A 72,089-nucleotide genomic window follows, 5' to 3' on the forward strand; every position below is an offset into this window, starting at 1 on the left:
TTACAGTACCGGCAGACACGAACCAAACTATATACCGATGGGAAATCCTTGGCAATTATCGATGCGTGTACAGCAGAGGTGAACCTATAATCTATACGGAATACAATAAACACTCACGCACAATACTCAGTTGCAGCATCATCGTCACTCATCATCATCGTGGTGGTGGTAATAATGATTATGATGATGATAGTATGCACTCACGTTAAAATATTCAATGTAAACAATTAACAAACAAAAAAACAGTTATATTTATTCACACTCATCGATACCTGTTCCGATATACGTATGCATGTTGCAACTTCTTTCGCGCCGTACGTAGCCAACCGTGCTAATCGGAAGCGCTGCAATCCACCCCCATCCCCCACATGCACGTTCTGCCCCTTCCTCTCTCCCCCCACCTTAACTCGTGTAGAAGTTACATTGATCTTGCGCGCGCACACACAACACGCATACGCACGCACACTATACACAATTAAGAGATGGTCTTTGCGACAACCGTACGTATTTTTTTTTATATATATAAACTCAGTTTAGAACATTTAAGCATCGTCGTCATCATCATCATCATCGTCGTCGCTGTCTTCAATCGGGGGATCATAGACTTACGCGGCAGTTACCTTACACGGCACACAAGAGACGCAAATGACAGGACGGGACATCGCGACTCACCAGCAAACACGCGGCCTCGCTTGCCACTAACCCCACCACTAACGCCACCACCACATCCCCCCCTCGCGCGCGCTACGAAACTCGATACACCATCGCATGCGCCCCAAAAACAAACACGACTAACTCGTTTTCGTATAATCGCGTGTAAATAAATTTCCTGCTAATATCCGCGAGTTCCAACACGCACGCACGCACACACACACATATTTACGTATATATATAGAGATCAAAATAGGTGCGTCAATATCAGACGGCACGTATACACGGGCCGTTCATTCTTTCTCTAGAATTCTTTCTCTAGAATGAACGGATTCACGTTACAAATGCTATGTACATTTTGGTATTGTTTTTTGTTTGTTTAACTCATCAATGGCTACATATATTGCTGGATTGTTTTGTCTGGTCTGTTAATTGTTGTAAATATTTAATAACCACGAGTTTGCTGTTCTTCTGGAATTGTTTCTACTGCTCGATGTGTAGTTTTTTATTTATTCATCGTAATTACCGGTACATATTTACACACAATATACTGTATAATATATAATTTTTGCAGTGTGTTGATTTTAGGCCACTCGATTAAATCTCTCATCCGCAGCACTTTGATGAACTTCTCTTTGCAATTTTAGCATCGCATCAATACGCTGTATTACTGTTTGTCCGTGCGCACGTGTGTATACACACACACGTATATATATATACCCACACAGCGTGTCTCGCAAGTCAGGACACGTAGGGTTATTTCATTTATGTTAACACTGGCATTAAAACTGTTCAATTGTTCATTATGTAAGTTCACATTTTGTGTGAATCTATTTTCACGATGAACGTCAACGTTTCTTCGCATTCCTGTGGTAGGTCACCCAAAAGCCGTCATTTGCGAAACTCTACCACGAACCACGTATTAATTGAGAAAAAAAACCGATGAATGTTCAAACGGGAATGCATGTAGTTTAAAAAAAATAAAGTCCTACATTCATTTCAAAAGAGAATTCATGCGTCGTGCATTAGCGATCCTGGAAGTCAGTTTGGACACGTGTTTAAACAATGAAATAACCCAATGTGAAGTGTTAAAATAAATATAATAACCCTATGTATCTTGACTTTTGTGCCACCCTGTATATATATATGTGTGTGAATATACAGGTTTCGCTTGCTGTATGCGAGCTCGGTTCGTGCGATTTCCCGTAAATGTGGCTCACTTATTTCTCCACAAAATTCGCTATATGCGGTTTTAATTCACTATATGCGGTTTGAATTCACTCATTCTGCTATACGGTCGGACGCGGAACAAAAGTGTGTCCTGTGTTGTGTATTGTGTGCGCTGCGCGCCAGGCAGCCGTCTCCTCGTACGATTTCGCTTTGTGCGCCCCCTTTTATAATTATTTGAGAACGCATCCACAACTACTACCGCATAAAGCGTGGGAAACCTGTAGTATATATAAATGCCGCATGTAATATAATTTTCGGAGAGAGGTAAGCGGCGACTTGGGAGAGGTGAGGTGGGGGGAGGGCGGGATGGGAGGCATCAATTTAGCAGTGGATTGAACGTATCTGATACTAATAACGATGACGATGATGATGACTATGACCGAGTGGCGAAGCTGTGTCTGGCACCTACTGCGATGCCAAGCGACCAATCTCCTAGAATGTCTCGACCACGAACAATCCACTTCTCCCACCCGCAACTGACCAGCGTGGTGAAGTATGGCCAGACAAACACAACACATCCCTCCCCCGGCCCACCTTCCCCCAGCGGTGGATTGTATTACCAGTGGCCTGTATATAAATGTGTTCACACGTGGTCACATGCGTAGCGCACGTACAAGTGTTCACCCGGCCAGGCGCGCGTGCGTGCTCGCGTGCGCGTGCTTTTTTTTTTAAGTCTCGCCCAACAATAATCGCTCTTTGGTTTCGGTTAAAGGACAATTTGTCCTTAGTTTCCGTTCTGGATTACACATCGCCAGCTGTGTAGCCTTTTCCGCCTGTGGGAACTAAAATGATGAGCTTCGTGCGCTGTGCGTGCGTGTGCGCGTGTCCAAGCGTGTATCTGTCTGTGTGTGTGTGTGGACGAGCGGTAGTGCAACGGTGACAGGGCTGCGCTACGAAACGCGGCTGGCCGACGACTTCCAATTTTCGCTCACGGTCAACGCCGGTGGCGATTGTCTGAACCGGTCGTGGGTCTCCCCTTAGGTCGACTCGGCCTCAAACGAGTACCCGGTGCGGTGGTGTCAAAACATCGCCGCGGAGGAGACACAAAGGCGGTCGGGCGTGGTTGCTGGCCACCCACCCCCTCGTGTGCCGTTCTGGCCTTCATAGGTGAAGCTCGCTAACAGCACTTGCCCCAACAGTCTGTCAAAGGCTGTATACCCCCCGTGCAGCCGTTAACAGAGAGGTGGAGCGGGTGGGGGAGCAAGTGCCGTTAGCGAGCACCTACTAAGGCCGTGCCGAAGATCACCCCGTGTAGCCTGAACAGACTGTGAGGCTCGCGAACAGCACTTGCTCCGACAGTCTAAGGCCATTCATACGCACGCACGTGCACACGTGGTGTGTATACGTGCGATGTACGACGGCTGGCCGCCTTTGTGTCCAGCAGCAGCAACAACAATAGTATATTTGGTTCTTAGATATTCGTACTAAAATACAACAACAATAATCATAATAAACAGAGCTAAATGATACATAAAACGACAAAATAACCAAACGGCCCCTTTTTTACATTTCAAAGCAGCCGAGTGATTGTTGAGATAAACAGAAATAAACCCGCAGCGTCCGTCTGCTTCCATGCGTGCACCACAAAGACAAAGCTGCCCCCCTCCCCCGTATAGCCTACGCAGCCTGTTGGGGCAAGTGCTGTTGGCGAGTAGCAGCTACGAAGGACGACACCGCAACGCGCGAGTGGGGGTGGGGTGGCCAGCACCACGCCCGGCCGCCTTTGTCTCCCCAGTGGCGATGTTTACACAGCCCACCAGGAAGACATTTGAGGCTGAGTCCACCTAGGGGAGGCCCAGGACCGGTTCAGATAAACGTCACCGGTGTTGGGCCGTGAGCGGGAATCGAACTCGGGTCGCCGGGTTCGTAGCGCAGCGCGCTGACCGCAACACCACCGCTCCCCACATACATGGGTGCACTACAAACACACACACACACGTATACACACGTGTGTGTGTTTGGCCATATATATACCGTACCGTATACGTATATGAACAATTACAAGGCAACGTTCCCCGCGTAGACATACTCCAGGCTGTTGAGAGTGGTGGCAAGTGCTGTGAGCGTAGTGGATAAGGTAGCATAACTCCGACGACCTTGGTTCGACTTCCGCTCGCGGCTAACGTCAGTGGCCAATATACCCGAACCGGTGCTGGGCTTCCACTTGGTCGACTTAGCCTTAAATGAGTAACCACGGCGCGGCGTGTTTAACATTCGCACGAGGGATGCAAAGGCGGTCGGGAGTGGTGTTGGCCACTCGCCCCCTCGTGTGCCGTGCCGGCCTTTATAGGTGAATGTCGCTACCAGCACTTGCCCCAACAGTCTGTTACAGGCTATACGGGTGACCTTTGTTGCATGGTGCTGGCCACCCACCCCTCGTGTGCCGTGCCGGCCTTCATAGGTGCTCGCTAACAGCACTTGCCCCTACAGTCTGTTTAGGCTATGGGGGGGGGGGGTATCTTTGTATGTGAATGCACACACATGCACACACATGTGTATAGCTGACCATGCAGAGACACACATACATATACTTGTGTGTAGCTGACAATACACACGCGTATGTGAAGACATCGATGTGTGTATGTGTGTGTAGCTGACCACGCACATGCATGTGAGCACACGCACACATACGCGTGTGTATGGTTAGATACACACACGTGTGTGTAAACACTTGGACGAGTGTGTAACGGACCATCCACGACACACACACTCACACACGCGTGTCGTTTCTAGGCGCCGCTCGCTAACAGCACTTGCCCCAACAGTCTGTGTTGAGGCTATGCGGGGGATCTTTGTCTGTGTCGTCTCGAGTGACACGCATGCTTGAGACAGCTGCTATTACAGTGTCCGCGCAGTGCAATTTTTTCGCCGATTTTCCACCATTGGAAGGGGGCTCGTCGTTTTGTTTGTGTTTTCATGCTACTGCTGGTGTTTAAGATCGCGCGTTCGCTCGCACTGCAAGGCACCACACTCTCGTAGCTTCTAAACTACATACTCACCTTTATATATGCACGTCTATGTATAGTAGCCTATGTATAATACCAATATATTTATAATGTACAATACAACACGTACACAGCGCGTTGCTGCTGCTGGTGCTGCTGGTGGTGGTGGTGCTCTCAGTCGTCAAAGAGTTAAGCTACCGTCGACTCATCGCACACGCAACGATGTGTAATACAGCGTCAGTGTGGTGGTGGTGGGGTGAGGGTGGGGAGAGTAGTCATGGGGGGTGGTGGTGGTGGAAGGGTTTAAGAATCGCGGGACAGACACGGCCCCGAGACCTCGCGTATGGCACACGAACTCCGCATGGCGCGGCCTTTGCACCATCGAAATCGGCGTTCCCCGAGACGATACTCATCCGCCGCTACCGAGCATCATAGCCGCACTAATTGGATACTAGAGGGGGAGGGGAGGGGTAGTAATTTCGAACTGGATGTAACGCCACAGTGTTGCGTTTCGATGTTGTTTTTTCAGTGTGCTCGGTTAAATTCCATTGACCGCACATTAAACTAATTTTTTTTAAACAAATCTTGCACGGGACAGAAGTGAATGTACGGCCCGTCGAAGCCAATTAAAATATCATATTTGTCCCTGGAATCATCATCATCATTATTATTACTGCGCATGGCAGAACGACGAGCGCGTGGATTCTAGAACGCCCGCGCGCTATTCCGTACAGTTCTGACAACGTTCAAACTTCTTGGTTCTTTCGGTAAAGTCACGTCGAATGGAAATAATAAAATAATAAAAAAGAACATAACAAGACCAGGTCTGTCGGGGATACAGCGTTGTGGCCGAAACGTCGTGAGAATTATTTTATTAAGTTTTATTTTATTATTTTATTATTTCCATTCTACGTGACTTTACCGAAAGAACCAAGAAGATGAATCCCTGCAGTCACGAAAGCTTTAAATCGAAACGTTCAAACTGTTCGGGAACGTGCGGTTTGACCTCCGCTGAACTTTTTTCGCACCGTACGTAGCCACAACCGCGCTCATCGGAGGCGCCGCCCTCTGCGGGGTGAAGCGACGCGTGGAGTGATCGATTCATCGACGTTTCAAAAGCTTCGCGGCGGGAGCGGCATCCGGGGAGTAACGTTTCCACCGTGAAAATGGAGCCATATAAAAACAACAACAACAACAACCCCGGTTCGTTTGCTCGGCTCGTGTGAGTCATTGGATCTATATTCTTAGTTTTTTTCGGTAAAGTCACGTAGGTAAAAAAATTAAATTAATAAAAGTAAAATAAAATAAAAATCACGACGTTTCGGAGGCAACACAAGCTTCCGTCTTCAGGTGGAACCGTCACAGCCACGACAGCTGTATCAAGTAAATGAGAGATTGCAGGAGCTACCACTCCATATATATAATAAAAATTGTGCCGTACTTGGCCCTTCCCCTCTTCAACCATTATATATACGGAGTGGTAGCTCTTGTAATCTCTCATTTACTTGATACAGCTGTCGTGGCTGTGACGGTTCCACCTGAAGACGGAAGCTTGTGTTGCCTCCGAAACGTCGTGATTTTTATTTTATTTTACTTTTATTAATTTTAATTTTTTACCTACGTGACTTTACCGAAAAAACCTAAGACTATGAATCCTTGCAGTCACGAAAGCTTCAAATCTAGAATCATTGGATCTAGCAGTGGATCGAGCATGACTGATGCAGACGAGAAAAGACTGTCGCCAGTTCTAGAGAGTGTGCCCCCTCGAGTAACGGATCCGAGCGGCAAGGGTGCTTCAAACTCCGACAAGCATCACTCCCCTCCCGCCCTCCCCTCTATATGTATTTGTGTGTACATGAACGTGTGTGTGTGTAAACATGCACATTCCCATACTTCACCATCTGCAGTGAACGTGGGAAGGTTTCTACGGAGTACTGTGGCAGTGGGAGAGCTGTCCCCCCCCCCCCCCCCAAAAAAAACCCGTCTTCTTGGTTCTTTCGGTAAAGTCACGTAGAATGGAAGTAATAAAATAATAAAAATAAAACATAATAAAATAATTCTCACGACGTTTCGGCCACAACGCAAGCAGCCGTCCTCAGGTGGAGAATTATTTTATTACGTTTAATTTTTATTATTTTATTACTTCCCCTCTACATTCTTCACCTGAGGACGGCTGCTTGCGTTGTGGCCGAAACGTCGTGAGAATTATTTTATTATGTTTATTTTTTATTATTTTATTACTTCCCTTCTACGTGACTTTACCGAAAGAACCAAGAAGACGAGTCCCTGCAGTCACGAAAGCTTTCAATCGAAACAATACCCCGGTTTACGTCGGGGGATGCGTTCCCGAAAGGCGTGACGACGAACGTCGAAACGACGTAAATCCAAAGCGAGTTACGGGATAGTAGTAGTGGTGGTAGTGGTGGGTGATGGTGGAGGCGAAGGCTGCGGGGCGACTGATAACGAGAACGAACGGACGATGATGCTGCTGCTGCTGCTGCCTAGCGACGTCAGCGTGGGGCTGAGTCGACCCAATTCGGTTTCGCGGTGTTCATAACAAAGCGACAACGTATTTGCGAAACGACGCTAAGGGGGGTGGGGTGGGGGGGACGTAAATCGGGGTATGGCTGTCCCTTGGTAGTGGCTTTCAACCAAGATTCTGTAATTGCGTACAGCCGTCGTCAACCCACGCTCACCAGCGTGGTGCGGCATGGATTTACAAAACAAATATAAAAAAAACAGGGGCTCTGCGTGTCCGTATTAGACAAGGGGGTTATTACCGTTGCAAGTAACGAGTGAACCATATTCATCACTGGCCAAATATTATGTATATTTTTTTGTACCGCGTGTATCATTTTTGCCGTTGAAATGTACAGCGATGAGTAAATAACTCGTGTCTTCAGATGTTTTGGTCATCACTAGCATATGAACACACACATACACACGTGTGTGTACGTACAAACGTACACATTGACCCCACCACTGACGTCAGCTGCACATATATCCATGTTTGTATTTGTCTGCGTGTGTGTGTGCGTGTGTGCATCTGTCGGTCATCTCAGTCAGTCAACCCATTATCACCCGGGTCTCGGTCCCGTGACCTCCTTGCAAGGCGAGCCTTCGATATGTCACGTGACCTCAGAGTGCACCTAGCTTGGCACAAGCGCCGCTGTGACGTCACCGCCACTTAGTGGCGAATGGAGGCTGTCGTGTGCGTGTGTGTGTCGGGAAATACGCGACTTCAACACGCCCTCCATTGAGCGTGTCTTGTATGTACGTTGAACTTCTTTCGCACCGTACGCAGCCAAACGTGGCTAAATCGGAGGTGCTGATTTAAAGCGACCACATTGTCCATAAAGTTCGCTCGGACTCCAAAGCTTTGACGAGGATTTCCTGCGTCCAGTCAAATCAACAGAGAAACATCAACATGTTGGGTTTTTTTACACAAACGCTCCCTTATCACTCGACTATCGCTACTAACCACGGTTACCGTTTTCCGTGAACCTCACCCACCGGCAACCTTCGCCCGAGTCGAGTAAAGATCCTGCCGGACCGAGGCCCACCCGCACTCAACATGCGCCGAGATTATTGAGAATATTTGGCCGCTTAAAAATCTTCCACGTGACGAGCCACTTCCTCGAGGGCATCGTCTGTGGTCAGGTCGCCTCTGAAGAGGAGGAAGAAGCAAATGGCTCTGCGAGCTTTCCCTGCTGAAGTTAAAGAGTTTACATTTTGATTTAAAGCTTTCGTGACTGCAGGGATTCATATCATTGGTTCTTTCGGTAAAGTCACGTAGAAGGGAAATAATAAAAAATAATTCTCGCGACGTTTCGACTGCGTGTTTGTTAAACGTCGTGAGAATTTTTTGGTTTTATATTTTTATTATTTTATTGTTTCCCTTCTACGTGACTTTACCGAAAGAACCAAGAATATAAAAGAGTTTAGTTTGATGTTGTACTTTGTTTCGTGATTCGTTTACCATTCCTGTACCCTGCACTCCTCTCGTGCCTCTGTATTTGTTTGTTGTTGAAACGTTCTGACCCCTTGACCCCGACTGGACATTTGTGAAAAATAAAGCTGTGTAGCTCATTGGATTCCTCGTGCAGTATAAACACATATCTCTGATTCTGATTCCGTTGTTCAAACGCCACCACTACCACTTCAGGTCACACAACTCCCTCCGCACTGCCGCTACTTTGGAATTCTCCCATCTCTTTTTTTAATTCCGCAAAGATCGTCTAACCACAACCTTGCTCGATTCAATATACGTATACATACGTCCACCCTTTGATAGCAGTTGCTGTGTTTTATTTGTCCTATTTGTGCCCCCTGCTGTTCAGCAACTGTTGTTATAAGGAAAAGACAACAACAACAACAAAATACGTCACTACTCGACCACTCTTCTGCATCAAAAGAGACAATGTTTTAGTAGTGGCCGATCTTACCCACCACGGAATCTCTCCCGTGAAAAAAAAATAGCCGGGCAACTGGCTAAACGGAGTTCATCCGTGTAACAAAAACGCAACAGCAACAACAACAACAACAACAAAAACCAACAACATATCTGGTGAGTTGCTGGTGAAGGGGACTCGTGTGTTTTAAGAACCACGTGGTTACTTTCTGACGGGAGACTTGGTGACGTTTGAACTGGTCTGGGGTCACGCGCGGGGTGCAGGATTGGTGGGAGATATCTCTCCATCATAGTCATGAAAATAATGCCCAGCGTTCTCCTGCTGCTTGTACTTCAACCCGTGGCAAAACGTGGCACGGCCCTCTCTCAGCTTCGCAAGCAAGGGTCCACATTGCTCTAACAAATCACACGTACTCTCTCTCTATATATATTTTGGTTTTTAAGGCAGTGCCGCAACAGATAAACCAGTGGCTGCACATTTCGCCTCCACGTTGCGAGCGTAGTGCGTCCACAAGTCAAATGTAAAAGGTCACCTGCGTTCGCCTGTCTTACCACCGCTTGCATTAAGCGGTCAGCAGATACGCTGTTGCTGTCCTTGCTATTTTTTAATTGTAAGTACATATATATACATGCGATTCCTGGGCCACGTATATAACACCAGTGGACGAGCGGTAGCTGAACCGGTCACAAGGCCCCCCGCCTCCTCCGCTCCCTCTCCAATCAACGCTGACAATTAACGGGGAAGTATGGTCGAAGAACACCCCCCCCCCCCAATTATCAACATGGGGGTGTTATTAATAGCAGGGCCGGGTAGGGGCCTACTCAGCAGTAGATCGAGAGACTCTCAACCGGAAGGTTGCGAGCGTGGGATGGTGGGGCTGGTTCAACCCATCATCCATCGGGGGGACGGGGGACGGGGGTCGATACAATTGGTACCACATTGTGTGGACGTCAACCGTGGTCGTGGCGTGGATAGATTCGCCCCCCCCCCGCCGTACGAATGTGGAATTTCCACCGTCGGCTCTGCAGGGGGTTACAAACGCGGAGGCCAACAGCGATGCCTCGCGAGAGAAGGCCGGCTCACGGGAACGCCGTCGAGGGTGGCAGAGTCGGTGACGCCAGAAATTGGAATCGTCGGGCGGAGGGAACGGACCGGATCCCTCTTGAATCGCAGGGATTGCTCCCCCACCCGCCCACATTTGTGTGCGTGAGCAAAAGATTGCGGTCATGCCCACGGAGGCGGGTATTGCCGGTGAGTTATTATTTTGTGAAAGCAAAAAAAAAGTTTGGCACTTGCACTTAGACGAGCACAGGACATACGTACACGAAAACGTGCACTCATATATACGCGCGCGCGCGTGTGTGTAGTGGTGTGTGTGTGTAGTGGGGTATGTGTGTGTGTTTTCAGCGTGTGTGGAGTGGTAGTGTAGCGGTTAGCGCTACGCTGCGCTATGAACCTGGCGACCCGAGTTCGATTCCCGCTCACGGCCAACACCGGTGACGATTATCTAAACCGGTCCTGGGCCTCCCCTAGGTCGACTCATCCTCAAATGAGTACCTGGTGCGGTGTGTAGTAAACATCGCCACTGGGGAGACAAAGGCGGCCGGGCGTGGTGCTGGCCACCCACCCCCTCGTGTGCCGTGCCGGCCTTCATAGGTGCTCGCTAACAGCACTTGCACCAACAGTCTTGTTACAGGCTATACGGGGGATCTTTGTTTTTTGTCGTAAATACAGTATGCCTGTGATAAGTACACGTGCATATTACACACGTGTGTACACACGTGTGTTCGTGTGTGCGCGCGCGCATGACGGTGAGCGGTAGTTCCGTGGTTAGCGCAGCGCTGCGAAACTAGGTAGGAATGCGAGTTCGATTCCCGCTCACGGCCAAAATCGGTGACGAAAATCCTGAACCCGTGCAGGGCTTCTCCTAGGTCGACTCAGCTTTAAACGAGTACCTGGTGCGGTGTGTAAACATGAGAATTGGAGAGGGGGAGGGGCGGAGTGGGGGGGGGGAGACAAATGCGGCCGGGCGTGGCGCTGTTCACCCACCACCTCGTGCGCCGGTGTTGGCGTTCACACGTGCCCGCTAAAAGCACTTGCCCCAATAGCCCGTGTAGCCTATACGGGGGGCACGGGCCTTTAGATGTGTCCACGTGTGTGTGTGTGCGCGCGCGCGTGTTCGCGTGTGTATTCACGCAAGCGTGCGTGTGCGTTGTGATACATTTATAGCCCATTATTATGTTCAGATCCACCGGCCCGTGACCGCGTCCGTCCGTCTCTCGCCTCTCTGTGGCGCCTCGCGAAGAGGACACAGATCGCCGGCTGAGACGTGTTTGGCGACGCTGCTGCTGCTGCATTGGCAGTTGGGTGCACAAGCACAAACGACGACGACAACAACAACAACACATCAACACAATCGTCAATGACACTGCGTGTGGCGGCCTTAAGAGTAAACACACACGCGCGCGCGTACGTAAATCGAACAGCCGATGTTACGGGCCTAGGCACCACGAGGTGCCAATTTCAGAAACGTCGCCTGCTAATGAACGTCTAAGGCCACAGTGTTATTGACGCGATACAAAGATCGCCGGATGTGTAGGCGGGCAAGCGGGTGACGGCGTGGCCACAAACACCCAGACGCAACAGACACAACGCAACCCACGCGGCGCAGTGCACCACACAGGCGCGGCACACGTGGAAGCCAAAGTTTTGCGATGTCCTCTCCCGAGGCGCCCCCCCCCCCCCCCCCCAGATCTCACTCGCTGTCAGTCTTATCGGAGCGCGACCTCTCGCCCGCGTGGTTGTAGAGGCCCTGCGCCATCAGCTGCAGGGCGAGCGGGTTTCGCACTCCGCTCGCCTTCTTCAGCTTGGCGCGCTTGTTCTGGAACCAGATCTTGATCTGTGCCTCGTTCAGCTGCAGTTCCTGGGCGAGGGCTTGGCGCCGCGCCTCGGTCAGATAGCGAGACGCCTGGAACTCGGACTTGAGACGAGAGAGTTGCTCGGCCGAGAATGCGGTCCGTGGCCGCTTTTCTTCTCCTCCCGAGCCTCCTCCTGCTCCTGCTGCTGCTGTTGCTGCTCCACCCGATCCTCCTCCTGCCCCTCCACCTCCTCCTCCACCTCCGCCTCCTCCTTTCTTCTTGGCCTTGCGGTTGCGAGGTCCTGTGTGAGAGTGTGGGGGTGGGGGGTGAAGGAGCGGTGGTGCAGTGGTGAGCAGGCTGCGATAAAAAAAGAACGGAACCGCACACCGCCAACACCGGCGAGGGATGTCTGAACCGGTCCTGGGCCTCCCCTAGGTCGACTCAGCCTCAAATGAGTAGTACCTGGTGTCGGTGTGTTCAGGAAGCATTCACGGGAGACTAAGGGCGTGGTTGCTACACTGCGCCGGCCTTCATAGAATCACAGGCGCCACTCGCTAACAGCACTTGCCCCCAGCGGTCTGTTAGAGGCTACACGGGGGATCTTTGTCTTTAGCGGGGTGTGTTCGTGCGTGGTTGCGCGTGAGCCGCGTGCTGCGAAGGATGGGTGGGATGGGCGCTTGGGCTGCTCCTGGCGATGGAGAGAGGTGGGGGCGGGCGGGGGGTTCTGGCAGTTGTGGTGGTGGTGCTCATTGTTGTGGGCCGTGTTGGTTGGTTATTGTCAATGGAGGTGGGGGGGTGCGGGGGAGGTCGAAGAGTTGGTGGGTGGGCACCGGGGGGCGGGGGCACCAGGGGGGGCACCGAGGGGGGGCTCCGGGGAGGGGGGCACCGGGGGGGGGTAGGGTGAGTGTTACGCACACGGGAAGCGAGTTTTACATCAAACCAAGTGGAATTGAGGATTGTCTCTTACACAAATAAATAATATAATGTTTTTTTTTTATTACAGTGGGGTGGTGAGGGGGGGGGGGTTGCCTATTATAATGGCCTATGTGTGCGTGTCCAGATTTAATTAGGGAGCTTTTATTTACACCGGACACGTGTTCCGGGCTCGTTCTTGATTGCCCGGTCCTTCTCATCGTAATCCGGAGAATGCGACAATCAACAGCTCCGAGTCACTCCGCTGCCGGACGAAGGCCTCCACAGGCCGTGTCGGTCATGGAAGGCGATTGGTCGTACAGTGGTCGATCACGGTGGTCGGGTGCGGTTTAGTGAACTCCGATTTGCCAGATTTCACAGCGCAGTGCTGCTAACCACTGCGCCACCCCTCCTCCATCCATCCCGAGTTCTTGCTTGCTGTAGAATTAGGTACGCAGCGAGAGATGATCCCCAGATTAATGCGAGCAATAACGCATCGCGCGGTTTATTTTGTAGGGCATTATGCAACGCTACGGACAGGTGAATTCGCGTGCTCACTCTTTCGAAATAAGAACTAAGTTAAAGTTCACCTTGCAGATGACTGTCTATACAGATTCTAGATTTGAAGCTTTCGTGACTGCAAGAATTCATACTCTTACTTCTTTCGGTAAAGTCACGTAGGTAAAAAAATGAAATTAAAATTAATAAAATAAAATAATAAATATATTTTTTATTAATTTTAATTTCATTTTTTACCTACGTGACTTTACCGAAATAACTAAGAGTATGTCTATACAGAGACATTGTTTATAGCAAAAAAAACTCTTCTTCTTTTGAGTTGTTTTAACTTTTGCGTCGTCATGCATCGTCACCATGAACCGCATTCACGATGACAACTTCAAGAGTGCCGTTTGTTGCTGACCGCTTCGCGTTTGTCCTTCACCCGAGCCAGCGCTAAAAAAAAAAGACGTGATTTCAAGTAAATACACAAATTAGAAATCCACGCCGTTGCCAGTCCACTGCCGGTAACCTGAAATGTTTAAATCGGCAGTGCTCTCGAAGCCTGCTTGATACGGTTGATGGGTTGGAGCCACCCTACGACGGCTTACCAGGTTGTTGTAGTAGTTGTGGGGGCTACGGGAGACGGCCCGTGCCCAGTGTCGTCTCTCACTCGTGCGCAACGCGCGCGCGGGGTTTGTTCTGTGGGAGCTCTCACGGTTTAGTTATTCCTACTCCTCTCGCACGAAGCCAAAATTTCGTTCACGTAACGGGCCAAGGACATCCAAAATTGCGGCGGGGACCCTCGTGAAAAGATGTGGGGGGGAGAGGCTGGGAGATTCTGGGCCAAAGTTTTTTTTTTACGCAATCGTAACGTTTCGTTAGAGATTGTTATTTTCTCATGTGCTGCTGTCATGACTTGGAGTTCTAACTCCCCTCCCCCCCCACACAGCCATGTCAACTCTCTGCCCCCCCTGTTCAAGGTCTACCTCTCCCCCCTCTGCCTATGACTCTCACTCCCATGTCATCTGACACTCTCTTTTCTCTCTCCTCTCCTATGGCTCTCTCTCCACGAACCATAAGAGGGGTCGTCTTTAAACCCGCCACCACCCGACACACAGCCAGTTAGTAAAGTTGTGTCACGTAAACAGAGAGCGCTGATTGGTCGGTCACTAGTTCAGCACGCCGGTGTGTTGGAGAGTAACCCACCGTGACGTTTCGCGCTTAATTACAACAACCGTCATCAACATCAGGCGACAGCCGGCATTGTGGAGAAATCCTCCGTTTTCGGTGCACTGAACTAATTGGCATGCTTTGTTGACGTCAGGAACCCCACTAATTGGCTATGTTGGGTGGTGGCGGGATTAACGAGACATTTATATTGACGCGAGCTAACCCCAAAAAATTGAATCTGTCCTGAATAATATTGGTCGCGATAGCCCACGACGTGTTCAACTCTAGTGATAGGTTTTTACCCTTTCAATTGGTACAAAACTGACACCTTTATACAAGGGATCATGTTTGCAATAACCACAACACAAGCAGTAAAAATGCATACCAATCAACTTCAAGGACAGTGCATATCATTATCAGAGTTGTTTCTTTTTGTTTGCATTTTAACTGCTTGTGTTGTGGTTATTGCAAACATGATCCCTTGTATAAAGGTGTCAGTTTTTGTACCAGTTGAAAGGGTAAAAACCTACTACTATATTTTGCCACTGGTAAAGGAGGTCTCATAGTGTGTTCAACTCTGTCCACTAAAATACACCAATATATATAAACCATATATATACAAAGACAAAGATCCCCGCGATAGCCTTAACAGACTGTTGGGGCAAGTTCTGTTAGCCAGCACCACCATAGGTGCTCGCTACATATACAAAAAAGACAAAGATCCCCCGTGTAGCCTGTCACAGACTCTTTTGGCAAGTGCTGTTTGCGAGCACCTATGAATGCCTGCACGGCACACGAAGGGGTGGGTGGCCAACACCACGCCCGGCCGCCTTTGTCTCCCCAGTGGCGATGCTCAGACATCACACCAGGTACTCGTTTGAGGCTGAGTCGACCTAGGTGAGGCCCAGGACCGGTTCAGATTAACGTCACTGGTGTTGGCCGTGAGCGGGAATCGAACCCGGGTCGCCAGGTTCGTAGCGCAGCGTAGCGCTAACCGCTGCACCACCGCTCCCCCTGTTCAGTGCCAACCTCTTTAGATGGCGGTTGCCGGAATTTACGCACGAAGGTCAAATTTTGAACTTTAAATATTGAACTTCGTGGTTTATATTTTATTACTTTTTTACCAATGACTTGCTGAACTTTTCTCTAACTTACTCCTATTGCTCCTCTATTGGTTTGTGGTTGTTGTGGTTTGTTGTTGTAACGTGTGGATGTAACTTTCCGACCAACCTGCCCCTGCTGTAACATCAGTGACAAAACAGAAAACCTTCACAGCTCCATCACTTTAGGTTTGTTGTCCTTCCCCCAGGACCTCCGATTAGCGCGGTCGGCTGCGTACGGTGCGAAAGAAGTTCAACATACAGAGATACATCACACTCCCTTCTCCGGGATAAATTAAAACAAACAAAAAAATCGGATTCTAAGTTGCAGTGTTATTTCCTGACAATGGCGGATGTCCATACAGCGTGCGTAGGCGGTGCAACTGCGTGGAGACTCGCGAATCCGCGGGCTACACGCTCTGGGATACGAAGAGGGGGGTGGGAGTTGGGATGTGGGGGGGTAACGGGGGGGAGGCTTGAGGGGGGGATTTCCCGGACCGAAGGGGAGGGCTGAGTTTGTGGCGCAGTTCGCTAACCGCTGCGCCACCGCTCTCCAAGCGCAATACGCACTCGAGTCATCCGTGCTGCAGACATGATGATCATCCATTGGAACCTCATTTGCCAGTAAAAATATGATAATTGTTTTTTTACCCTTCTGGCTGGCAACAAAACTGACACCTTTTTACAAGGAGTCATGTTTGCAAAGACCACAATACCTGCAGTCATAATGCAAACAAAACACACAACTCTGATAATGTATGCACTGTCCTTGAAGTTGATTGGTCCACACCCGAGACAGCTTTCCTTAGAGCCTAGTCTCACATGGTGTTGGACCAGATGACGCCAAAAGGCGCAATTTTTTTTGTTTTTTGTTTGCATTATGATTGCAGGTATTGTGGTCTATGCAAACATGACTCCTTGTAAAAAGGTGTCAGTTTTGTTGCCAGACAGAAGGGTAAAAAAACAATTATCATGATCATCGTTCGCGGTGTCTAAAGACGCATTGTGTCCAACACGACCGTCGTAAACGACACGTAAAGTACACCGTATCCCGAGCACACATTAATAATAATTATCTATACTAACTTTTTCTAAACACGTGCCTTTAAAAAATAATTGCTTTCGTGTCACCATCAATCCACTGCTGGATGAAGGCCTCGTTTCCCACGCTGGTCAGTGCGGGGATGGTGAAGCTTTTGGGAGGGGTCAGGGCAGGCTGTGTATGATTTGACACCGCATTCGCCACGAAGGCAATCGTTCTGGCAACTGCCACGTGCCACACGTTGTGTCTGGGCTCTTTTATTTTCTCTTCGATAGCCCCTCCCCACCCCCCCGTGCAACGTATACTGTCGTCTGCTCGGTATAGACTGTCTGAGTTAAGCATCAACACCGAAGGCCTGGGATATGCTGTGAGGATTAATGTCATCGCGACAGGGCAGCGGTCCGCTACGCTGCGCTACGAACCCATCCTGAGTTCGATTCCCGCTCACGGCCAACACCAGTGACGATTTTATGAACCGGTCTTGGGCCTCACCCAGGTCGACTCGGCCTCAAATTACTCCTTCACTAACAATATCCAACTTCGGATTGGTACGAGGGTTTATGGATGTTCTTCTTATTCGTGATGATGCAATTGATAACGCGCGCACATTTTTGCGGACGGAACGGGCCGCAACTCAGAGTCGCTCGCAAGTCGGGTCGTGGGTCGTGGAGGTGAGTTGTGAAGTGTCTCTTGAAGGAGACGATGGAGGTGATGCTGCGGATGTGCAGAGGAGGTGGCGTTCCAGACTGTGTGGGGGCACCCACCGAGAAGCCACCGTTACATGTATGATGCAGTGAATGAAAAAAAGCAAAAAACACTTTTTTTTTTACTAAAGTAAACATCGTCACTGGGGAGACAAATGCGGGCGGGCGGGCGTGGTTTCTGGCCACCCACCCTCGTCGCGTTCCGTGCTGGCCTTCACAGGTGCTAATCTCTAGCAGCACTTGCCCCAAAAGTCTGTTGAGGCTATAGGTGGGTGGGGTAACTTAGCATTTGTGGGGGGAAACCTCGCTCATCACACGCCATCCACGCGCGCGTGCGTGCGCCTGATGCACACTGGAGTCGTGGTGCAGACGTGCCACAGACTGATGACTGCGTCTTGCCCGTCAGTAGCACTGCGTGGCCTTAAAAGGATGAATAGATATTTTAGATACGATATGTGACGTGCGGCGCAAACGGCTCCTTCTTCATTTACTTGCCATGGAGAAGGGTCATTGCCCGAAGCGTCGCCTATTATACGGTATTATTGTTGTCGAGTTGAGTGTTGTTGTTCGTGCGTGTACACCGTTGCTAACGCAGCAGCAGCAGTAGTTACCAACAATATTGTGTTCATATACTGCACGTGTATTGTTATGTCAAAAGCGTCGTTGTGGACATTTTTTTTACTGTGTAACATAATATCGGTTGCGGCATTTTTGGTATTTCATAGTTTTGCGTCGAATTGTAGGACCCATGATGTATCAGACAGAATCAATAATGCCCGTTCACATCTGGAAGTTCGCTGTGCATCGTCAGTTCAAGCAAAGACTGACTCGGGTGATGGGACACTGCATGTCGACATCGCTACAGAGTTGTGTTTGCGTTGAACCAATGCTGATGGGATGCGTTAAAACAAAAAACTTTCCGTGAAAGTACAGAGTTGGGGAAGGAAGCATGGTGTCTGCTCGGACGGTATACATGCGTGTAACTGTAAATAAAAAGAGCTTCATAGCTCATCGGATTCCTCCAGTATGAAAACGTATTTTGCTTCTGATGTGTGTGCGTGTGTACATATTGTGCGTGTCTTCAATTGTGCACGCCAACAGCCCTTTACTCAACAGCCTGTGTGAGCTACACGGGGGATCTTTGTAAATGTACGATGTGTGTGTGTCTGTGTGCAACTCTTCCTGTGTATGTATATGCTCAAAGTTTGTGTGCGTAAATAAAGTGCGTTTACAATGAGTGTCTACGTGCGTGTATACGCGTATGTGTGTTTGTGTACTGTACTTGCGCGACTTTAGAATTGTGTATGTGCGCGTGTGTGTGTGTTTCCGTGAGTGTGTGAGAGTGTGCATAAAATGTGTGCCCTATATTCGTGCGTGTGTGTGTGTGTGTTAAAATGTGTGTATGTGTGTGAGCGGTAGTGTAGCAGTTCGCGCACTGCGCTACGAACCCGGCGACCCGAGCTCGATTCTCGCTCACGGCCAACACCGGTGACGGTCCCTGGGCCTCCCCTAGGTCGACTCAGTCTCAAATGAGTACCCGGTGCGTGTGTAAACATCGCCACTGGGGAGACAATGGCGGCCGGGCGTGGTGTTGGCTACCCACCCCCTCGTGTGTCGTGTCGGCCTTCATAGGTGCTCGCTAACAGCACTTGCCCCAACAGTCTGTTAAGGTTATACTATGAAATCTTTGTCTTGTTTGTACTTGCGTGACTTTATAATTTTGTATGTGTGCGCGTGCGTGTGTGCATACAATGTGTGCCCTATGTTCGTGTGCGTGTGTGTTTACATTTGTGTGTTTGTGAATGTGTGCGTGTTTGTGCGTCTTAAGTGTTTACGAACAAAACTTGCCCCAACAGTCTGTTAAGGCTATACGGGGGATTTTTGTTCTTTGTGTGTGCGTGTGCACGTGTGCACAGTGAGGAGCGGTGGTGCAGTGGTTAGCGCACCACTGCATGCCGAACACGGCGACCCGAGTTCGAGTCCAGCGCACGGTCAACATCGGTGCCGAATATTCAAACTGGTCCTGGGCCCCCCGTAGATCGACTCAGCCTTAAAAGATGTGAAAAAATCACGGGAGTGGTGATGGCCAACCACCCCCTTCCTGTGCGATACTGGCCTTCATAGTTGCTACGCTAAGAGCACTTGCTCTTAAAGTCTGCTTAAGGCTATATGGGTCATCTTTGGTGTGTGCATATGTACGTGATGTGTTCATTATTATAAGTCTGGCTAACCCACTTCACGATAAGGATATCCATGTGCGTTTGGATAGCCGTGTTGCCAAAGAATTCGGAATCTTTATTTCACGAATGTCAATGTTTAAAGACCGTACACACACACACGGTGATGCGTGCATTGAGTTTCCTATATAGGACGTGCAGCCTCTATGCCGGTATCTTATTGTATACAACAAAGACAAATATCCCCCGTATAGCCTTAACAGACTGTAGGGGCAAGTGCTGTTAGCGAGCTCCTATAAAGGCCGGCACGGCTCACGAGGGGGTCGGTGGCCAACACCACGTCCGGCCGCCTTTGTCTCCCCAGTGGCGATGTTTACACACCGCACCAGACACTAATTTGAGGCTGAATCGACCTAGGGGAGGCCCAGGACCGGTTCAGATAATCGTCACTGGTGTTGGCCGTGAGCGGAAATCGAACCAGAGTCGCTGGGTTCATAGCGCAGCGTAGCGCTAACCGCTACACTACCGCTCCCCACTATACACACAGACACACACACACAGACACCCACACATAGACACACACACAGACAAAGATCCCCCGTAAAGCCTTAACAGACTGTAGGGGCAAGTGCTGTTAGCGAGCACCTACACATAGACACACACACACAGACACACATAGACATGCGCGCGCGCGGAGAATTATCGATTCCGCTTTGTTTGCAGGAGTGCACAAGCACTGATGAAACAAAACGCAAATTCGACACATTACTCAATAACCCCAACCCGAGCTCGGAGAGATACCTCTGCTCTGAATGAGAGCCATCGCCCGTAACGTCACCTATGTTTTACTTTTAAGGCCACAGTGATGTTGACGGATATATGTGCGCGTGTGTGTGTTCATGTTGAACTTCCTTCGTGCCGTACGTAGCCAAGCGTGCTAATCGGAGGCTGCGTCGAAAGATGGACTTGATACTCAGGTGGCTGGGTCGGTGAGTATGGCACAGACATTTGTTGTTGTTGTTGCACACATATATACTGCAGAGACGACTTGATGAAGCGGTGTGCTTTCTACCGATCGACGGTCTAAAATCGATGTTTTAAAAAGGGATAGAATGCCGAAATCCCCTTCAAACGGAGTCCAGCCGATGCTTAATGACCATGCCAACAACAACAATTATAATTTACACACCCATTCTCAATCTACTGCTGGATGAAGGCCGTGTCATGTCGTGGCTGTCATCAGGCGGATAGGGGTTTGGGGGAGAGGGCGGGGGGCTTGTTCAACCATACTTCACCACACTATTGGATTGGCACATCGAGTGTTCGCCATAGTCGCCAACTCAGATTTCGGCTGTTGTTCGTAGCGCAGTCGCGCTAACCACTGCGCTCACCGCTCCCCAATTCACCCACCGCTCCCCCACTCGCCTACCGCTCCCCCACTCGCCCACCGCTCCCCCACTCGCCCACCGCTCCCCACTCGCCCACCGCTCCCCCACTCGCCCACCGCTCCCCACTCGCCCACCGCTCCCCACTCGCCCACCGCTCCCCCACTCGCCCACCGCTCCCCCACTCGCCCACCGCTCCCCCACTCGCCCACCGCTCCCCCACTCGCCCACCGCTCCCCCACTCGCCCACCGCTCCCCACTCGCCCACCGCTCCCCCACTCGCCCACCGCTCCCCCACTCGCCCACCGCTCCCCCACTCGCCCACCGCTCCCCCACTCGCACCCCGCTCCCCCACCGCTCCCCCACTCGCACACCGCTCCCCCACTCGCCCACCGCTCCCCACTCGCCCACCGCTCCCCCACTCGCCCACCGCTCCCCACTCGCCCACCGCTCCCCCACTCACCCACCGCTCCCCCAATCGCCCACCGCTCCCCCACTCGCCCACCGCTCCCCACTCGCCCACCGCTCCCCCACTCGCACCACCGCTCCCCACCGCCCCCACTCGCCCACCGCTCCCCCACTCGCACACCGCTCCCCCAATCGCCCACCGCTCCCCCACTCGCACACCGCTCCCCACTCGCCCACGCTCCCCCACTCGCCCACCGCTCCCCCACTCGCCCACCGCTCCCCACTCACCCCACCGCTCCCCCATCGCCCACCGCTCCCCACTCACCCACCGCTCCCCCAATCGCCCACGCTCCCCCACTCGCACACCGCTCCCCCACCGCTCCCCACTCGCCCACCGCTCCCCCACTCGCACACCGCTCCCCCACCGCTCCCCCACTCGCCCACCGCTCCCCCACTCGCACACCGCTCCCCCACCCGCTCCCCCACTCGCCCACCGCTCCCCCACTCGCCCACCGCTCCCCCACTCACCCACCGCTCCCCCAATCGCCCACCGCTCCCCCACTCGCCCACCGCTCCCCCACTCGCACACCGCTCCCCCACCGCTCCCCCACTCGCCCACCGCTCCCCCACTCGCACACCGCTCCCCCACCGCTCCCCACTCGCCCACCGCTCCCCACTCGCCCACCGCTCCCCCACTCACCCACCGCTCCCCCACCGCTCCCCCACTCACCCACCGCTCCCCCACTCGCCCACCGCTCCCCCACTCGCACACCGCTCCCCCACCGCTCCCCCACTCGCCCACCGCTCCCCCACTCGCACACCGCTCCCCCACCGCTCCCCCACTCGCCCACCGCTCCCCCACTCGCCCACCGCTCCCCACTCACCCACCGCTCCCCCACCGCTCCCCCACTCACCCACCGCTCCCCCAATCGCCCACCGCTCCCCCACTCACCCACCGCTCCCCCACCGCTCCCCCACTCGCCCACCGCTCCTCCAATCGCCCACCGCTCCCCCACCGCTCCCCCACTCGCCCACCGCTCCCCCACCGCTCCCCCACTCACCCACCGCTCCCCCAATCGCCCACCGCTCCCCCACTCCCCCCCCGCTCCCCCACCGCTCCCCCACTCGCCCACCGCTCCCCCACTCGCACACCGCTCCCCCACCGCTCCCCCACTCGCCCACCGCTCCCCCACTCGCAACACCGCTCCCCCACCGCTCCCCCACTCGCCCACCGCTCCCCCACTCGCCCACCGCTCCCCACTCGCCCACCGCTCCCCCACTCACCCACCGCTCCCCCACTCGCCCACCGCTCCCCCACTCGCACACCGCTCCCCCACTCGCCCACCGCTCCCCCACTCGCACACCGCTCCCCCACTCGCCCACCGCTCCCCCACTCGCACACCGCTCCCCCACCGCTCCCCCACTCGCACACCGCTCCCCCACTCGCCCACCGCTCCCCCACTCGCACACCGCTCCCCCAATCGCCCACCGCTCCCCCACTCGCACACCGCTCCCCCAATCGCCCACCGCTCCCCACTCGCACACCGCTCCCCCCAATCGCCCACCGCTCCCCCACTCGCACACCGCTCCCCCACCGCTCCCCCACTCGCCCACCGCTCCCCCACTCGCACACCGCTCCCCCACTCGCCCACCGCTCCTCCACTCGCCCACCGCTCCCCCAATCGCACACCGCTCCCCCACTCCCCCACCGCTCCCCCCACTCGCCCACCGCTCCCCCACTCGCCCACCGCTCCCCCACTCGCCCACCGCTCCCCCACTCGCACACCGCTCCCCCAATCGCCCACCGCTCCCCCACTCGCACACCGCTCCCCCACCGCTCCCCCACTCGCCCACCGCCCCCCCACTCGCACACCGCTCCCCCACTCGCCCACCGCTCCTCCACTCGCCCACCGCTCCTCCACTCGCCCACCGCTCCTCCACTCGCCCACCGCTCCTCCACTCGCCCACCGCTCCCCCAATCGCCCACCGCTCCCCCACTCGCACACCGCTCCCCCACTCGCACACCGCTCCCCCACCGCTCCCCCACTCGCACACCGCTCCCCCACTCGCACACCGCTCCCCCACTCGCACACCGCTCCCCCACCGCTCCCCCACTCGCCCACCGCTCCCCCACCGCTCCCCCACTCGCACACCGCTCCCCCACTCGCCCACCGCTCCCCCACTCGCACACCGCTCCCCCACCGCTCCCCCACTCGCCCACCGCTCCCCCACTCGCACACCGCTCCCCCACCGCTCCCCCACTCGCCCACCGCTCCCCCACTCGCACACCGCTCCCCCACCGCTCCCCCACTCGCCCACCGCTCCCCCACTCGCTCACCGCTCCCACACCGCTCCACCCCTCGCCCACCGCCCCCCCTCTCGCACACCGCTCCCCCACCGCTCCCCCACTCGCCCACCGCTCCCCCACTCGCACACCGCTCCCCCACTCACCCACCGCTCCCCCACTCGCACACCGCTCCCCTACTCGCACACCGCTCCCCCACTCGCCCACCGCTCCCCCACTCACCCACCGCACCTAGCTCCTCCCCCCCCCTCCCGATGTCTCCGCTTGTGGTTTAGAAACAAACCGCGCTGGTTCCGGACTGGACAGGTTCCCGCTTCACGGCTCTCGAAAGCCGCCGAAAACACCACCACCACCAACCAACCACCAGCACCAACCACCACCAACCAACCACCAGCACCAACCACCACCAACCACCACTACCACCAACCACCACCACAACCAACCACCACCAACACCAACCACCACCACCAACCACCACCAACCAACCACCAACCACCACCAACCACCACCACCAACCAACCACCAGCACCAACCACCACCAACCACCAACAACCAACCAGCAACCAACCAACCACCACTAACCACCACCAACCACCACCAACCACCATCACCACCAACCACCACCAACCACCAACAACCAACCACCAACCAACCAACCACCACTAACCACCACCAACCACCACCAGCACCACCACCACCAGCAGCATCACCAGCAGCACCACCAGCACCACCACCAGCACCACCACCAGCACCACCACCACCAGCAGCACCATCACCACCAGCACCACCAGCACCAGCACCACCACCACCACCAGCACCACCAGCAGCAGCACCACCACCAGCACCACCACCAGCCCCACCAGCACCAGCACCAGCAGCCACAGCAGCAGCAGCAGCAAATCGCCGAGGAGCAATCGATGCCAATGTGAAGGCGTGCTGCTCGCCGCCACGAGAGAGGGATGCAGGAGAGAGAGAGAGGGGGGAGAGTTCGTGACGTGTTCCTGTTGCTCCTGCAACTCTTCATGGAGAGTGAACCGAGTGATTCGCTGCCCGCTGAGTGTGTGACGCTACATCCGAGAGAGAGAGCGAGCCAAGCCTGGACGCCAACCAATTGACACCCCACTCGCAAAAAAGACAAAGATCCCCCGTATAGCCTGTAACAGACTGTTGGGGCAAGTGCTGTTTCAGCGAGCACCTATGAAGGCCGGCACGGCACACGATGGGGTGAGTGGCCAACACCACGCCCGACCGCCCGGGTACTCACTTGAGGCTGAGTCGACCTAGGGGAGGCCCAGGACTGTTTCAGATATCCGTGACTGGTGTTAAGAGGCCGTCCATAAATGACGTCACGCGATTTTGGACGGTTTTTTACCCCTCCCCCCTTCGTCACACGGCGTCACAAAAAGTCAGACCCCCCCCCCTCAAATATGACGTCACAATGCTTTGCCCCCCCCCCCCCAAAAAAAACATGCTTCAAATCGCTTTAAACTATTGTCAATGTAGTGCGTATTTAATGTGGCGCTGCACTCTGATGTTATAGGAAAAAACATTAAAAAGTAAATTTAATTAAGTAGAACGTGTTGTCTATATTAATTTAAAGTTGCGCAATTTGACGTGACGTCCCCTCGTCACACATCGCTACAAATGTCTGACACCCCCCCACCCACCCCACTAGGTGCGTGACGTCATTTATGGACGGGCCCCTAACCGCGAGCGAGAATCGCACTCGGGTCGCCGGGTTCATGGCGCATCGCTCCCGCTCGGACGCACGCACCCTATTGACAAACACTGAACTCGACGAATCCCGAATGAACCGCGGTGACCTGGACACGCAGTCCAACTGCGTGTCACGGCGACCCCACAGGCAGCAGCGTGAGCGCGCCGCGTTCTCAACCTCGCCCCGGGCGATCAGAGAGGGGGGGAGGGACTCAAACTCACTCGGAATCACAGCCCAGGCACTTGGCACCTCGCTCGCGCATTGTGGGTTCATTGAGCCAGAACGCCTTGCAGCCCAGCACGGGATTCCAATCCCAGATCGTGCTCGACCGTTGTTCCCTTCCACTCTCTCCTGCCTCGTCTCCACGCACTCTCCTACCTCTCCCCTCTCGTCTCACTCCACTCCCCTCCACGCACTCTCCTACCTCTCCCCTCTCGTCTCACTCCACTCCCCTCCACGCACTCTCCTGCCTCTGCCCTCTCGTCTCACTCTACTCCCCTCCACGCACTCTCCTGCCTCTCCCCTCTCATCTCACTCTACTCCCCTCCACGCACTCTCCTGCCTCTCCCCTCTCATCTCACTCTACTCCCCTCCACGCACTCTCCTACCTCTCCCCTCTCATCTCACTCCCCTCCACGCACTCTACTGCCTCTCCCCTCTCATCTCACTCTACTCCCCTCCACGCTCTCTCCTACCTCTCCCCTCTCATCTCACTCCTCTCCACGCACTCTACTGCCTCTCCCCTCTCACCTCACTCTACTCCCCTCCACGCTCTCTCCTACCTCTCCCCTCTCATCTCACTCCCCTCCACGCACTCTCCTGCCTCTCCCCTCTCATCTCACTCCACTCCACGCACTCTCCTACCTCTATCCTCTCACCTCACTCTCCTTCACGCACTCTCCTACCTCTCCCCTCTCATCTCACTCCCCTCCACGCACTCTCCTGCCTCTCCCCTCTCATCTCACTCCCCTCCACGCACTCTCCTGCCTCTCCCCTCTCATCTCACTCCCCTCCACGCACTCTCCTACCTCTCTCATCTCACTCTACTCACCTCCACGCACTCTCCTACCTCTCCACTCTCGTCTCGCTCTACTTCCCTCACCTCACTCTGCTCCCCTCCAAGCGTTCTATCACCCCCCCCCCAACGACAAAGCTCCCCCGTATAGCTCTGCTCGTGCTGTAGGTGCAAGTGATGTGAGCGAGCAGCACCTATGAAGGCCGGCACGATACACGTGCAGGTGCGTGCCCAGCAGCCAGGCCCTCTGTCAGAGGTCGCAAACGGGTTTTGATTCCTTACCCGTACCCGTACCCGGCCGCACCAGGGTCGCAAATGGGTACCCGTACCCGGCCGGGGACGGGTACGGGTACCCGGCCGGGGACGGGTACCCGTTCCCTACCCGTACCCTACCCGTACCCGTACCCTACCTGAAATGAGTGACAAACAGTTACTCACCAGTGACTCACGGCCTATCCGTACCCGTACCCGGCCGCACCAGGGTCGCAAACGGGTACCCGTACCCGTACCTGGCCGGGTAGCCGGGTATCGGGTAGGGTTCGGGTATCGGGTACCCGGTTGCGACCTCTGCCCTCTGTCGAAGGCCGCACTCAGCTCCCGCTCAGCGCGCGGTGTTGCTACTGCAGCGGTCCCCTTCGTTGTGTTGTCTGAGCTGCTCCGAAACAAGTTCAGGCTCAAGGACGCCCTCCTCCTCCTCTCCGTCACCTATGGCCACCTGTGATGAGCGCGGTTGGCTACGAACGGTATAAGGAGTTCAACGTACGTCCGTGCGTACGACACTTCTCTGTGAAGAAAACTGCATTAAACAATTTACCTACGATAACAATGACTGTTACGTGCCTATTTAATCCAGGTGAGACACACCGGGTCGGAGGAATCGTTCAGGAGGTCCCGGACGTTTTCAGCCGATTAATAATGAGCTGTGTTTATTATAAAACCGGGGGAGCAAACCTGGAGCAACCGGAATAAACCCACGCCTTGCACTGGGGGGGCAAGCTTCTATCCCCGTACAGACGGAAACAGATGGCGATTAGTTCACTTGCTGCACCGCCTGCTCATGGCGAGCCAGGAGTACGGCACAACCTCGACGGGCCCCCGATGAAACGGTGAACGTCCTGTGCCGAACGCCACTCCATGTTCCCTTGCTCCGGTTGTCGAGCAATGGATGGCGACGGCGTGGGCAGGGGGGGGCTTCATCCAGCAGTGGATACAACAATGCTGGTGGTGATGATGATGATGATGTTGGCGTGTACGCTGCTGCGGGAGGAAATTGCATTGAGACGTTGCTATACGTTGAAATTTTTTATTTATTTTTTCTTGATTTGAAGCTTTCGTGACTGCAGGAATCCTTACTGTTTTTGGTTCTATCGGTAAAGTCACGTGGGTAGAAAATTAATAGATCACGACGGTTTGATCGCAACACAAGCAACCGTCATCAGGTGAAACAAACACAGCAGGAGAACTGCTGACGTCAGCAGTTATCCTATTAATTAATTCTAGATTTGAAGCTTTCGTGACTGCAAGGATTCATACTCTTAGTTCTTTCGGTAAAGTCACATAGGTAAAAAATGAAATAAAAATTAATAAAAATAAAACAATAAAATCACGACGTTTCGGAGGCAACACAAGTCTCCGTCATCAGGTGGGACCGTCACAGCCAGATTTGATTCGGCAAATCATTTTTAACCTACGTGACTTTACCGAAATAACTAAGAGTATGAATCCTATTAATTAATTTTTATATATTTGTGACTTTCCCGAAGGTACGAAAGAGTCAAAAGTTATTTATTGTTTTGATTTACTACTGCGGTTATAGCATGCCGTGTGTATGCTTGCACACGCACGGCATCTACTGCTGGATGAAGGCCTCCCCACGCCCTGGTGTTCGGTATGAAAGGTGGTTCAGGGTTACTTGACCATTATTCACCGTGCTTCATATTCTTAGGTTTTTTCGGTAAAGTCACGTAGGTAAAAAAAAAAATTTGAATTAATAAAAGTAAAATAAAATGAAAAAATAATAAAAATCACGACGTTTCGGAGGCAACACAAGCTTCGTCGTGATTTTATTTCATTTTTATTTTATTTTACTTTTATTAATTTTAATTTTAATTTTTTTACCTACGTGACTTTACCGAAAAAACCTAAGAATATGAATCCTTGCAGTCACGAAAGCTTCAAATCTAGAATTACCGTGCTTGTCACAGCCGGTTGGCAAGGGGGGCGAGGGGGGCGAGGGGGCAAGACCGGTTCGGATATTATTCGCCACTGGAGTTTTGTTGGGAATCGAACTTAGGATCCCCGATTTCATAGTCCATTGAGCTCACCACCCCGCCATCGCTCCACCTCTGTTTCCGAAACTCAGTACAATGCAAATTTATAGCCGATGTTGTCTAGGAATAATAATTATTATTATTTCAATCACAAACGGGGGGGGGGGGGTGTAGCGGTTAACGCGTTGCGCTCCAAACATAGCAACACGAGTTTGATTTCTGCTCACGGCCATGGGCCTCCCCTACGTCGACTCAGCCTAAAATTAGTACCCAGTGTGGTGTGTAAAACATCGCCACTGGGAAGACAAAGGTGGTAGAGCGTGGTGTTGGCCACCTACCCCCTCGCGTACCGTGCCGGCCTTCATAGGTGCTCGCTAACAGCACTTGCCCCAACGGCCTGTTAAGGCTACATGGGGGATATTTGTCTTTGTGTGCGCACTGCCGACTGGACGACTGACTGATTTTGCCAGCCATCTCAGCCGGTCAATCCATAACATTTGGGTGCTTCCCCATGAACCTCCTGCCATCGAGCCAGCCTTGGGCCAATGCACGTGGCCTCAACGTGCACCCAGCCAGGCATGAAGCGTCGTGGTGACGTCACTGTCACGTGCGACAAATGGCGTCTGTTGATGTTGTTGGTCACTGCGTCAATGGTTGACGTCGTCCCCGATGCTGGAGTCTGACTATCACTTTCGACCTGACTTGGTTGTCAAGTTCAGTTTCGCTTCGAATTTTTTAATTTCTCTTAGTCCATTTTTTAAATCCTTTATATTAAGTTCACTTGCTTGCTTGCTTGCGCGCTTACGACCGTGCAAATCTTTCGGTCGTTTTTTAACCCACTTCCCGGGATCCAATCGAGCTGACATTTTGCACACAGACTCGTTGTGCGTGACAATTTATTTTCGTGAAATTTTTTTTCCAAAATTTCACACTTTTTATGAAAAAATAAATTATATTTAATTACCAGTTGCTTAATGGTAGCAGGCAATCATCTGACCCAGAGGACGAGAGGACTCTAGCCGCCACGCATATAAAGGATTTATAGTGAAAAACTTTGTTTTTACGGGCAAATTTTTCCTGCTTTCACATATCCTCGAGAGCCTTGCTTAGCTATTTTACACGCATATATAGAGAGACTGCTTTAGCTCGTGACTATTTAGGTCCAATTTCTTGTCTTTATTCCTGGGCCGTATTTGCATTTGCGACAAAATGAACACGTAATGCGTGTGAGTCTTAGCGGGGGCATTTTTTATCTGATTAAACAAAGCAATGCAGCTCACATCTCCGTGCGATTAAGAAAGGCCACTGCCAAAAACGTCGCCTAACCTATGCAACATATTACGGCGGTGTCATTGACGAATGCGTCTGAGTTGTTTTTGTTCATTATTTGTGCTTGTGCAGCCACTGCCAACGAGCGCAGTGTCGCAACAACAACAACAACAAACACAACACGTGTTTTACTAAGGGGCCTATCTGTACGCCCGTTTGCCTCTCTGCCGCTGTCAGTCGGTCTGTCTGCAACTGTTGTCTTAATCTCGGTACTATTCTTATTGTTGGGTATCTTCGTTCTATCACGGTGCGTGGGGTTTCTCCGCCACGGTGGCGAGGAAATGTTAACTCCCTCGCATGGTATGCAGGAGGCCGTGGGTTCGATCCCGATCCTGATGCCTGTATATTTGGAGTTTGCGTGTCTCTCTCTCTCTCGGCGATGGTGTGGATTTTACCACTGGTCCTCTGGGTTTTTTCTCTGCACGTTTAGAAACACGCGTTTAGAGTATTTGGCCGCTTTAGATTTCCACGCGATGTTAAAGCCACTTCGTTGAGCTATCATTTGTGATCGCCAGGTCGCTTCTGAATCAAGAGCTATACAGCTCAGCGGACCATGCCTGGTCAAATAGGAAACAACTTAGCTCCGGATTCCCTCCCACGTGTATCATAAACAACAGCAACTCGTTATCAATTGGCTAAAAACATCTTACAAATAGAAAAATGAATTTTAAAAACCCAATTCAAGCAGGACCCTCCTTAAAAATAATAGCCTTACGACTCGGCACGTGACTTTCCTGGAAAAATAAGTACGTTCTTTTAATATTAATTATTTTATTATTATTATTATGCTCATCACAGGTTTCCCTCGCTTTATGCGGTGGTAGTAGATGCGTTCCGAAAAAAGGGCGCACAAAGTGAAACCACTGCCTGCCGAGTAGCGCACACAGTGCACGCTAGACAACGTTGTCCCACGTCCCGACTGCATTGCCGCATATAGCGAAGTTTGTTCAGAAATACATTTTACTGGTAGGAACCTCCTGGTTACACCAACCCACAGGGGATGATTGTGTCCGTCCGTTTTTTTTTTCATTCCCCTGTGGCCAAAATAAACCTAAACATACAATTGAGACGGGTGGCATGGAGCTCAATAAAATAAAATGTTGAGTTCGATTCCTAGCAGAGATTCTTATGATATATTGTTGCTGTTATTATCTATTTGGTAATTGCTGCTGCTGCTGCGTTGGCAGTGGTGCACAAACACACTCAACAACAACAACGCTCAACATTCGTCATCAAATGTGGTCGTCACAGGTAAAACATAAATATATAACAGGCGTCTTATCGGGCAATGCACCTTCTTCCCGGCAAATACCACATATACTATGAACCATTGTTACCGACTATATCTCTGGTAAATATATTTCCTTGCGAGGGCCATTGCCCAAAACGTCGCTTATCATATATATGTTTCCGTTTAAGGCAACATGGTTGTTGCCGAATGTGGTGGTGGTGGTGGTTTTTTTGTCTACTCTTCCGCTTGCTAACACGGAGATTGCTTCACAGAGACTCAAGAATGAGGTTGTTTTTATCAGGAGGGTCCTGCCAGCTATTTCACAAACGGGGGCTCGAGGGGAAATGGAGTTGGGTGGGTGGGGGGGTGTGTGATGTTGTTGCTGCTGCTGCTGTGTGATCCCAATTTGAGTGATTTGCAGATAACATTTCGGCATTGGGGATGTTTGGCCAATACCTCTGATGAACAGCAACGGTTGGCTCAGTAACGGGTGTGAACCAAGTTCAACACACGCACACACAAGACGTGTGGACTGTTTTTAGGTTATGGGAGGAACCCGCAGAACTCGAGTAGTATCAGTCAACCGGTCCTCCTGCAACCTTTTTTTTAAAGCTGTGCAGAGGAGCGGTGGCGCAGTGGTTAGCGCGGTAGTTTTCGCCTATCTACGCCTATGCACCCGAGTAGCCTGCCTGTCCTTGCTTGCCTTCGCCAGCCCCGCATTGAGCACAGAGTGGTGAAGTATGGTCATTTTCTGCCAGTGGATTGACAATGGGACGTGAATTACACGATGTAACACAATTTTTGTTCCTGGGTACTAAGTATTATTTTTTAATTGCTCATGCATAAAAAGTAAAGACGCAAATGCACACGTTTTCTAATTAAAAATAGGAAAATTTTATAAATATCACCGTCCTGGTCACAAAAGCAAAGTTTATGGGGAATAATAATAGCCATGTTCTGTTCTTTTGAGGCCTAAGCAATAAGAAAATAACACTTACTACCCAGGAACAATTTTTTGTTTGTTACACAGTGTTATTAACGGAGTGGATGATTAACTTTTATTTCGTGTCCTGCTCACAAAAGCAAAGTTTATGGGGAATAATAATAGGCATTTTCTGTACTTTTATACATAAGCAATTAGGAAATAACACTACCCAGGAACAATGTTTTTTTTATTACACAGTGTTTATATGACCCCCCACCACCACCACGTGACGCCATGCTGGACACTGCTCTATGTAAATCAAGACGGGCCCTCTCAAGTTGACGTTTTGAAAACCACCTCGGGGCAGCGGTTTAACGTGACATTGGACACGTTGTTGCCTGGTCAATGCAAACGCACGTGTGCCCTGTCAACTAACTAACTATATATATCTCTGATTCCCTGGGGCTTAATTTCTCAATAATTTTTTTTTTATATCCCGGGCCGCCCGTAGACTCTGGTTTGTTTGTTGGGTTGGACGCGTGACTGCTCGTAGCCGCAGCCATCGCGAGAGGTACTAGCTACTGGACGTGGCGTGCCGGAGATGCGGACATCATTTGTGTGTGTGTGTGCGTTCCAGGGGTGGCCGATCCGGGCATAACTCTGCTGGAATTGAGCCTTTGTCTACGTCTTTAAAGTGTATCGAACGCACACGTTATGGTTTGTGCAACGTTTCATAATTGATGACTGTATCGCATTGCGTACGAATGTTATACGTGTCAGTGCACGTATGTATATCGGACTTATTTTTCGCACCGTATGTAGGTGCTGGGCAAGGACGACAAACAGAAGGCAAAAAGTAGTTCCAAAGCAATGTACTGTTAGCCCCCCCCTCCAGCCTCTCCCCTACCCCCCTCCACCCACACACCCCCTCCATCATTCCAGTATGCCTGGTGGATTATATCCGGCTGCCGGCTGCAGTCAGTTTCCATCCACATGCCAAGCAACTCATTGATGGGCCAGCCGTGCCAATGTTACTACGCAGGACTCCCCTGAAAGAGATTCGAGACTCGGTCGACGACTTCCTGCTGTCGTAAAAATAGAGCGACAATTAATTTGCTCTTGTTTTAGCTCAGCTCTCCTTTGACGACGACGACAACAACAACAACAACAACAAAATAACAGACGGTTCGTTTCAATGGGATGGATACACATCGCGGGGATTTGCATGAAATTATCGAGGTACTCGGAATAACATAAATTCTAACGCCACGTGATACGCGTATTTACGACCACGAACCCACCGACGTTTAATGTTTATTTTTTTATTTAAATGTATCAATTACATTGGCGGAGAGCTTAGATGTGTATGTATTGAAGTCAATTTAACAACTCATTTATTGTAATTGACACTTTTAAAAAAAATCCCCTCCCCCCTGCTTACCGAAGGTGGGAAACCCCCTACAAGCCACGCCCGGCCTGACGTAGGGTGTTGTGACCTATGACGTCACATCGGCGGCACGCGTGGTAACAGGATCGGCTGTTATTTCCCCCCCAACCTCCCTAGTTTCATGTTATCACATTGTTTAGTCGAATAATCGAACCGATGATCGAGTGAAATATTCGGCAAACCCAGCTCTATATTTGATGTATAACACTTACCCAGGTGAAAAGCACTGGGATTCTATATTTGCTGGAAGGCAACGGACCAGCTTTTCGCAAAATTATCACTGAACACGATACCACCCGTACACATCTCTCATGGCCTACATGCGTAGCCACGAATAGCGTTGCTGATTTCACCTTGCCATACGCAACAACAACACGAAGATAGCCTATCCTAACGTAACAAAACAGCAAGTGTATATACTCTGTTGTAGCTTCTCCATTGTAGAACATTCAATTCCTATATCGTCGGCGAATTGGCAAAGAGGGTCAACGCGTTGACGATGAGATGCCATCTACCTCGTCTGGAATGCAGGAGGTTCGTCGGTTCGATCCCGGACCCTGACGATGCCTGTTGTTTTATATTTGGAGTCCGCGTGGGTTGTTCTCCTGGATCCTCCTCCGGTGTTGGCATCTTCCTCCACATTTAGACTCTGCACGCGTTTAGCTTATTTGGCTGCTACAATGAATTCCCACGTGTGATGATGATGATGATATCAGTCACTGCGATGATGAACTATCATCACGCGTGGCCAAGTCGCCTCTGGAAACTAACTCGCAGCTCGGTTGGGATTTACGTGGTCAAATAAAATAGTTTCGTTTTAATTTATAGGGCTGTAACATATTAAATAATGAATATTCGGTATGCATATCACCATCAGCATTGGTGGATGAAGGCTTTCCCAAAAGGCCGCCACCATCTCTCACGATCGTGCGATAATGTTAATAAACATCATAATCATTATCTATTTATATATTTTAGATTGTTTTGCTGCTGTAACATTTCGCAAGATAAGCCACTCGATTGAGCTATCATTTGTGGCCAGATCGCTCCTGAAAATAGAATTAACTGTTCAGTGGGCTTTATCTGGTAAGATACATTTTTTTTTGTAAGTGAATTGTTTACCTTTCCTATACTTTGCTGTTTTTTATCTTTTTCGATTTAAAGCTTTCGTGACTGCAGGGATTCATCTTCTTAGATCTTTCGGTAAAGTCACGTAGAAGGGAAATAATAAAAAAAATAAAAAATAAAACATAATAAAATACAATTCTCACAATGTTTCGGCCACAACGCAAGCAGCCATCCTCAGGTGAAGAACAGGTCTGTCGGAAAGACAGCGTCTGAATGTTTTTTTTTAAATCTTATTTGTTGTAACGTTCTAACCCGCCTCGACTGAACATCCGCGAAAAAAAATACCTTATAGCTCATCGGATTCCTCCAATATCAATACATATTTTCTGATTCTGATCAAGCGCCTGACACGCGCGCACACACGCGCACACGCAGCCGGTCCGATCGCTGCTCCATATCCTCGGTCGGGCGTCCACTCGAAAGTTTCGAAACTCGTCCCATTGGCGTTTGCTCACAAACTCAGTCGTTGTGTTTTGGACCCTCGGCCGTCAGGCGCGACGTGTCCTGCCCGAGCCGACAACTTCACTCGGCGCTTCAAACAAAGGCACGACGCGAAACTGCAGCAGGAGGAAACGTCCCGTCTGCCGAGTAGCGGCTACGGGACAAAAATCCCCCGTGTAGCCTTAATAGATTGTAGGGGCAAGTGCTGTTAGCGAGCACCGATAAAGGCCGGCTCGGCACACGAGGGGGTGAGTGGCCAACACCACGCCCGGCCAGCTTTGTCTCCCTAGTGACGATGTACTCATTTGAGGCTGGGTCGACCTAGGGGAGGCCCAGGATGGGTTCAGATAATCGTCAAACGGTGTTGGCCGTGAGCGGGAATCGAACCCGGGTCGCCAGGTTCATAGCGCAGCGTAGCGCTAACCACTACGTTACCGCTCCCCACACTACCGCTACACTAGCGCTACAGTACACACACAGTACACACAGTACACACACACAGTACACACAGCACACACACACAGAGTACACACACACAGTACACACACACAGTACACACACACAGTACACACAGTACACACACAGTACACACAGTACACACACACACAGTACACACACAGTACACACAGCACACACACAGTACACACACAGTACACACACTACGCACACACACAGTACACACACACAGTACACACACACTACACACACTACACACAGCACACACAGTACACACAGTACATCCACAGTACACACACACACAGTACACACACACAGTACACACAATACACACACAGTATACACACAGTACACACAGTACACACACAGTACACACACACAGTACACACAGTACCCACACACAGTACACACACACAGTGCACACACACACACAGTACACACACACAGTACACACACACAGTACACACAGTACACACACACAGTACACACAGTACACACACAGTACACACACACAGTACACACAGTACACACACAGTACACACACACAGTACACACACACACAGTACACACACACAGTACACACAGTACACACGATGTTGCCACCATCACGTTCGATCGCATGGCTGCATGCGAGCGAATTCAAACCGCGTAGAGCGATCCTGATTTGAAGCTTTCGTGACTACAGGAATCCATACTCTTTGGTTCTTTCGGTAAAGTCACGTAGGTAGAAAAATAAAATCAAAGAAATCACGACGTTTCGATCGCAACACACGCAATCTTCATTTACATTATGAGACCTCCTTTTCCAGTAGCAAGATATAGTAATATATCTTACCCCGAGCTCTCAATACTCTGATAGTGCGCTGTTTTTTTAGTTGTACGCCTTTTGGCGTCATCTGGTCCAACACCAGTGGAGACTAGGCTCTTAGAAAAGCCGTCTCGGGTGTGGACCAATCAATTTCAAGGACAGTGCATATCATTATCAGAGTTGTCTTTTTTTGTATGCATTTTGACTGCTTGTGTTGTGGTTATTGCAAACATGATCGCTTGTATAAAGGTGTCAGTTTTGGTGACAGATAAAAGGGTAAAAACCTATTACTACGAGCAATCTTCATCAGGTGGAACAACCACAGCATGAAAAATGCTGAAGTAAGCGTGAGAGCTGCCGTCGAGCGAATTTTATGTTTTTTGCGCGGTGTGGGTAGAAATCGGTTCTGCGCGTGAATTGTGCAGGCTGGGCCCGCAAATATTGTCATGGGCGGAGTTTCTCGTAATTACACTTAGCAGGACTCTGCGATTAATTTAGCAAATAATTGCCCCCAATGCATGGTAATGACAATGTAATTAACAGCATACGGTCCAATTGCGTTTTTGCTAACTCAAGCTAATTTTTTTTCTTGGTTTAATTGTTTTGCCCGAATGCGCGTGCGCGCGCAAATTCGCACGTAACACTCAGAGGCCGTAACAATACAATGTGTGTACACTGCTCATTATTAAAACGCATGCACGTGTCCTATTACCTTGCTATGTTTGTACAGAGCGGCACGCGTGTGTCAATGCGCTGCTGGATGAGAGGCGGGCGGGGGGGGGGGTAGCAGCAGCGTAGGAAAACGAGAACGACACGTGCGGTGTCGGGTTTACAACGATCCGCGTTCACGACGTTTGCATCACCGCCGCCGTGGATCGATTTACAACGCACGGAGTCGGCTTACGACACGAACTCGGACCGCGTTTGAACCTCGTCCGACCGGTGTCCGACGCGACGTTGACGTGGAGCTTTTTTGGAACTCTCAAGGGGGTGTATTTGTGCGGACGTTAACCTATTGAGTCGTTTAGTTTACCTATTTAGTTGAATTACCTATGCGTTTACCTATTTAGTCGTTTAGCTATCTGGTCGCGTTTAAATAGGCCGATAGAAAGAGAGAGAGGAAACGCATCGGCAAGCGACGTTTCTACTGTTCCGACTGCCTATAGGAATAGTTCTTCTTCTTAACCAGATGTTTCTGTTTGTTTAGAAGTTAAATCATCGACAACACAATTTAAGTGGGCGCAAGGCCGCAGGCGAGGTAAACAACAACAACGCTGTTCTTGTGAGAAAACAGCGGTCCGATTTTCGACAACGGGCTTTCCACGAACGCGTGTTGAGGCGTCGTGAAAGCGGAGGACCGCCCGTACGTACGTGAGCAGTGGTGCTCAATGTCGCACGTCCCAGCTGCCTGTGCGCGCTGGTAACTCAGCTTAGAACTATCCAGGCTCAAATCCCTGCTTAGCTTCCGAGGCTGATTTCTTGTCAGAGGCGTTGACCCTCTGCAGGGGTCGTTCTTAAGAAACTCGACTTCGCCTGCATCACAACACAAACACTGTGCCCACGACGGTGACCACGTGCAAATAAGTGTACGCGGGACCTCCTCTAGGTCGACTCAACCTTTAAATTTTAAAAAGGCCATGCAACGCTTGTGAGTGACAGACGCCTGCGATTCCATTGCTCAGTCTCTTCGGAACGAGTTGCGTTAACAAAATAATAAACACATTCCTGCGGAGGGAGCTGGTAAGAACGTTGGGTTGCTCGGTCAATGGCCAGGGTCAACGGCGGCGTGGTGTATTCCGCAAATATGGCCGACTGTGAGGGCGAGCACAAGCCGGCGTGAGTAGGTTAAACGTTGAGTTTTATAAGGGCACCACGGGGTGACCAGCCCCTCCCCACCCAGCCCCACCCCTCCCACCCCCTACCCAGCCCCACCCTCCCCACCCAGCCCCTCCCCACCCTCCCCACCCAGCCCCACCCCACCCTCCCCTCCCCACCCAGTCCCTCCCTCCCCACCCAGCCTCTTCCTGCACGACGGACGGACACAATAATCCCCTGTGGGCTGGTGGAACCAGTGGGTTCCTACCAGTATTATATTGTTGCATTTTTGTTGATGCAAAGAACACACCACTGAGTCTCGAGACTCGTCATAAGAGGATCCTGCTACATTGGAACGTTTGGTTAAAACAATCTTCTGTACAAGGACTGTAGTGTTAAGATAAGTGCTGTTAGCGAGCACCTATGAAGGCCGGAACGATACACGAGGGGGTGGGTGGCCAGCACCACGCCCGACCACCTTTGTATCCCCAGTGGCGATGTTTACACATCGCACCAGGTACTCATTTAAGGCTGAGTCGACATAGCGGAGGCCCAGAAACGTTTCAGATAATCGTCACTTGGTGTTGGCTGTCAGCGGGAATCTAACCCGGGTCGCCGGGTTCGTAGCGCAGCGTAGCGCTAACCACTACACTACCGCTCCCCATACACACACAGACACAAATCCCCTGTATAGCCCAATGACAGATTGTCGGGGCAAGTGCTGTTCGCGAGCACCTCGTGGCAATGTTTACACACATCGCACCAGGAACTCAATTCAGGCTGAGTCCACCTAAGGAAGTCCCAGGGACCCGTGGCCGTGAGCGGCAATCGACCTCCTGTCGCCCGATTCGTAGCACTGCGCGCTAACCACTGCGCCACCGCTCCCCGCGACACAAACACACAGACACACACGGGAGGACGCACGTCCAGACGCGCTGACACGTGCTTCAAACGTCACCACAACATCCGAACCCCCCCCCCCCCCCCCGAGTTCGATAACCGCTCACGTCCATAATCGGTGACGAATATCGGAACCGGTCCTGAGGCCTCCCCCTAGGTCGACTCAGCCTTATTTATCTGGTGCGGTGTGTTAACATCGGCACTGGGGAGACAAAGGCGGCTGGGCGTGATGCTGGTCACCCCCAAGCCCCCTCCCCCCCTCCCTCCTCAGAGTGCCGTTTCTTCCTTAATAGGTGCTCGCTAACAGCACTTGCCCGCGAACGGTCTGTTACAGGCTACACGGGGGATCTTTGTCTTGGTGCGATGTGTGTGTGTGCGCGCGCCTGTGCAGAGGACAAATTCAATGCATAAACTTTCGTCTTTATAGGTCAGAACGCATCGGCACCGGATGCGTGATGATGATGATGACGACGAGGATGTTGTCACGTGGCTTCTCATTGTCAGCGTGGGAGTTATAAGGAGCAACAACGCACCGGGTGTTCTGCATTTGAAGCAACTGAATCTGTGTTAAATTTCGTTTTAAAGCGATTCTTGTTTTTTTTTTACAGCAAAGGTACATGGGCTGTCACAGTCCACGGTTGCTTGCTGTAAGTACATTTGATGGAAATGTCATTTTGGTAGCTGGATGTACGGAGAGATGCGTAAGAGACCTCTAATTTTCGATGTAAAGCTTTCGTGACTGCAGGGATTCATATTGTTGGTTCTTTCGGTAAAGTCACGTAGAAGGGAAATAATTAAATAATACAAATAAAACAACTAAATAAAATCACGACGTTTCGGGCGCAACACAAGCGTCCTTCTTCAGGTGGGGACAACGTAGCGAAAGCACAACCGATTCTAGATTTGATGCTTTCGTGACTGCAAGGATTCATATTCTTAGCTTTTTTCGGTAAAGTCACGTAGGTAAAACATCAAAATTAATACAAAAATAAAATAAAATAAACGTCGTGATCTTTATTTAATTTTTTTAAATTAATTTTGATGTTTTACCTACGTGACTTTACCGAAAAAACCTAAGAATATAAAGCACAACCGCTGTAGTGTTTTGGTGGTTTTTTTTTGTCCAGGAGGTGACATTCAATGAATGATATTGTGAATAATAACAACACGATCTTCGTATAATTTCTGTTGATTATCTTTCATTTATTTGTACGCGTGTTGGGGTGATGTATTTACATATTTTGCACTTTGCGCTCCTATCGCGTGTTCGTAGTGTTTGTTGTTGTCACCTTCATACCCGCCGCCACTGGACATCTGTTATAAAGAGCTTCATAGCTCATCGGATTCCTCCAGTATAAACACAAATTCTGATTCTGAACACATATTATGATTCTGATGGTGTTTTTTTACGTCGTATCGACTCAATGCATATATACCTGCAGCTGTATATATAATACTATGCACAAATGCCTGCCTGTCGAATTATATTTTAAACCTACCTCTGTGCATAATGCTGTATGCAAATATATTTCATAATACGATACACCTCCCACCATATATAACGATTATTGCAATGTTGTATTCAGTACTGTGTATGTATATATATATAGGGTCAGCTGTACTGTTGTTCGGCTGGTGTTGAGTTCACGACTTTCTTAATGCAATCCCCGTATAGCGTTCGTAAATTGTTCGTTTTTTTTTTTGTAATTAAAAATATGTTTGAATTATTCCGTAGGCCTTGTGTTCGTGAAACCGAAACCATTTGCCTCTTTCCATAGACGTCTACGACGAAGAGGAATCGTGGCAGTCGATACGACGTGTGTATGTTGAACTTCTTTCGCGCCGTACGTAGCCAACCGTGCTAGCATTGAATACCATTCAATGGTCGTCGTTGAAACAAAAAAACATCGGTTGGTATCGCATGAGCGAGAGAGGAGAGATTTTGACAAAATAAACATCGGAAGTGGAGTGAGACCAGGAGATGCTCTGTCGCCGAGAATATTCACAGCAACGTTGGAAAAGACATTTTACAACAAAAACAATTTGATATTTGGAGCAGCAATAAGGCCATTCGCATAAATGGAGAAACATGCATCCTCTCCTGCTTTTGTGGCGACACAGCCATGAACGCACACTCTGTAGTTGGCCGATAACGCCTTCAATATAGGGGAGAACGCGAAGCTTGGGCAATTGTTGGTAACGCCGGCGACATCACCACGTGATTTGGTGCTGCTGCTGCTGTTGCCTTCACACTCGTATGTGGTTCCTTCTGGTGCCTCTGAGTCGTCCTCTCTGTCTCTCTGTCTCTGAGTCGTCTTCTCTGTCAGTTTTTGAGTCGTCCTCTCTCTCTGAGTCATCCCCTCTCTCTGTCTCTGAGTCGTCCTCTCTCTCTGAGTCACCCCCTTCTCTCTGAGTCGTCCTCTCTCTTTGAGTCGCCCCCCTTCTCTCTAAGTCATCACCTCTCTCTGAGTCGTCCTCTCTCTCTGAGTCGTAATCTCTCTGAGTCGTCCTCTCGCTCTCTGAGTCGTCCTCTCTCTCTGAGTCGTCCTCTCTCTCTCGCTCTCTGAGTCGTCCTCTCTCTCTGAGTCGTCCTCTCGCTCTCTGAGTCGTCCTCTATCTCTGATTCGTCCTCTCTCTCTCTGTCTTTGAGTCGTCCCCCTGTCTCTGTGTCTCCGAGTCGTCCCAACGTTTGGGCTACACATCAGAGCGTGCATACCGAGGAGCAGACATTGGCGATGAATGTGGATCGAGAAGGAACTTGAATGTAGAGGCGGTTGAACGCAAATGTGGAGTTCTTTTAGCCAGAAACCAAAACGACATTGAACGTGATCCTAAAAAAACGACACGTGAAGTGCGCCCTGCAGAGGAGGGAAATAATTGGCGTGTAATCAGGCACCGCGGCACACGAATCGCTCACGCGGACTTTGCGGCAAACGCCAAATGGAACGTGCGCAGGGAGGCAATGGAGATGTTCACGTTTTGGAATTCTGACACTGAGCGTGGGGATGAACGCGTGGGGATTGGAGGACAGCAGAACGCGCAAGTTGGGGACATCCCGGATCCAGACCCTGACGACGCCTGCTGCTGTATATTTGGAGCTTGCGATGTCTATCTTTCCCCCCGTGGTCGCGTGGATTTTTCTCCGGGTCCTGCGATTTTTTTCCCCCTCCACAGTTAGATATTAAATCTTGACTTAAAGATTTCGTGACTGCAGGAATTAATATTCGTTGGGTCTTTCGGTAAAGTCACGTAAATAGGTTCAAATAAAATAAGAAACAAAAAACTACGACGTTTCGATCGCAACACAACCGCTTGTGTTGCGATCGAAACGTCGTCTATATCGTTTAGATTACTTTGGCTGCTATAAATGTCCACGTCGTATGCCACTTCGTTGAGCTATCATTTGTGGCCGGGTCGCTTCTAAAAAAAAATAAGCTAATATCTCAGTGGGCTTTACCTGATAAGATACAAAACAAATGGATTAGTTTTACTTGTGTATGTTTAAGTGGTTTTCTTGGTTCTTTCGGTAAAGTCACGTAGAAGGGAAATAATAAAAATAAAACATTAAATACAATTTTCACGACGTTTCGGCCACAACGCAAGCAGCCGTCCTCAGGTGAAGAACATGCCTTGCGTTGTGGCCGAAACGTCGTGAGAATTGTATTTTATTAAGTGTTATTTTATTATTTTATTATTTCCCTTCTACGTGACTTTACCGAAAGAACCAAGAAGATGATTTGTTTACCTTTCCTACGCAGTGCTCTCTCGTCGTGTTTTCGAACTCTTTGTTTGTTGTAACGTTCTGAAATTGCCCTTACTCTGCACACACGTGTTAAAAAGAGATTCATAGCTCATCGGATTCCTCCAGTATCAATATATATCTCCGATTCTGACTGCTGGAAAGAATAAGCGGGGCGGGAGGGGCGGGGGTGGGAGGGGAGGGGGTTTGGGCAGGACACGTGGCGCTCAGAAGGTGGTGGGGGGGGGTGGCACGGATCGTCGGTGGATCGGGACAGGTGACGGGAGAGGAGGAATCGCGCCCGAGAGGACGACTCCAACGAAGGGAGACGGAGCGGCGGAATCACCGCACGCTCCCCGCTGGACTGTCGCGTCGCGTCCTCGTGAGATTCTCGGCGACGGCCTTAATCCATCCAGCAGCAGATCGACCATGACTGGTTATGACGACGACGATTATGGAAGGTTCTAACTCGTCCGAACGTGTCCGCTCGTAAATCCAGGGTGGTTTTATTTCGGTGCTAAACTCGGACACAGCGAGGATTATATACTTCTTATTGTGATGATTACAAAGGGCAAAATGGCACAGGTTATCTTCTTGGTTCTTTCGGTAAAGTCACGTAGAATGGAAATAATAAAATAATAAAAATAAAACATAATAAAAGAATTATCATGACGTTTCGGCCACAACGCAAGCAGCCGTCCTCAGGTGGAGAACAGGTCTGTCGAGAATACAGAGTCTGAATGACACACCCCAGGCTTGGAGCGTCTATTTAAGCTGTGATGGAGGGGGGAAAGGCACAGGTTATATTTACTACAAATACAATGCGTAAACTAATTATTTGTATTGTTGTTAGCATTACTTTGTCGGGATCGGTGGCGCAAGTGGGTAGCACAGTGTTGCCTTTAAACCGCCGGGCAATCCATCTTCTGAGTTCTGTTCAGAATCAGAATCTTTGTTGAGGCTGTAGGAGGAATCCGATGAGCTATAAACGCTCTTTTTTCACAGATGTACCAGCATGGGCGGGTCATAAAGTTACAACAGCAAACAATACAAAATAAAACTAACGATAGGAGTGCAAAGTAGAGAGAAAAAGATAAGCAAGTCACTAAATATATATGTAAAAAAACATCTATATATAATAGATGAATTAAATGAGTCGGATTTATTATAATCAAGCTTGGACATTCGCAGCCCACGCGGCTAACGTCATCGCCCGCACCCCCATCGCCACACCAACCCGCACTGAGCAGCGGTGCGGTGGGGTGGTGAAGTATGGTCAACACAACCCCGGTGACCGTGCCACGCGGTGTGGACCGGGGTGGGGGCCTTTCATCCAACATTTGGGGCCTCTAAGCCTGGGCCGTGGGGTCGCCGTGGAAGACGCCGTCAACTTGAGCCAGGGGCTGCGTGCGCGAGCGAGATTTTGAATGAATGGGTTGCCCGTGGTGCATCGGAATATAAGACGCACCTTTCCTCTACCCACCCCACCCCCCTGTATGTTAACGCAAACGTATCGGGTGCGTCGTATGATCGGGTAGTTTATGTGTGTATTGGTGTGTGTGTGTGTGGAGCAGTGGCTCAGTGGTTAACGTGCTGCGCTTTCAAACCCAGCAGATCCGAGTTTGATTCCCACTCTCGGAACGACGGTAGTGACGATTATCTGCACAGGCTCTGGGCATCCCCTAGGTCGACTCAGCCTCAAATGAGTACCTGGCGCTGTTTGTAAAAAATAACATCGCCACTGGGGAGGAAAAGGCGGCCGAGCGTGATTCTGGCCACCCTCGTGTGCCGTGTTTTTGGCCTTCATAGGTGAAGCTCGCTGACAGCACTTGCCCTGGCAGTATGTTGCAGGATATGCGGGGGCATTATTTGCCTTGTGTGTGTTCAACCAAAGTTGCGTGACGTATTAACACCGCGTCTTACTTTCCGGGCGACTAATAATCCGGAATATATACGGTTTGCGTTGGTAATTGTAGTATTCATCTTCTTGGTTCTTTCGGTAAAGTCACGTAGAAGGGAAATAATAAAATGATAAAACTAAAACATGATAAAATAAAAATTCTCACGACGTTTCGGCCACAACACAAGCAGCCGTTCTCAGGTGAAGAAACAGAGCTGTCGGAAAGACAGCGTCCCAATCATTGGGACGCCGCTTGCGTTGTGGCCGAAACGTCGTGAGAATTTTTTATTTATTATGTTTTATTTTTATTATTTTATTATTTCCCTTCTACGTGACTTTACCGAAAGAACCAAGAAGATTAATCCCTGCAGTCACGAAAGCTTTAAATCAAAATTGTAGTATTAGCAATAATAATAGCATCGCGTTAAGGGTTGCAGCCTTTATAACCACATAACCACAGGTTACTGATAGCTGGCGAGCGACTTCACCGACTGAGTAGACCACCAAAGGCACGAGGAGGCGAAAATGCTCCAGACAGCACGGAGCAATGAATGGCTTGCAGTGTACAGACACACGTACAAACAGCTGTCTCTTTGTTACTCTACTGCTGGATGGAGACGAAGACCTCACCCCCCCCCCCCCCACATTGGCCATGGAGATTGTTTGATCATACTTCACCACGGCGGTCAGTGCGCGTTCTGTGGAAGGGGTTGAGGAGTATGGGCCAGTGAGCAGCATGGATACCACTCGCGACTCACGCGTGCGTAGTGATGCTACGGCTGCATTGTGTCGGCAGCAGCGGTGCCCACACTTAACGACAACAACAACAACACATTTGCCAGGACCACCACTGCCCTTTAGAGGAACACACAAAATAACCGAGTCGACGTTTCGGCCAACGATCCTTCATGAGCAGAGAGATAGAGAAAGGGATTGCGACATTGCCCCGAGTGTTGTGCGGATAGGGCCGAATGTGATCCTCGTTCCTCTTTAGGGAAGGGCTGTTGTGGACGATTCTGTGAGTTTTCAAAAGTCGCCAACGATAATAACCCAGGATACGAATCGAACCCAGGTTGCCGAGGTTCACAGCGCAGCGCGCTAACCACTTGCGCCACCGTTGGCGCACTGTGCGTGACATATGACAGCTCAAAAAAATGTTTCCGTGGGCAATTTTGAGTGAACACAGAAACGCGCGCATTGAAAACTGCACTGCAACTACTTACACACGCACGCACATATGCATGCCTACGTACGAAGACACGTGTCAAAATAACATTGGGCATAAGTGCATAATATTGTCTTATATGTGAAAACGTGTGTTTAATATATATGTGCTGATAAGCTATTTATGTATATGCTGATATACAATTTTGAGTGTTAACACACGCATCAAAAACTGCGTACACACGCACGCACACATACACATGCCTACGTACGAACACACGTGTCAAAATAACATTGGGCATAACATTGTCTGAAATGTGAAAACGTGTATTTTTTAATATATATACTGATATGCCACAACCGTTCACCAAACTGCGTCTATATGCATACGCACGCATTGGGCAAGATTATATGATGAGAATAATATATTAAGTGTAGTTATGTTATTTTACGTTTCGCTACTGTCTGCAATATTGTAGGTGCACGTGTTGTGGAGATGCGGTGAGGAGTGTGGATATCCTGCAGCGTGTTTACGCACTTCGCTACGAACCCCTGCCGACCCCAGTTTCATTCCCGCTCACGACCAATAGCAGCGGCGATTATTTAAACCGGTCCTCGGCTTTCCCTAGGTCGACTCAGCCTTAAATGAGTACCTTGGGCGGCTTGTAGACGATGAGCACTGGGGAGACAAAGGCGGCCAGGCGTGGTTCCTGGCAACCCACCCCCCTCCCTCCCGTCCGCCCTTGCTCGCCTTCGTAGGTGCTAAGTGCACTTGCCCCTGACTAGTTGAGGCTATGGGGGGGTGGGGGGATCTTTGTCTTTGTATGGGGCAGTGGTCGCGGAGCGTTTGACGCGTGAGCCGAGCGATGGGCGGTGGGCTGTGTACGGCGCGAAAGAAGTTCAACATAAAATGAATAGAAACCCGCTCTGGGACTTGCCAACAGGGCCTATAGGTCGACTGCCTGAGCCTTGAATGGATGTCTGGTGCGGTGTGTAAAGCCTCGGCACCCGGGGGATACAAAGACGGATGGGCGCCACAACAGCCGCCTCGCGCGCGCCGTGAAGACCTTAATAGGTGCTCGCTAACCAGCACTTGCCCCGAGAGTCTCTGTTAAGGCTATACGGGAGATCTTTGTCTTTGTTTGTATGTGTGTACGTGTGAATGTGTGTGTGGAGCGGTCGTGTAGTGAGTTAGCGCGCTGCGCTACGCACCCGGTGACCCGAGTTCGATTCCCACTCACGGCGAAGACCGGTGACGATTATCTGAAGCGGTCTGGGCCTCTTCTAGGTCGACTCAGCCTCAAATGAGTGCCTGGTGCGGTGTGTAAAAAACATCGCCACTGTGGAGACAAAGGCGGTCGGGCGTGGTACTGGCCACCCCACCCCCTCGTGTGCCGTTCCGGCCTTCATAGGTGCTCGCTAACAGCACTTGCCCCAACAGTCTCTGTTAAGGCTATACGGGGGATCTTTGTATGTTGTGTGTACGCACGTGGCAAAGCGCACGCCGGCCAATGACACACGAGGCTGTTGTGTATGTCGAGACCTCGTACGAGGGCTTCCAAATGAAACAAAATATTTGGTGAAGCCGCTGATGTTTGCTACGACGATGGGCGGCGGTAGTGCATAAGGCACAAATATCAACAACAACAACATATACTCAACACACGCGGCGTTGAAATGTGACGTATATACTATTCGACGTTTCGGGCGATGGCCCTTCCTCACAGCAGATATTACAACAACAACAACAACCACCAAAACAATTGCAACTTCCGTACCAATGACATGTCCAACCCGTCGCTTTGCATTGCGAACGCACTGGGGCCTATTCAAGCGCACCCGTCTATTCAACAATGCGAGGAATACGCGCTCGAATGCAGCGCCGCCGAGCCACGCTTCCACACACACACACAAAGTCATCCACGCTCCGTCGTTTGTGTTGTCGAGACTGGCTGCGAACCTCGATCCAATTAAAACCAAACGTAGGTCTGTTCGAAGATCACACCTCGAACGTCGAAAGCCCGTTCCCCGAGTGTTTGCTCGCCATCGACACGAACAAAAACACGAACAAAAAACGCTCCCAACGCTTGCTGGGGACGTTCGCGAAATCGCCCAGAGGAGTCCGCGCGGCCGATGTGCCGTGGAACTAACACATTTACTCGCCAGAGACAATCGTGGGAAGGTGTTTCGCACGCCTCGTTGTTGACGATAATTTGGCGCGTTGTTAATCGGTATGGTTTGTTAGGCGTGAGTATGCCGTCAATTGGAATGCTGTGCCCCGTTTGATAAGGAAATGCCAATGCGGTTCAAAAATTGTCAATGACTGTGACATTCTTAAATTTCCGTAATTTATAAAAAAATTAACAACAAAAAAAACCCACGTGCTTGCGTAAATGTCTTATTGTTATGAAACCATTCAGCATTTTATTTTAGTACAGTACCATAAATTGAATATTTCAGAAATATTCCATGAGCAGTACACAACGGTGGATGATAAGGTTCGGTTTCGTCTACATCAGAGCTCATCAGCGTGCAGTTTTGTGGTAGCGAGAGAAGAGCCCATCAACAGTTGTACTCGTCAATATAAATATACATGTGGTAACGCGAGGACTTTGCCTACACAACAAATATATATAATCTATATTATCATTTGTGGCCAGGTCGCTTCTAAAAAATAAGAGCTAAAAAGCTCACTGGGCCTTAGCTGGTAAAATAAAAAAAATAAAAAAAATTCAAAAGCAAACCGCGAATATTAAAATAGTTTTTTTATATGGCTAAATATCAATATTAATGGTCTAATTGTTATTACACTCGTGTACACGTTTTATTTATGTATTTATTACAACGTTAGTACGCACATCACATTGGGGTCGTTGCATCCGTGATGACTGCAACGTCAAGAAGCAAACCGCGAATATTGAATATTGTTCGCGCACCGCACGTCACGTGCATAACACGTGACGTGCGCGCGCGCGCATCTGATTGGCTGCTGGGGGGTGGGGAGTGGGAATACCCCGGGAGTGACATCGCGTCTGGTCACGTGCTCAGACGTTGAGAAGACGTCGATGGGACGTCAAAAAAAGACGTTGAGAGGACGTCGGAAAAAGACGTCGGAAGGACGTTAATGGACGCACGAGCGAGCCCGTTGTGTGTCCGCCCCTCTTACGATGGCTCCCGAATAAAACAAAAAAAATGTTACTTGGTGATGCCCGCTTCACGTATGCTGCGGCGATGGGCAGTGATGCATTAAGCGCAAATATCGACAACATATCCTGTAAAGGTGACCTAGATACTATTCGACGTTTCGGGCGATGGCCCTTCTTCACAGCAGATATCAACAACAACAACAAAAAAAAACACGCGCAACTTCCAAGCCAATAGAATGTCCAAACGCGTCGCTTTACATTGCAAACACACGGGGCCTAACGGGTATTGCGAACGACCGGGAAGAGATCGGATTTTTGTAATTGCATTTTGCAGCCTTACGCGATACACACAAAGACCCCCCCCCGTATAGCCTCAACAGACTGTTGGGGCAAGTGCAGATCTGCGTGCACCGATGAAGGCCGGGACGGTACCACGAGAAGGTGGTGGGTGGCCAGCACCACGCCTCCACACCGCACCAGGTGCTCATTTGAGGCTGAGTCGACCTAGGGGAGGAGGCCCAGGACCGGTTCAGATAATCGTCACCGGTGTTGGACGTAAGCGGGAATCGAACTCGGGTGGCCGAGTTCGTTGCACGATCGCGAATCACACACACACTCACACACACACTCACTCACACACTCACTCATTCACACACTCACTCATTCATACACTCACACACTCACTCACACACTCACTCACACATTCACTCACTCACACACTCCCACACTCACTCACACACTCACACACTCACTCACACACTCATTCACACACTCACTCACTCACACACTCACACACTCACTCGCTCACACACACACTCACTCACACACTCACGCGCGCGCACGCAAACCGATGTTCATTTGCTTAATTGGCAGCATCTCTTTGGCTGGCTCCAGCTCTGCTGATGAGACTGAGCGTTCAAAACCGATCCATGATTTTCCTGCTCATACAAACGCTGCTGTGGGGAGACATCGGCGGGCAGGAGGCTAGGATATGCTGATGGCCATGCAATGTAATTGTATATATACATATTTTTTTCTATTGCGGAACAAACTTCTGTCAATGTTTTGTTCAACTATCTATTTATGTAAATATCATTACGTATCGTGGGTGTCCACGTGTGTCAGAATTTGATAAATGCATTGGCACTTCATGGCTTAATCTTGCCGGGTGGTGGCGGGCCGATGACAATAATTGTTTTGGGCATAAAACTACCACGTGGCCTAACCCCCCAAAAAACACGCGGATTATCATTGCATGTATGTGTATATTGTGTTCGCGTGGACGCCTGCGGAATTGTACAATCCTACACGCTCACGTACGACGATGTTGTGTATATTATGCTTACTGAAAGTACGACCGCCTATGCTTGTGTCCTGTGCGTGTGTGTGTATATATATATATATACGTACATCTGTGTACGTCGCATGCGTACGCAATTAGAACACGTTTATTGAATATATTTGCATAACACGAGTAGTGTATATTAGCACGGCAATACATTGTAGATTTCTGTAGCACCTATGCCGCATCTCCGATGAGCACGGCTTGCTACGTGCGGTGCGAAAGAAGTTCAACATACACAACGCCTACACTACACATTATTGTCATTCTACCCACGGCAAGTATACGCTATCGTACATGCTCATAGCGTGTGTATGTAGAGCTTCTTTCGCACCGTACGTAGTCAACCGTGCTAATCGGAGGCGCCGTTTAACACCGTGCAATTATTACTGAACTTGCACGCGCACGATACTACTACTTACAAACAACCACATCTTCCTTGCACGTCTTTGCAAAACACCTACACACCGAAGCATTGACCGCCCGTCTTATAACGACCACACACAAACAACTGTCCACCAATATATATAAACCCACGGGCACTCTAAATTACCGTGGAGCATTGTGTACAATTACATTAAATCGTAAGCGGAACTCTGTGCTATACCGAGATTTTAATATCTACATTTTAAAACGTCCCATCAGCCTATTGGGTTTTTTTTTATCGAGCAAGCATTTGTATCCTGGCCTATCGACTTGGGGAAAGAGCCCTTTATTGTCGGTGTTGTTGTTGTTATTGTTGTTGTTATTGTTGTTGTTGCATCGCAGAGAGATCCTACAGCACGTTGTATACTAACAAATACGAGCGCGAGAGAGACACGGAGAGGGGCGAGAGAGGGGGGACGAGGGGGAGAGATTGACACGTGGGAGGCCCAGGTGTTTTGATTATAGAGGCGAGTGAATTATTGATCACGAGTGGTTCTCTCCACATCACCACCACCACCACCGATTGTGGACGCCCAGCAGCCGTCGTGCTTCTTCTTAAGGGTCGCCCGGAGATGGAGGTATCCCTGCCTTTTGTTGTTTTCCTTGCGGTGGTGGCTCAAATGAGTTGCCAGCCGGTGGTCGTTACGAAGCCGCTGCAAAAGATTCACGGCTTCGACGAATCCAGCCACGCGCATCTGATCGTGCGTAGACGCCAGAGAAAGCACGAGCCCATTCGACATGCCCGCGTGGTCAATGATTTAGACTGCTTTTTACGTGGCCCTATGTGGCCATCGGTCTATTGGCCTTCCAGACCAATGTTATCGGGCATGGTTTGCTTGAAGGCGAGCTATGTAAGTCTGCGCCGCATGCGGTACATTCTGGCGATCATCATCGTCAGCAGCAGCATCGCCAGAGCCTATGCTGCTGCTGTTATTGACAACAGCACTTCGCATGAAGCAATGCCGTACACAACAAAGACAAAGATCCCCCGTATAGCCTCTAACAGACTGTTGGGGCAAGTGCTGTTTGCGAGCATCTACGCAGGCCGGCACTGCACACGAGGGGGTGGGTTGTCAGCACCACGCCCGGCCGCATTTGTCTCCCTCGCTGCGATGTTTACACACCGCACGAGGAACTCGTTTGAGGCTAAGTCGACCAAGGACCGCTTCAGATAATCGTCACTGGGTTGTCGGTGGCCGTGAGCGAGAGTCGAACTCGGTATTCTTAGGTTTTTCCGGAGTCGAACTCGGATCGCTAGGTTCGTAGCGCCGACCGCTGCTACGCTACCGCACCCCCCACCGTACACGCAACACAACTAACCAGTGGGGGGGGGGGGGTCGGGTGGAGGGTGGTGTTGAATGGAACGGGCTCGCGGAATCTGTGCACGATACAACAACAGCAACAAAAGAAAACCCCCCGCAAAGTTTGCCATCGTTGCAGAGGGAAATATAAACGGACACATTTTACAACTCAAAAAAAAACAACAACAACAAAACCTAATCGATATTCGCGTTCGATCGATAGGGCGCGAGGTTTATGCGTTTGCGAGCGAGGGCGTCGCGTCGGCCAAAGTTTCCTACCCCCCCCCCCCGGGTCCCAGTTAGGGGGCCATCCGTGTCGTAGGTACGCAAAAATCTGTCAAAACCCGACCCCTCCATCCCCTCCCTGTACGCACGCGGACTTTTTACACCCCCCCCCCCACCTGCGTACGTACGCCTGACGCACCCCCACCCCCCCGAATCCTATAGAACGGCCGATATTTAATCCACGCAGAATCGATCAAGGATTAATAATATTCACGTGTTTACGCAAACAGATAGTCCACCGCCGGCCTATCTAACTTATTTGAAAACCAATGTAGACAAATTAATATCGAGGCTTTACCCCCGTTTCCTATGCGTGCATTGTCAGTAGACCCCCCCCCCCCCATACGCAAGCTACGCATTTGAGTTACCCCCCCTCTCCCCCCTCCATGCGTACGCACTGAATGGATGTCCCCGGTTAAGGCGAAGGAACGCCGATGTCTCGAAGAGCCGACGTGAGTGGACAATAACGTTTGCCATTACGTCCACAAACCAAATATTATAGTTACGATGATAATGCCGACGAATTGCGATTCCACGCACCCTTTGTCAAGCTGCTGCCGGTAGCGAGGTGTTAACGCCCTCGCCTGGTATGCAGGAGGTTCGTGGGTTCGATCCACGACCGCGTACGCCTGCTGCTGTATATTTGGAGTCTGCGTGCGTGTGTCTCTCTCTCTCCCCCCGTGGTCGCGTGGATTTTTCTCGGGGTCCTCCAGTATTTTGACTCCCACATTTAGAAAACACGCGCTCAAGTGTATTTTGCCTGCTCTGAAATGCCCACGCGATGATAAGCCACTTCGTTCGGCTGTCTTTCGTGGCGAAGTCGCTTCTGAATTCGAGCTATGTAACTAAGGGGGGGGCCTTAGCTGGTGAAATAAAAACAAATATATATTTCGATGTAAAGCTTTCGTGACTGCAGGGATTCATCTTATTGGTTCTTTCGGTAAAGTCACGTAGAAGGGAAGTAATAAAATAATAAAAATAAAACATAATAAAATAATTCTCACGACGTTTCGGCTACAACGCAAGCAGCCGTCTTCTACGTGACTGTACCGAAGGAACCAAGAAAAACAGATATAGTTTAGTGTATAAGGCCTCCCTATCTAACGCGGTGTCGGTGATCAGCGGTCGTTTGGCCATACTTCACCACGCCGGTCCGTGTGCTGATTGGTGGTGGCAACAAATAAACGTTAAGGAACCAAGACGTGGTTACAGAACATCACTCGCCTAGCGATCAATGTTCAGCCTTGACCCGCTAAGATTATGGTTTTTGTTTAATCAGTCGCCACACGAACTACCGTGCCCACCGCTCCAACCGAGGTTCATAAGTTAAATGGTATATATATATGCATTGTGTTTGTATAAAAGATGCCTGCCTATACGTGCCATGCTGCCCATGCAATTCACTCGCCTGGCTATTCTAATATCATGCCAGAAAGTGCAATGGTTAATATTTGATGATGGCACAAACATTAATTTCACAGACAAGACTCGCCCCCCCCTCTACCTCCCCCCCTCCCCAGCTCCATAGCCCCCGCTCCCCACACTCCTCGATTTATATTTCATACGTTTGCATAATTATTTAGACCCTGATTATTAAACTAAAGGCATACAACCGAGAAATAATATTTATAAAAAAAACACTCTTACTCGGGGAACAATGTAAGTATTACATATTTCCCCCCCCCCCTTATTAACCGCTTGTGTATAATGAACGCGGCGTTGATTTCATAGGCAAACGTTGATTTATATTGCTGCTGTTGTAAGGTTAAATAACGCCGCGTGTTCTGAGCTTGCACGGTACGATGGTAAGGGGAGGGGGGTGCAAGTGCTCGCGCGCGTGCGGGGAGCGGTGGCGCAGCGGTTAGCGCGTTGCTTGGAAGACACCCGGCGAACCTGAGTTCGATTCGCGCTCACAGCCACCGACGCCAGTGGCGATTATCTGAACCGGTCCCGATCTTTCCCCCTAGGTCGACTCAGCCTCAAATGAGTCTTGCGGCGATGTCTAAGGCATCGCATCGCCACGAGGGCGACACAGAAGGCCTGGCGTGGTGCTGATCGCCACACTCCCCTTGTGTGCCGTGTCGGCCTTCATTAGGTGCCCCAAAAGTCTGTGAAGCTTCTACGGGGGATCTTCGTCTTTGTGTGAACTTATGCGCGTGCGTTTCGCTGTCCACGTGCTATAAACACATTCACGATGCGCCTTGTGATTGCGACCAAAGGCCAGTTGGCCGAAACGTCGAGGTACTCAATTTCATCTGGCGAATTGCCCGATGATGCTGGATGCAATTACCAGCGAAACGTCGTACTCAAATTGTAAATGTTGTGGTTTCACGCTTCAACACACCGGTGGGCTAAAGCAGTGAACTATTTGTCTTTTGTCAACGTGACACGTTTTTTACTGATTGGCCGTGTCGGGTGGTGGAGGGTTACGACACATTTATAAATAACGCGATCTAAACCCAAAAACATTGATGATTCATAATATTGGTCGCGAAAGCCTACGCGTTCAACAGTAAAATATTTATTTTTTATTTTTTCGTATGTCGTGTGTTTTAAAATAATTTCGCCCGTCGTGGTATCGTGTGTACGTACACGTATGTACGTGTGCGTGGATTGAGCGAGCGGTGGCGCAGTGGTTGTGCGGGCGCGCAACGATGGGTTCTATTCCGGCCCGCAAATGATCACGGCAGTGAGCCATCTCTCACAAACCGCGCACCAACTCGCCGTGACCACCAGTGGCGAAGTATGGCCAAACGACCCCCACGAGCGAGCGACGCGGTTGTAAATGATCGCTGATGAATTATCACTCGTAGCACAATCGGCCACGTACGGTGCGGAAGAAGTTCGACACGCGTGGTTTGTCGTACGCACACCGAAATAGGCACTCGCTAGCAGAACATTTACCTCCAACGCACACACACGCACGCGCGCGCAACATATAATCTACGGTGCACGTGGTAAAGTCACGCGTGTGTGTGCGTACGCGTGTCCGCAGTTGACACTCTCATGCATACACACTTTGTTGTTCTTCCACACACACACACACACGAATATAAACACGTACAACACGTAAACAAAGCTAAGACAAAGATCCCCCGTATAGACATAACAGGCTGGAGGGGCAAGTGCTGATCGCGAGTAGCACCTAACGAAGGCCCGAGACGTCACCCGAGTGCCTTAGGGGTGGTCAGCACCACTCTTGGCCGCCTTTGTCTCCCCAGTCGCGGTGTTTACGCACTCCGCCAGCTTACTCATTTTACGGCTGAGTCGACCTGGACACACAACGTGCTGGCAAGCGCTGCACGTTGCACAAATCACCCCCCCCCCCGCCCCGTGTAGACTTTGCCGCACTGTTGTCTGTAAGCGCCGTGAGTGAGCGGATTTTGAGGCCATTCGGGCAGCAGTGTGACGAGAACCACGCCTTGGCCGCCTTTGTCTTCCCAAACGCTGATGTTTGCAACACCGCACCGGGGAACTACTTTAAGGCTGAGTCGACCTGGGGAAGCTTCTTCTAACGTTGGTTCTGATGTCACTTGTCATCGATGATAGCCGCGAATAATAAAGTCGGCTTGCCCGGGTCGTAGCGCGCCGCGCTAACCACTGCGCCACCGCTCACCCAAACACGTTAACAAAAAATAAACACGCGCACATCAAACAAACAAAGATCCCCCGTATAGCCTGCACGGACTTTTGGGGCAAGTGCTGTCTGCGAGCAGCACCCATGAAGGGCCAACGCGGCGCGCGCGCACATACACACGTACATACACACACACGTACAAACACACGTACATACACAATAACACACTCAACAACACACTCACACGCGAATGCACAGGCCAATTCATACGCACCCACCCACGCGTGCAAACACACGGAGATACAAACACAACATACACAAAAGACAAAGATCCCCCGTGTAGCCTGTAGCAGAATGTTGGGGCAAGTGCTGTTAGCGAGCACCTATGAAGACCGGCACGGCACACGAGGGGGTGGGTGGCCAACACCACACCCGGCCGCCTTTGTCTCACTCGTGGCAATGTTTACACATCGCACCGGGTACTCATTTGAGGCTGGGTCGACCTAGGGGAGGCCCAGGACCGGTTTCGATAATCGTCACCACCGGTGTTTGCCGTGAGAAGGAATCGCAAACCCGGGTCGCCGGGTTCGTAGCGCAGCGTAGCGCTAACCGCTACACCACCGCTCCCCACACAACAACACTAACACACACAAACACACAAACACCAACAGACATACGTACACACAAACACACTCGCGCAAGCACGCACACTTTCAATCATACGCAACATTTCGGGAGTTACGTACCCAACCATACACACATACATAGGGTACACGCACACAATCACACAGACACACTCACAATAACTAAGACAAAGATCCCCCGTACACCCTTAACAGACTGCTAGGGGCAAGTGCTGTTTGCGAACACCTATGAAGACCGGCACGGCACACGAGGGGGTGGGTGGCCAACACCACGCCCGGCCGCCTTTGTCTCCCCAGTGACGGTGTTGGCCGTGAGCGGAAATCGAACTCGTGTCGCCGGGCGCGGTAGTGCAGCGCGCTAATCACTGCGCCACCGCTCCCCACGCACGCTAACACTTACATGAAACGCATATGCACACTCATACGTACAGACTCACACAATACATACATGCATGCATACAGAAACACACTCACACGCACGTACAAATGTGCACAGACACACGGAAACACGACGCCCTCCACGCAAACGCATTACAGACACAAAAACTTGACCCTACAAACACACACATCAATAAACATATGCCTAACACACATATATACATACACACAAATGCACACAAACGCATGCACACACAAAACACAACACACACCAATACACAGACAAAACCCATCACACCAACACACACACACAAAGGCAAAGATCCCCGTATAGCCTTAACAGACTGTTGGGGCAAGTGCTGTTAGCGAGCACCTATGAAGGCCGGCACGGCACACGAGGGGGTGGGTGGTCAGCACCACACACCAATACACATACAGTACATACAAACACACATTCACTCTGATACACGAATACATTCGTGAAACATAATTACATTCGAAAACACACGAGCGCACACACAGACACAGTATCATCATCATCATACACACATTCAAATGCAAACACGCACCAACATCAACACGCACGTTCACACACTCGCAAATACACACACGTAGACACAAGTGTACATGTTTTTTAAACGCGCACACACGTGCACAAAGACAACACACACAAAATGCACCAACACACAAACTCACAAACACGCATGCGTACACACACATACACACACACACATATCAAATGCAAATATCCCCAATTTCGCCTGAACATACTTGTGGGGCAATTGCTGTTTAGCGAGCACACAACACGCACATGCACAAAGACAAACACACGCAAAACAAACTAACACAAACACACACACACGTCAACATACACACACACGCATTCAAACACACATTCGCGCAAACCGTACACACAAACACCAACACACGCAAACGTGCATTCAAACACACATCGGAAAATAACCCGCTAACATACCGGTAACACACGGGCGCTAATTCAAAAACACGTTCTCACACACACACGCATTAAAAAAAAACTGCAAACATCACACAATAACAACAATAACAACCGCCATTCGACACTAAGTGGCGGAGACGTCACCACGGCGCTTGTGCCAGGCTATGTGCACGTTGAGGCCACACAATGAACACACGCACAAACACACACCAACACACTTTCGCACAAACACACACCAACACACTTTCACACAAACACACACCAACATTCTCACACGCAAACACAAGTTCGTGCACGTGGAGATGAACACCCCACCGATGAACTTTCACACGCGAACCCTAACATACAAAACATTTTCACGGACACACACACACACACACATGGACAAAACAAAGATATCCCGTATAGTCTGAACATACTTTTGGGACAAGTGCTGTTAGCGAGCACCTATAAAGGCCGGCACTGCACACGAAGTGGGTGTAGGTGGCCAGCACCACGCCCGACCGCTTTTGTCTCCCCAGTGGCGATGTTTACACATCGCCCTCGGTACTTAGTTTAGGCTGAGTCGACCTAGGGGAAGCCCAGTACCGAGCCAGGTTCGTAGTCCAGGGCGCTAACCACTATACCACTGCTCCGAGCCCACGGACACACAAGCACACACGAAACAAACACATGCTCACACTCACGTTCACACACGCACAGTCGCACACACACATTGAAACACGTACACACACAAATGCGTTCACGCAAACACACAAATACACACGCAAACACATTTAAAGCACTTTCACGCGCGTACAGAAACACGCGCACGCGTTCACGCACGCACACCCATTGAAACTCACGTTAACACACACAAACACACGTGCACGCACACACACACACACGTTCACACGTACATACATACAAACACACGTCCATACACACAAACACATGCACACACATTGAAACACACCTTCACACACACGTTCGCACACCCACAAACAAAGATCTCCCCTATAGCCTTATTAGACTTTAGGAGCAAGTGCTGTTAGCGAGCACCTATGAAGACCGGCACGGCACACGAGGTAGGGTGGAGGGGGGGGAAGAGAGGTCACACACATTGGAACACAAGTTCACATTAACACACACACACACGCATGACGAGACGACACACACACACGCGCACGACGAGACGACACACACACGCGCGCGCGGGTACTGAACCCCGGCTCGCTGTCCTTACCGGACGAGGGGCGATCCGAGTAGCGGGTACAATAAACCCACGCAGGCCACGCCATCGCTTGCTGCTGCTGCTGCTGCTGCTGCAAAGCCAGATCAACTCCGGGACTGCCTGATGCTCCTCCTGCTGCTGCTGCTCCTGCTGCTGCCCCCAGCCCGCCCGCGTTGGGAAGGGTCCCCATTTCCAGCGCGCTCTCCGCTGTCGCTCCTCCGTCCGTCTTGGCTCCGGGCTTCGCTCGAGACTTGGCCAAGCCTCCCAGCCCCTTGCGGTGCAAGCGGCCGCTGCAGGGATTCGTCTGTCCGTCCAAACTGAAAGCGCCGCCGCCGCCACCACCGCCGCCACCACCGCCTCCTTGCCCGAGCTCGCGGATGATGATTGCGTTTCTTCCTCGACTGCTTCCTCCTCCACCACCTCCACCACCACCACCGACGCTAAGAACGTCGTCGTCTTCATCCTCGTCATCGCCGTCGCCGTCATCGCCGTCGTGAGCGCGTTCGTCCGCGTGGTCGCCATTGCGCCGAGTCCTCTCGGGAGAGCGACTGCTGGACGAAGCGCTGTCTCCTCCTCCTGCTCCACCACCACCACCTCCACCACCACCACCACCACCACCTCCGAGGTTCGCCTCGCCCCGCCTGCTCACAGACAGCGGCCTCGGCGGCAGGAGCAGCGCGCGGCCGCCTCCTCCTCCTCCGGGCTCTTTGCGCCGCCCAAAGTCCGGCCTCAGGATGTTCTCGATGAAGAAGTTGGTGAGCCGGCTTGGGGGGGGCACGGCATGAGGGGGGCCGGCTGCTGCTGCTGCTGCTGCTGCTGCTGCTGCTGCGGCTGCTGCTGCTGCGACTACGGCGGCAGCGGCTGCAGGAGGAGCAATCGGCTGATGGGCGGCAGCAGCGGCGATCTCCAAGGGTGGTGAAGCCGGCGGTGGTGGTGGTGGTGGCGGCGGCGGCGGTAGTGGTGGTGGTGGTGGCGACGATGATGACGACGAGGAGGAGGAGGAGGAGGATGAAGAGGAGCTTGAGACACGGGAGTCGGGGTCCCGGGTGCGATTGTCTTCCGCGCTCACGCCGTTATCCATGGGGGTCGCTCCTCTAGTAGCTGCGCGCCAGGCGGGAGTCAGGAGGAGCAGGACTCCCTCCTCCTCCACCGGCCCCCGCCTCCTCCACCCCTCCACCTCCCCCCTCGCTACAGCCTTCCCCTGTCGCCACTGGTTACACTTTGTATCCCTCCTCTCTCTCTCTCGCTCCTCGCTCTCTCGCTCTCGCCGTGCGATCCTTCGCCTCGGTCCGCGTCTCTTCCCCCGCTGTTGTCTGCCCGCGCCCTGCCCGATCTCCCCGCTTGCTCGCCCGCCCGCTCGCTCTCTCGCTCTCTCGCCCGCCTCACCGACGACCCACAACAATCAGCGGCAGGAGCAGACGCAAATCAGCAGCGGCCACCACCAACACCGCAACAGCAGCAACAGCAGCAGCAGATGTTGATGCTGCAACGTGAGGATGGCAGAGAGACGCAGCGACTTGCCACGGGTGCCGCCGTCGCCGCCGCGGCGGAGATGGCAGCTTGTGCCGATGTGGGGTTCCGTTCTTGGTGCTGATGCTGCTGCTGTTGCTGCTGTTGCTGCTGCTGCTGCTGATGATGTTGCTGCTAATGTTGCTGCTAATGCTGCTGTTGCTGCCGCTATGGCGGCGATAGCGGTGGCAGCAGCAGCGGCGGCGGCGTCTTCGCTGGGAGAGAAGGACGCGGCAGCGGAGGGGTGAAGGAGAGAGAGAGAGAGAGAATCCTTCTCGATGGGATGGCTCTGCCCCAACCGCGATGCGCGATTACGGGGAGGAGGAGGCGGAGGAGGAGGAAGAGGAGGCGAATCTCATCGTCGTGGCGTGTAAGCCCGCGGCGCGCGTTCCAGTTCAGGCAGTTCGCCGCGAATTCATTCCACGCTTCTCGGGCGTTCACTCACGAGCAGCGGGGACAGCGGGAACAGCACCCCCACCGACTCGCGGGGCCCCCACCCCACCGCGAGGCGAAGCAGACCCGGCACGCCAGTCACCACGACCCAAATCGTGCACTTTTACTCGGCCGAAATGAATGCCCTGCCCACCACCACCAACACCACCACCACCACCCCCGAGAAACAAACTGTTGTTACGACTACGACCACTTTAGCGCATCGATAACCGCCAGGGTTGCTGCTGCTGCTGCTACTGGACTACCGTTATTCGCTACGTTACAATTCTTCTTATAATAATAATAATTGTTATTCAACAAAAAAATATTCTTGCTTTGCTTTTGCTCGCTGTGATAATGAACGAGAGCGGTGGGACTGCACGCTCGAGAGAGAGAGACAGACAGAGAGAGAGAGACAGAGGCGAGCTGAGAAGAGAGAGAGCGCGCAGAGAATTGGAGACGGCGGTTGGGTGGTGGTCGTGATGATGGTGGTGGTGATGGTGGCTGCTTGGCCAGGGTTAAAGCTGATAGCCTCCCCCCTCCACCCCCCGTGTGTGTGTGTGCGTCTCCTCTCTCTCTCTCTCGCTCGCTCGCTCCCTCTCCGTCCGCGAGCCGCGTGACGCACTGATGTGCGATCAATTCCCTGAGAGGCGAGCTCTTATTGCTGCTCGATGATACAAAGCACGTGACACCTCGCGCAACGCGCGCGCGCGACCAATGGTGAGCGCGATCGGCGACCCGACCGCGTAATGATGCCCTCGTGTATGCACGTACGCACGTGTATATATATATACGTACACAAAGACAAAGAACACCCGTGTAGGCTTTTATCAGACCTTTTGGGGGGAGGCGGGCAAGTGTTGTTAGCGAGCACCTATGAAGGCCGGAACGATACGCGAGTGGGGTGGAGGGGGGTGAACGGGTGGTTGGACAGCACCGTGCCCGGCCGCCTTTGTCTCCACAGTGGCGATGTTCACACCACCGCAGCAGGTACTCGTTTGAGGCTGAGTCGACCTAGGTGAGGCTCGGGTAACCCTGTTCAGACGATCGTCACTGTTGTGAGCGGGAATCGAACTCGGCGCGTCGGGTTTCGTAGCGCGGCGCGCTAACCGCTGCACCGCCGCTCCCCATATGTACGCACACACAGGCACGCGTGTCTGCGTACGTGCGTGGTATGTGTACGAGCTTGTTTGCGCATTGGACGTGTGCTCGCGCGCGCGCGTGTGCGCGTGTGCGCGTCTTGTGTCGGGGAGTGGTGGCGCAGAGGTTGGCGCACTGCGATTGCATTAATCCCGACCAAAACCTGACTTCGATGGCCGGCCGGCGGACATCACGGGTGCGGTGGCAAGCGGTATCTGATTATGTTTATTGTTGGTTGTGGGAGGGGGTTGGCATTCCCCTAGATTGGCTCAGCCTCAAATTAGTCGTACATGGTGTGGTACGTGCGTGCTTGTGTGTGTGTGTGGGGAGCGGTGGTGTAGCGGTTAGCGCGCTGTGCTGCGAACCCGGCAACCCGAGTTTGATTCCCGCTCACGGCCAACACCAGTGACGATTTTCTGAACCGGTCCTGGTCCTCCCCTATGTCGACTCAGCCTAAAATGAGTACCTGGTGCGATGTGTAAACATCGCCACTGAGGAGACAAAGGCGGCCGGGTGTGGTGTTGGCCACCCACCCCCTCGTGTGCCGTGCCGGCCTTCATAGGTGCTCGCTAACAGCACTTGGCCCTCTAGCCTGTTCAGGCGAAACGTCGGATCGTAGTCTTTGTCTTTGTGTGGGGTGCGCATCATCAGAAATGAAGGCGACATTAGTGGCTGGGCGTGGTGCTGGCCACCCGACCCTGCTCGTACGCCGTGGTCGGCCTGAGTAGATGCTCGCGAACAGCACTTGCCCCAACAGTCTGTTAAGCCTATACGGGGGATCTTAGTCTTTGTTTGTTATTAATGGCGAGCGGTAGTGTAGCGGTTAAGCGCGCTCCGTTATCTACGAATCCGGCGACCCGAGGTTCCCATTCCCGCTCACGGCCAACACCAGCGACGATTATTATCTGAACCGATCATGGGCCTCCCCTAGATCGACTCAGCCTCAAATAAGTATCTGGTTCGGTGTGTAAATATCGCCACTGGGGGAGACAAAGGCGGCCGGGCGTGGTGAATGCCACCGCTCCCCCTCGTATATCGTTCCGACCGTTACAGACGCTCACTAACAGCACTTGCCCCAAAAGTTTGTCAAGAACACACGGGGGGGGGGGGGGGGCGGGGGGGCGGGAGGTTCTTCGCATTTATTGCCGCATCGCCTAAAGACAGTAGCGTAGAACGGAACGTGAAAATCCACCATCGGAACGATTCGTGCGCGCGTGCGTGCGTGTGTGCATGTGCGTGCGCGGTATGTGACAATTGTATGCTTGTACACTGTACAATTTAAGCGCTGGCTTTCGTAAACAAAAAAATAAAAACCCAAATGGTACAATTGCATTGTACTCACAGCATGCACGTTGGCTAGCCGCGCGCGCACGCACGCGCGCGTTGGTTCGTTCGAAAGCACGCGGGGGGGTTGTGGACATGCGGTTACATTGATGCCTCTGCGAAGGCACGAAACGTGAAGGGTCACCGCCAACACGTATGTGTCACGCTGGTGACGTTCCACTTACCTCGTCGCGTTATCGATGCCCACTTCTTTAGTCGTCGGCCACACCGATTGTTTTTTGGTTTTTTAGCCGCGCGTGTGTTTGTGTGTTTGTGCGTTTGTGCGTTTGTGCGTTTGTGTGTTTGTGTGTTTGTGCGTTTGTGTGTTTGTTTGTTTGTGCGTTTGTGCGTTTGTTTGTGTGTTTGTGCATTTGTGCGTTTGTGTGTTTGTGCATTTATGCGTTTGTGTGTTTGTGCGTTTGTGCGTTTGTGTGTTTGTGCGTTTGTGTGTTTGTTTGTTTGTGCGTTTGTTTGTGTGTTTGTGCATTTGTGCGTTTGTGTGTTTGTGCATTTATGCGTTTGTGTGTTTGTGCGTTTGTGCGTTTATGTGTTTGTTTGTGTGTTTGTGCGTTTGTGCGTTTGTGTGTTTGTGCGTTTGTGTGTTTGTGTTTGCATACAGGCGCTCGCTCACAACACTTGCCGCCACAGTCTGTTAAGGATATTCCGGGGTGGGGTGGGGGTGGGGGGTTATATTTGTGTGTACATATATATCTATAATTGGGGCAGGGGTGGTGGTAGTTCCGTTGTAAGCGCACTACGCTACGAAACCCATGCTCGATTCTCGCTCACGGCCAACACCAGTGGCGACGACTATCTGAACCGGTCCTGGGCCTCCCCTAGGTCGACTCAGCCTCAAATAAGTACCCGGTGCGGTGTGTAAAAACACCGCCACTAGGGAGACAAAGGCGGCCGGCCGTGGTTCTGGCCACAGCGTCGCCTCGCGCGCCGTTCCGCACTTGCCCCGAAAGTCTGTGCAGGCTATACGGGGGATCTTTATGTATAGCGTACAATTACTCAACTCAGATGTGAGTTCGTCCTTGATTAGATTTAGAAGAAACGAATTCTCGCACTTTCAGTATCGCGTTCTCAATTGCGGCGGGCACTATGCATACATCGACGTACGTGCGCACACATTAAACACGCTTTGTGCGTACGTACGCACACGCCCGTGCATGTTACATATTTTAGTATATGGGGGGCGGTAATGTGGTGGTTATAGCGCACCGCGCTACGAACCCGACGTCGTGAATTCCATTCACGCTCACGGCCAACATCGGTGGCGAATATTTGAACCGGTTCTGGTTCTCCCCTGGGTCGGCTCAGCCCTAAATGAGTAACTTCTAGCATCAGGCGACCAGGCGTGGTTGCTGTTCACGGAGCCTCTCGCGTGCCGCTCGGAACTTGGTAGGTGCAGCTCGCTAACAGCACTTGCCCCAACAGCCTGTGCAGGCTATACGGGTGATCTTTGTCTTTGTTGCGTGGTGTCTGCCACCCACCCCCTCGTGTGCAGTGCCGGCCTTCATAGGTGCTCGCTAACAGCACTTGCCCCAACAGCCCGTGTAGGTTATACGGGGGATCTTTGTATCGTATTATCGTATATATATATTTTTAAATACAGTTAATGAATGGCAAAGTGCGTTTAAATGTAAATACATCCCGCATTTTGTTGTACGAAGTCACCCCTATCAATGCCTTTAAAATAATAAAATGTCCATCATTAATTTACAGTGTAATCCCATAGTTCTCTCTATATATACATATTATATATATGCAGACAGGAATGGTGTGGATGTTGACATTGTATCGCTTCGCAATTACGCGATGGGGGTGGGGGGGTCTCACTTCGCATGAGCCCATGCAGATGACAGATTTTTTTAAATCGCACATAGCACAAGACACGGAACCCTCACCCCCTATCGCCATTCGCAGACTGTTGGGGAAAACTGCTGTTAGCGAGCACCTATTAGCTCAGACGCGGAATGCGACGTAAACACGCAGACAAACAAAGATCCCCCATATAGCCTCAATAGACTGTCGGGACAAGTGCTGTTAGCGAGCACCTATGAAGGCCAGGAACGGTACACGAGGGGGTGTGTGGCCAGCACCACGCCCGACCACCTTTGTCTCCCCAGTGGCGATGTTTACATACCGCACCAGGTACTCATTTGAGGCAGAGTAGACCTAGGGGAGGCCCGGGACCGGTTCAGATAATCGTCACCGATGTTGGCCGTGAGCGGGAATCGAACCCGGGTCGCCGGGATTATAGCGCAGCGCGCTAACCGCTACACTATCACTCCCCACACGCAGACACACGCATGTACACGTGCATGAAACATACGTACACGGACACGCGCGCGCACACACGTACACATATGTGTCCCCCAAGCCCCCCCCCCCCCCGTATCGCCCTATCAGCGAACAGTTATGAAAGTCGGCACAGCACGCAAGGGGTTGGGTGGCCAGCAACACGCCCCGACCACCTTTGTCTCCCCTCGTGGTTACGTTTACACACCGCACCAGGTACACTCGTTTGAGGCTGAGCCGACCTAGGGGAGAACCAGCACCGGTTCAGATAATCGTCACCGGTGTTGGCCGTGAGCGGAAATCGAACTCGGGTCGCCAGGTTCGTAGCGTGGTGCGCCAACCGCTACGCTACCGCTCCCCATATACACATAGATACATTGACTATAAACCCACACGCATACACATACACGCACACACACACACACGCGCGCGCGCGTAAAGAACAAACACATGCACGCACGTGATTTTTCGAGTCAAAATAAGAATATAAACGGCACTAGATAGTCGGAAATCGAATTGTCTTGCGACACACCGTAATCGTGTGTTTGCTTATTCTGTAGAGGTACGGTTAAGGATGTTAAGGGAAACGTTACGTACACGAGAACGTACGCGTATCATCGCCGCACGATACACAGACACGCTTAGACGTATGACGTGTACACGTGTGTATAGTGCGCATTATGCATTTTATATGTAGAGTAGTACAATGTAGTGTGCGTAAAGTCCGCATCATGCATTGCACATGCATAGTAGTACAACTCATCATGCGTAACATCCACATCATGCAATGTACATGCACAGTTGTGCAAAGTACCATGCGTGAAGTCCGCCATATAAAGTTCAACACGTTCAATAGACATTGCACATGTACAGTAATTGCAAATGTATCACGCGTAAAGTTCGCATCGCACGTGCAAGGTGGCGCAATGTGTCACGCCTCAAGCGCGCAATGTCACATCGCAAGAGTTTCCGTGGACATGCGCTTCACCTACCCGAAGCCTTGAAGTTACGATTCGGGAGAGGGCCATGCGAAGGAGCGTCTCCTGGTCTACCCACCGGCACATCGGCCCGCGCCGCCGCTCTCTGTACGCGCCAGATTGTGAATGCCGTGACGACGGGACACTCCACACACGCGCGCGCGCGCGCACGACGCGCTCTGATGTATTGCTAGCGGGGGGCCCTGTAGCATGTGTTATAAAAGCGTCCCTAAATTAAACAACAACAACATCAAACACGTAAATAATAAAGCACGTACATGTTTTCCTTGCGCAGTAAAGTAACTGCATTTTTTTAATTCGCTATGCGGCCAGATAATACGACGACGAATCGCTAACCTTAAACGCCCAGTCGTTCGTAAACGTTGAAGGCGGTACAGTACTATAGTAATAGAGCAAGTGCAGAATCGCTGAACCGGAACTGATAACGTGAAAGCATTTAGCGCGGGGGGCCCTTGCAAGTGCGGGTGCCTCCCCCCCCTCCCCCCACCCCCGCGTAGCATTATGCGGCTACTTGCTTTTGCTACTTCGATAATCCGACACTTGCCGGGCAATTTTACATTCGAACGCCGTACCGCGCGCGCTCAATGGACAACACTCGCCAAGCGGATCGTTTGTGCGCGTGGGGCAAGCGCGTGTCGCGTCCCGTGCCGCGCGTCGTCTGGCGATATGGGACGCGAAGTTCAGGTGCGAGGGAACTTGACGTCGGCGTAAGCTCGGGTGACTATGGGGGATTTTATTTCGTGACCGGGTTTTGGATCGTCCGCTGGCGCGACGCGCGTTTTAAGCTGATGTTTTAATTTAGAACTAATATCGCGCGCGCCCCCCCCCCCCCCAACCAACCACCACCACCACCCCCACCCGCTCGTCCCACCGCTCTCTAATTATTGACGTGCAGCTGTTTACCATATTGGTGTAGAATGACGTAATGTTGTTGTGTTTTCTTGTCAACTGTTAACACTAATTGGGGGGGGGGGGGTAAACACAAAAATGGCAAATCGTTACAGTTTCATATTTTCAATAATTGTGTTGTTTTTTTATCTCTGTTCACAGGCAGTCGTCATTGTTGTTGTTTACATCCTCGGCCTACAAACTGACGGTTCGTGATTACCATATTTGTATTATCACGCGATGCATTGGCAAAACTTGCGCGCTTAAAGACGCATTCGAGCGTGCGTGGTGACGTCGCCACGCACGTCTGCGTGATGACGTCACCCCGTGTCCTCAACGCTGAGCCGGGTTCGTGCGTGGCCAACACCACGCACGGCCGCCTTTGTCTCCCCATCAGCGATGTGCATTGCACCAGGTACTCATTTGAGGCTGAGTCGACCTAGGGGAGGCCCAGGACCGGTTCAGATAATCGTCGCTGATGTTGGCCGTGAGCGGGAATCGAACCCGGGCCGCCAAGTTTCGTAGTGCAGCGCGCTAACCGCTACACTACCGCTCACCACACGCACACGCGCACCTCTCGGCTTATAAGACGCAAGCCCCCCGGACCTTTTGATTTAAATGTGCACGAAGACACAGGTTCGCCTGGTGAGTCCGGAGACAATACGCAGCGTGCTGTGGAAAGTCTACTTTTACCGTTATAGGCTTATTTTTGGTTCTTTCGGTAAAGTCACGTAGAAGGGAAATAATAAACTAATAAAAATAAAACATAAGAAAATAATTCTCACGACGTTTCGGCCACAACGCAAGCAGCCGTCGTGAGAATGTTATTATGTTTTATTTTTATTATTTTATTATTTCCCTTCTACGTGACTTTACCGAAAGAACCAATAATATGAATCCCTGCAGTCACGAAAGCTTTAAATCGTTATCGCCTTGTCAGCAGGAGTAGCAGCACCTATGAAGACCGGCAAGGCACACGAGAAGAGGGGTGTGGGTTACCACCACCACGCCCGGCCGCCTTTGTCTCCCAACATGGCGATGTCTACTACACACCGCAGCAGCTACTCATTTGAGGCCGAGTCGACCTAGGGCAGGCCCAGGACCCGGTTCAGACAATCACCACCGGTGTTGACCGAGAGCGGGGATCGAACCCGGGTGGTTGGAGCTTGCTGCGTTAGTTGCAACGCACTTGGATGTGCAAGCTTCCTACAGCAGACGGTACAACGCACGCGAGCATGCGCGGTCAATATGAATACGCGTGTCGCTTCTGTATCATAAGCGATGCGTATGTGCCTGGCAGTGCGTGTGCTTCATATGTGGGGAGCGGTGGTGCAGCGGTTAGCGCGCCGCGCTGTGAACCCGGCGTCCCGAGTTCGATTTCCGCTCACGGCCAATACCGCCGGTGGCGATTATCTGAACCGATGCTTGGCCTTCCCTAGGTCGACTCAGCCTCAAATGAGTACCTGGTGCGGTGTGTAGTAAATATAGCGACTCGGGATAAAAAGGCGGTCGTGGCGTGGTGCTGGCCACCCACCCCCTCGTGTGCCGTTTAATATGCGATGTAATCTGTGTATGTCCACGTTCAGGGCTCGAATGTATCCAGGTTTAACCCCCCCACCACCCCCCAAACAAAATAAGACAACGCGCACAGCTTCCACCCGGCCCACCACATCCAGTATCACCCCTCTCGCGATGGCCGTGGCTTCGTGCCACCAGTTCGCGTGCCAACAGTTCGCGTGCCAATCCAGTGCGAGGTGCTGTAGTGAATAATGAATGATGACGGTGGTGGTGGTGGTAGTGGTGGTGGCACCGATGCTGCGGCTGCAGCTGCTGCTGATGATGATGATGATCACGACGATGTCGTGAGTGGAGAAAGGCGACGCAACGGAGAGCGACGCTGCAGTGGTTCGGCTGTTTATCAACTTGAGCGTCGCACTCCGACGGGGACCGCTGCGTGCACGCGCCCACATCGATGTCACCCTGACGCCACGTGGCTTCAGCCTGAAGATCGGAACGTTGCGAGATTAATACACACTGGTTCGGGGAGGGGGGGAGGAGGCGTTTGACTCAGCCCATCATAATACTTCACTCCGGTGGGTGGAGGGGGTCGATGCAATTGTGTACCGCTTTGTGGGGTTTTTTGTCAACAGCGGTGACTCGCCCGTTCTCCCCAAACCCGCCGGCCATAGGAACGTGGACTTTCACACAACTGGCTCAGGGGCTGTGAAGAGGAGGTGATCGCTGTCTCGACGTTTGGTCCTAGGACCACATTTAAATGACAATCAGAAACGTTTGCTGTTCGAATTCGGTAAAACTACAACAACAACAACAACAAAACTCCTCGATATTTCAAAAGTCACCAATGCGAGACGGGTGGCTCTTTAATAAATATCGGTGACGAAGCAGTGCCGTGAAGAGCCGCATGCGGCTCCGCAGCAGCAGCAGCAGTAGCAGCAGTAGGTTGCCGACTCCCCCTGGACTCTTAAAACAACGTGGCACTTTAAAGGGCTGACACACTGCCCCTGTGCAATTGACCAATCAACAACTTGTACGGCGATCTGGATAGACATGGCTATGTCTGTGTGTGTTCAAGCCGGTGACCCGGGTTCGATTCCCGCTCACGGCCAAACACCTGTGACGATTATCTGAACAGGTCCTGGGCCTCCTCTAAGTCGACTCAGCCTCAAATGAGTACCTGGTGCGGTGTGTAAACATCGCTACTGGGGAAACAAAGGCGGTCGGGCGTGGTGCTGGCCACCCACCCCCCTCCTGTACCGTTCCGGCCTTTATAGGTGCTCGCTAACAGCACTTGCCCCTACAGTCTGTTGAAGGCTATACGGGGGATCTTTTTCTCTGTTAAATGTAATCTCTCTAGGCCTTCGAGAACGTCATTACAATTTACATTACCCGCTCGGCACGTTCATCTGTAAGTGTTAGCTACTATAATCCGTCATTATATGCGCGATACGCAGACGCCAATGTGCGTACAAAGACCAATACTCATCATACAGTGCGCGTGCGTGTAAAGAACTCGGGGTCCTTCATCCAGCAGTGGATCGATAATGGACGATCATGATGACGGTAAGTAATTCGGGCTACATATACGTGCACTGCAGCATACCTACGTGTAATGATGATGATGATATGGAGCGTGTTTACGATGAGTACAATAGCACGTGCATAGGGTGCTATATAATACGTAGCAGGCATATGATAGTACAAGATCATATCCAGCTTGCTGTTGTTAGTAGCACGCGTATACGTTACGCGCTGTTAATGGGCCAGCTGACTTGTCATTACAGTTAAACAATAATACTTTTTTATAGCGATGCACGGGTGATAAAGCACGTTTCATCACGCCAAGTATTGCCGCCTAACAAATGATTAATGATGGAAACATAACAGGCGGCGATTTTGGCTTGGTGATCCTTCTTTAAAGCCGAAGAATCGCCCGATTCTTTTCACACCGGCGTTATCGACTAATGTGTGAGTCCGCGTGTCTGTGACGATGCCCTTGTGCACGCAGACACATCTCACCAAAATAATAATCGGGTTCATTAATAGCGCGGTGCGCTCACCGCTGCGCCACCGCTCCCAACGGCCTACCTCCCTCCACCGCCTCCAATGCGTTCTGTATCTGCGCATGAGGACGCAATAGTTCTTGGTCCGTCGATAACACTGGTCGACACACTTTTTCTGGCACAGGGCATTCCAACGGGTTTAAGGTAATTTTGGGGTGCTGATTCCAAATCTGGCATCAGTTTTTGTCTATCACATCAGGTTTTTGAGATATCAAATATTGCATTTTCAATAAAAACTGCAGAAGAAAAATATTAAATACGTGGATATCTACATAAAATGATATTATAAACACACTATCCTAAAAATACAGCACCATATTTTAACACTAAAGCAGTCACTGACTCGCAACAACTTGCAATCATAAGTGACAGAGTTAATTTCGGGTAAAATCAATGAAAATGGGGTATGCCGATAGCATAAAATGAGATGTGATAGAGCAAATCTGAGATCCGATTTGGAATCAGCACCCTGAAATCAGTCTATAACAGCTGCAAAAGTCCAGGCCAGAATTTTGTTTTTTGTTGACCAGTGTATTCCTTGGTCTTCCAGACCCATACC

General features: G+C 51.3%; 1 protein-coding gene across 1 annotated transcript; it reads right to left on the reverse strand.

The window, feature by feature from the left end:
* Positions 1-8,730: 8,730 nt before the first annotated feature.
* LOC133358867 (homeobox protein engrailed-1-like) lies at positions 8,731-59,877 on the reverse strand. Its single transcript, XM_061577326.1, has 3 exons — positions 59,473-59,877; positions 24,084-24,138; positions 8,731-12,397 (listed from the first exon to the last, which is right to left on the reverse strand). The coding sequence occupies exons 1-3, from the start codon at positions 59,875-59,877 to the stop codon at positions 11,994-11,996; spliced, it is 864 nt and encodes a 287-aa protein (XP_061433310.1). The 3' UTR covers positions 8,731-11,993.
* Between the last annotated feature and the right edge of the window lie 12,212 nt (positions 59,878-72,089).

Source organism: Lethenteron reissneri, chromosome 7, assembly GCF_015708825.2.
Source record: "Lethenteron reissneri isolate LAM-NWPU_2019-01 chromosome 7, ASM1570882v1, whole genome shotgun sequence".
Classification (NCBI taxonomy): domain Eukaryota; kingdom Metazoa; phylum Chordata; class Hyperoartia; order Petromyzontiformes; family Petromyzontidae; genus Lethenteron; species Lethenteron reissneri.

Coding starts and splice junctions, on each gene's coding strand:
- LOC133358867 (XM_061577326.1), bottom strand. CDS start 59,877: ATGGCGACCACGCGGACGAACGCGCTCACGACGGCGATGACGGCGACG. Junction 24,139..59,472: donor AGCAGGAGGAGCATCAGGCA/GTCCCGGAGTTG, acceptor GTGGTGGTGTTT/TCGGCGGCTTTCGAGAGCCG. Junction 12,398..24,083: donor TCCAGTCCGGAACCAGCGCG/GTTTGTTTCTAA, acceptor ACTCTCACACAG/GACCTCGCAACCGCAAGGCC.